We start from the raw sequence: 71,101 nt of genomic DNA on the forward strand, positions 1-71,101 counted from the left end.
GGCCATGAGACTTAGACCTGAGTGCAAAAATGGAGGCTCTAGCCCCTTCCAGAGCTGAGATATCGAAACTCAAAAATTCGGCCCGAAAAAAAAACCGACAGTGTTACCCCTTACGTTTTTTTTTTTTCGGGCGAAAAATTAAGTTTCTCCAATCTTCCCAAAACTCTGGATTCTGATAGAGGGCCATGAGACTTAGACCTGAGTGCAAAAATTGAGGCTCTAGCCCCTTCCAGAGCTGAGATATCGAAACTCAAAAATTCGGCCCGAAAAAAAAAAACGACAGTGGTACCCCTTACGGGTTTTTTTTTTCAGGCGAAAAATTAAGTTTCTCCGATCTTCCCAAAACTCTGGATTCTGATAGAGGGCCATGAGACTTAGACCTGAGTGCAAAAATGGAGGCTCTAGCCCCTTCCAGAGCTGAGATATCGAAACTCAAAAATTCGGCCCGAAAAAAAAACCGACAGTGTTACCCCTTACGTTTTTTTTTTTCGGGCGAAAAATTACGTTTCTCAAATCTTCCCAATACTCTGGATTATGATAGAGGGCCATGAGACTTAGACCCGAGTGCAAAAATGGAGTCTCTAGACCCTTCAAGAGCTGAGATATTGAGATCCCACGTAGCATTTATGCCATTATAAAAATTTCAAGATCTCAGCTCTGGAAGGCTCGAACGCCATAGAAGAAGTCATCTTAAAGGCATATCAACATGTCATGAACACTACTGAACACTAGGTGGCCATTACAGAGTTTTGGTTGTTTCTTTGAACTGGGGTTCTTGGTAAACCATGTCCTTGTTCAGCATTTGTCATTTTGTAATCATTACCTGCTTCCTGTTTGATAGATCGACACTACCCAACTCTGATTCAATGCTGGAAAACGATAGCTATGATGCCCCTGATGGCCAGCTCATCATGTCCCGTCTCCAATGGGACGGCTCCTCTGATATCTCACCATCAGACTCTGCATCTTCAAAAGCTAGTGAGTTTTTCAAAAACAACATATTTTACCCTTTTTCTTTTTCACTTATTCGCCGTCTCATTCTCAGGCACCAATAACTCTGAATCTAAGAGACCTAAGAAAAAGAAGAAGCCCAGCACGCTGTCTCTGACCTCTGCTGGAGGTGGAAGAGAGAGGGACAAAGGGCAGGAGCGAGAGAGAGGAGACAGAGAGAGAGTAGCGGGCGGCGGGAGCGGTGGCGGTAGCAGCAGCTCCCAGAATGCACTGGGCTTGTCCAGTCGTAAAAAGCGACCAAAACTGCCAGTTCCTCCGGCCCCCAGCATCTACGATGATCTGAACTAACGAAACTTGCACATACTTACACATATTTTCTGATCAGTCCTTATATGATCTCTGGTTTTCACCATTTCAAGGCACATGAGCGAAACAAGTCAAACTCACTGTTGAAAGTGTGTGTAAGAGAGGAAAGGTATGGGCAGCATTTCAGACATTTGTTATGGCACAGTGTTGCACAGTGAAAAGTGAGTGTTTTGTGACTAAATGTGATTTTTGTATGTGGATGTGAGTTGGAGTGAGAATTTATTTAATTTTTATTTTTTTGCTATGCAGTTCACTATCATTGTGTTATTGCATAGTCTTGTCTGTATGTATACATGAGATTTAGGTTTACAGTGACACATGAATATGTGCCATGGTGTGCATGAGTGAATGGGTTGTTGCAAATATTTTGTCCCTGGTGGTTCATGTAATACAGTCGGTTAATCTGTGCAATGTCCTGTACTGGTTTTAAAGGGTGTCTTTTCATCATATTGTCTTGCTAATGTTACTGCACCTGTTGATCTCAGCTGCTTTCTGCTATTACTCATACTCTCTTGACAATGTCTTGCTAAATAATGCATTTCTATAGTGCTATAATAGCTTTCTGCCAAATCTGTGGACACAATCTTTAGCCTTTTGTGTTAAGAAGTTATCTTGTTTGAATAAGAATCTACAAGAATCTTGTTTGTCGTCATGGCTAATTTTTCTTGTTTGATACTCTATTTATTTAGTCTGCCTTGTGAATATAATATTTGTCTTTTTTTATATAATCATGACTTTTTGATCGAACATATGCATTTTTTTTTTTGGATTACAAGGTGTAAATGGCCGAAGAGTTTGTGATCTTAGAGCACTTACTATGATGTGTTAGGTGTCAGCTTGTTTTGTTTGAAATATGTTTGGGTAAAAAAAAAAAAAATGTCAGAAATGCAAATAGTAATTGAAAATGCACTTAAAATGGATCAAATCCAGCCCATATAGATGCCTTGTCTTTTTTGGTATAGTTTTATTTTTGTCACTGAGCTGTTTGTGAATTGTGTTGCTTTAAGTTTAAATAACCTGAGACCTTTCTATGAGTGGGAATGGAAATGTCTGCATGATGGAGGGAAAAACAAAGCATGGTACAACTTACACAGGGTATGCCATTGCTGTGGGTGGATATTTCTTGTGCTATGCTGAGTTATTGCTCTCTTTCTCTCGATGGACTGTAGTATCTCTGTAATAGTCTAAATAAATGTCTCAGGTTTCACAATTTCCTTTCCTTAGTATATTTTTTTCCTACTATGGAAGTCAATGATACTAGAAACGGTCTGGTTATTGATATTCTTCAAAATATCAGAAAATCAGCTGAATGGATTCAAAAACGGTAAAACCCAACTGTTTAACTCTGGGGGAGTTGTAAAATGAGCCTATTTCCAAAAAAAGTCAAGTATCCCTTTAAAAGCCTCATCATGGAATTATGGTTGGTGTTAATTGTGTGTGTGTGGATAAGCACAACAACTTTTTTTTTTCAAAGATAAGCTATTTTATTCTGAATTACTGCATCAAAGCAAAAACAAAATGCATTTTAATTAAAGAGGTGCTGGTTGTCTGTTAAAGCAAGGGTGAGAATACATAGACCAGTTATCCCCCAAAACCATTTTGGGGTTTCCCCAATTTCTGACAATACTGAGAAAAACTGTGACCATATTGTCAGAGAGTTTTAAGGTTCCTCCAAAACTCTCTTGATTTATCTACAGTAAATACATTGCTTATATACAGATTTCATATAGGACAAGAAATTATTTGCTTTGTTATCAGTCACATATGAATTGCCTATTAATGCAGTGAGTTTTTTTAGACTACAACCAGATGCTTCTGTTGCTTGCATGAAAAATCTTCAAGTATGAAACTCCTAATTGAGGAACTCCTAATTACTATGAGTTGTAACTAGCAGCAGACATGCTGAACCAGACTGTCATGTAAAAACAAGTTTGAAATAAATACAGTATACCTGGCAAAAGAGAAGAAAAACATCCTTCAATAACAAACATCAAAAATCAGTTGAGTAAATCAAAAAGGAAATTGATCTCTCACAACATCTGCTAACTGACACATCACATCTGTTGTTATTTGTGCAATAAGACTGATCATATGACTTTTTTTTTTCTACAACAGATGATAGTGCTAATACCGATGAAGATGAGACACATTAAGTGATAAAAACCATCAGCTGAATTCAATTTCTCTAAAATTAAAGACCAGTCAGACATGGGATCCTAACTTCTCTTTACACAGAGAAGCTACACTTTAGGCTGAGATTAAATAATTATAAAGCTATTTTTTTTTTCTCCAAGAAGCTAAATTATACAGCAGTGTTGCTGCTTACACAGCTGAAAGCACTAGCACACACTCACCTCACACACGACTTCAGTCGTCTAAATGGCACCAGAACCCTCGAGGGCTCCCTGAGAACTTTCTCGGCTACCACTGACTGCTTATTTTCACGTCCTGTCATTTCGTCTTCCTAATATTGGCATAATTTGTCCTCTCATCGGCTGTGCATGCCGAAGATGAGGAAGCTAAAGAAGACCGTGACCCCAACCAAAGAGATGGTGGCCGGGGCAGTGAACAGCTGGCGGTAGTTGATTCGGAAGTACCAGACCACGGCAAGCAGCACCACGAACACGGGGATCACCAGGCTTCCTGTGCTGAGGGCCAGGCCGGCCGACCGCAGCCCCCCGCTGAGCATGGAGCCTCTCCCGGCTCGGGGGTTCTCCTCTGCGGACGCCTCACGCAGCGCCTGGGCTTGAGAGATGTGACAGTGCAGCACACTGTTATGGGTGATGTTGAGGGACAGGAGAGAGCGTTGGGGGTCCTGCAACAGCTGGCCCTGGTAGATGAGCTTAATCTGATGTTCACGGCCTGAGAAGTACTTACTGAGAGAAAGAGAGGGAGAGAAATCAGAACCAAACAAGAGTAACGACAAGATGCTTACATGCTTTGTTTGTGCAATTGACCAACACGTTTATTCATTTTGCTATCTCAAAGCAGACATTATGATGTCTCTGGTTTAAGCTTCAGAGGCAAAAAAAATTGAATACAGCTGACTAAGATGGTAAAGTGAACACTGGACAGCTACAACACAATGGCCCTCATTTATCATTGTTGCGTAGAAACGGGCGTATATTTTGGTGTAAGATTATGCTTACACTCCTCTCACCGCCTGATTTATGAAGCTGTGCGTACCTTTGAAATCCAGGTGTACGCAATGCCTGCCCTTGATAAATCCCGCGGCCGAAAACGATCGTCATTAGAATAACACGCCCCTACATATTTAAGTCTCCGCTCCCCCCACGCCCTAATTTTACGCCATGGACACACGAAAGACGGCAAAGAAGAGAAACTTTTCCGACGCGGAGCCGAAATGACCTATCACAATGCATTATTTTACAGCACGTCTTTTGAAATGAGCATTCAATTTTAAATCACGTCACATGTATAATAGTGATGATGATATGATGATGTTGTGATGTAAAGTACCATTCATTCACATTAATAATTGCATGACAATTTGTAATATTCTTCTTATTAAGATTTGTATTAATGATGCTTATTGTTATTTAGAAGAAGGATGTCGTTATTATTATTTGTATTATTATTATCATTTAAATTTTATTATTTTGTCAGTCTGAATTATTTTTTGGTCACTGAAAGTCTTTCATTACCGAACCGAGTCCGTGCGCACCTGTCGGGGATAGCTAATCCTGAAACGGCAGGGTCCACATTCTCGCAACTGAAGGAATACGCTTACAAATCAGATGCTTTGGTAAAGTCACACAAATTAAACATTGAAGTCAAAAATAAATACTGAAGTTTATAATTTTGTTGTTTTTTGTAATGAAGTTATTTTTTTATTTTTTTGTTTATTTTATTTTTTACAGTGGGTCATAATATATCATCTTTTAGTTTGTCAGTGCGTTTTGTGGTGTTAGGATTTTCTCAGCGCATTTCCTCACTAACTCAAAACGTGCGTACACCACCTCCTGAGCTGGTGTAGGATTTGAGCGTGCCGTACGCCAACGTCCATATTGATAAATCTCAAAGTCACCGTGGTTTTGAGTGTACGCTGGAAATTTGGTGTACGCACTTTTAATAAATGAGGGCCATTGTGTAATACTCGTGTGCGAAACAATGTTATACAGCCGACATAAAAATGTTGATTTTGGGTCTTCCTTTCCGACAGATGACAGACTGAGCATTGCGATTTCTACCATTCATACGCAAGATCATAACTAGGATATTTTTTCAATACTTCCTGTGTGTGTTTGACTCACCTCTTCAGCAATCCAACAGTGTCCTGCGGTCTGAGCACTGCCAGCTCCTCAGTGTCATTTAGAAACTTCAGTCTCACCGTGATGCTGGTGGCCTCGTCCTCAGACTCCTCTTCTATCCCCTCTTCATTTTCATCACCTTGAACATAGCTCACTTTCTTCCTCCCACCCTGAATATCCAGCAGCTCTTCTCCAGGCACATCATCTCCCCCATCTGGCCGGCCCTCGCCCTCTTCTTGTTTCTCCTCCTCTGTGGGCTCCTCGTCTGGCTGCTCGCTGGGCTCTGAGCTGGGAGGGGAGCTTGCATAACTGTCGTGTCCCCCAAGGCCAATGAGGGAGGCATGGGCGCCTACGGTAAGAATGGTCCCCAGAATGTGATCTCCACGGTCAGCCACGTGGGTGGACAGCCAGGCAAGGACCAAGGCCAGGAACAGGACAACCACCCCACCCAAAGCCGTAGCTTCCTCCCCAAGCCCGTCAAGCACAGTTAGAGCACACACCGCCATCCCAGCCCCTCTCTATCTGAGCACACAGGTAAGAGAAAGATTAAGTCAGAATAAAACGTAATAACATGCCATTTTACTTCTCTTTTGTGACATATTTCTAAGTTAAATAGGATATTGAACAATACAAAATACTGTTACAATACATTATCCAATCAGATAACAGGACACAGTGATGTCATCCAAAGAGGAAGGATGTATCAGAGGCAAACCTTTTTTTTTTTTTTTACCTCTGAATGTCTTTTATAGAAAAAAGCCAGGAAAGTGAATTAAGAAAGCAAACGGTCAAACTGAATTCCATTTTGAATTTAAAGAAGACTTCTTAGTCTTGGTGAACTACTTGAAACTGATAGAAAAATCTATAGTAGTGTGTTGCGTGGATCGTAAAGATCCTTAACTCTGTTATCTAACATAAAGCGACACACTTCTTAACTGCATTAGACGATAAGCCCGGTGACACAAAGTACTGAGTGTCATAATATAAATTACCTTTCTTTGAAAGTAAACACAAATGTGGTACTGCATTAAAACTATAATATGTCTCTGTAATGTTATATATTAGCCTATTAGTTTGAAACACACTGTTATCAGACAGTTTGAACCTTCGTTTACGTTAGATGTTCGCTAGCGGTTTCGCTAAAGCCATGAACCCTTAACAAACATTCACCGTTACACATAATGTCGCCCACGGGGAATAAAACAGCGTTACAATCTATGTTAAACACAAATGAGACGAAAAACGAGCAGAAAATATATTTAATACAAAAAATATCCTTGTTTTGTCTTTCTAGAAGGGAAGGCAGCTAATCAGGTAGCGGTGATGTAGGACGACCTTGATTCGCGAGTTTTAACAGAACACTTGTCCTCTAAACATGTATTGCAGCACATTTACCTTCTCTTACTTCAGATCATTCTGGATCGACGATGTTTTAATCCCTACGCCAGTTGAAAGACGCACGCAACACTTCGCATAGAAATAAATAAACACACGTACAATCTCACGCGCACGCGCACAGCTGACGCTCAGCTAGAGTAGGGAGGTCACGTGGTTGACAAAACATTCAACGATTGTGTGAAACCAAAGTCTGTTATTTGGTGAAAACAACGTAGCATAATGCTCAATATCTCACTTCTAATTTAAATAAGTAAACAGAAAATGTAAAAATCTATTGTGTAATGGGGGAAAATCACAAGGTTGCAGGATTGCATGCAAATTCTGGGACAGATATACATTTTTATGTTTTTAATTCTTGAAAAAAAGGTAGCTTTAGTGTGTTGCTGCTTTAGTGTGTGTGGTTTACAATAAATAAAGAGCAATAACTCTATAGATTTTGATACATCACCAAAGCTGCAATAACACATTCAGTTAGTGCTGATCTTATTCTCATTTTTTTGTTTATTTCACATTGCGAGGACAGCCATTGGCACATTTTCAAGCACTATCCATCGAAGTCCCTTATTTCTGTATTTCAAGTCACAGTTTGAGACCATGCTCTGATAGCCAGAGACCCCACCGGTCCATAATCCATACTTGACTTAGCTTCTCTTGTCAAGAGGTGCCTAGGGATCTAAAACCATCTGACAGACATAAATTTACAACATTATGTATTTATCACAGATGATAAATATAGTTTGTAAAAAAAGAAAGAAAGAAAGAAAGAAAAGTTCAGCCCACTGTTTCCAGTCACTCAGCTATTTCTTTGTTTCTCTAAGAGTGGATCTCAATGGAGCTGTCCGTCATTATGCAGCAGTAGATAATCTTTTAAAGTGCTGGGGATGTTGAGCTGGACTATTGCGAAGTGGCACAGTGGCCCCAGGTGGAGACGCAGTGCACAGCGGCAGAGGTGCTGAAGAGAGCGAGGCTGACCACTCATCCGTCTCACCGCATCGAAGAAAGACTGATGCTCCTGTCAGTACAATACATGGATATTATTTTCTGAATGTCAGAATTAAAAAGAAAGAAAGAAAGAAAGAAAGAAAGAAAGAAAGATAGAAAGAAAGAAAGAAAGAAAGAAAGAAAGAAAGAAAGAAAGAAAGAAAGAAAGAAAGAAAGAAAGAAAGAAAGAAAGAAAAGACTATTCTACAAGGACACATTCAAATGACCAAAAAAAAACATTAAACATTTCCTAAAACAAATACAAATGCTGTTCTTTTGAACGTTCTATTAATCATATTATCATATGATTCATAGAATCATATTAGTATTCATAACAATATTCAATAATATAAAGAAATGTTTGAGAATTAAATCATCATATTAGAACGATTTCTGAAGGATCATGTGACACTGAAGACTGGAGTAATGATGCCGATAATTCAGCTTTGATCACCAAAATAAATTACATTTTAAAATATATTCAAGTTACAGTATATATATATATATATATATAGCAAAATATTTTAAATAATCTGAGCTATACTAATTCAATGTATATGTCTACATTCTTATTGTATGTTAAATTGTGGCAAACACATTTGCTTCTGCTTTTAATTGATGTTAGATGTTGATCTGTTTACAAATCCAATCTGAGAACCTATTAATTCTCCTGATCTATGCAGCATAACATTTTTGGAATATGATTTATATATTTTAGAGACCTTCAGTCGTTCCTCTGATGTGTCCTTTAACCACTCCTCACATTCTGGGACGACCGCATAGCAATTCAGCATTACCTCCAAAGTGGCAGGAGAGGGGAGGCAGAGTTTCAGCATCTGAGATTTACACACACAGATAAATAAAATAAGGATTCGTACCAAAGGGACACACAACAATCAGCACTTACTCTAGGGGAGGACGGCTTTGCTCCATAGTTAAGAAGAGATTGGGCCACAACATCTGGCTGCTGGTCTGGGTAATCCTCTACTACCTGGTAAAACAGAGAGAGAAGAAGTCAACCATCAGCTTCACACTTACTGTAATGCTTCCAGATCAGACCTTGCCTTTCATTCCCAAATTTCAGTTTTAGGGTAAACCGTTTCAATAAAAAGTGCTCTTTATATTTTGATACGGTCTCTGTGAAAATCAACATCTGAAAACATCTCTACCCCATCATCATCCCACCTTCAGCAAGCAGGCATCTCTACCCTATCATCATCCCACCTGCAGCAGGCAGTCCATGGGTGTGTATCCGGCACAGTTAGCTATGTCCGCGCGAGCCCCATGTTCCAGCAGCAGTTTAACAATGCGGGGACAACAGTTTCCACAGGCATTATGCAGGGCCGTGTGCTTTTTCCTCCCAGCAGTCTGTGCGTCGGCCCCGGCTGCAAGCAGCTTCTGGACAATGCGCAGATACCGTCCTGCATCTGCGGGCCTCTCCGCCCCAGCACAGGCTGCATTCAAGGGTGTCTCACCCTCTTGGGTCTGAGCTGTCACGTCCCCTCCAGAGGACAAGAAGAGCTCCACATGCTCCTCTAGACCTCTCCTGCAGGCCACGTGAAGGGGGGTGAGACATGAGTCACGCTGGGCCGTGTTCACCAATGCACCACTGGTCACCAAGTGCTCAGCACACCTGCAGGGCAGATACGAGTGTGACTGATGTCTTTATTACTACAGAGAGAGAGAATGACATGAGGTTGAGTAAATAGAGATATTTTCATTTTCGGTTGAATTATACAGCACCGTTAAAAAATTTGGGGTTTGTGAGATTTTTTTATGTTTTTGAAAGTCTCTTCTCCTCACCAAGACTGCATTTATTTGACCAAAATACAGTAGAAAAGTGAAATATTATTACATTTTATATAATAACAGTTTTCAATTTCAATATATATATTTATATATATATTCAAATTGAACTTCTTTGGATCACAGGAATATATATATGTATATATGCTGATATGGTGCTCAAGAAACATTTCTTATTTATATCAATGTTGAAAAAAGTTCTGCAAAATAACATTTATTTAAAAATAACAACATTTATTTAAGTTTAGTGCTGTCAAAACGATTAATCAGATCTAACATCTAAAACTTGACAAACAAGTTAACGCTGTTGTTCGATCAGGTTTCTTTCAATTAAGAACCTTGACAAAAGTCAAGCCATTTTTGTCATTTGAGGATTTAGAGAGAGTGATGCATGCATTTGTGACCTCACATTCAGACTACTGTAATGCCCTGTATGCAGGGATTAATCAGTTGACATAAACATGCTAATGCACGCAAACATGCAAATTGTTCAAAATGCAAAATTGTCACCATAATGTTTATTAATTCATTTAGTTTGTATGTTTTTATTGATTACTTTTTTCACATCTTGTTGTATCTTCATCTGACCATATTCAGGGCTACTCACTGATATGTTTCCACTGCATTGCAGAGAAGCAGCGGGGCATTGCCATCGACATCGAGCAGGTCAGGGTCAGCCCCGTGGTCTAAGAGCAGGCGCACACAGATGTGATGGCCCCCTGAACAGGCATCATGTAAAGCTGTGCGACCGCCTGTGTTTGCATCCACCTCTGCGCCCCTAAACAGCAGCTCCTCGACACAGCCAGAGTGGCCCCTGCTGGCAGCCAGACGCAGTGCAGACGTCTGCTTTACTTTTGAGATGAGAGTCCACATTCCTGCAACAGAATGAGATGAGTGAATTTACCCAAATACCCCTGAACGTATGTGCTTGTGTGTGTTAAAGGGTCCTACCCATCTCCGGGGCCCAAGCCATCTCCTCATGTACGGTCTCCATCAGTGCATTCACCATGCCTGGATCTTTGAGGACAGCATACACTCTCTTCATATCTCCACACATGAAGGTATTGTGGATGGCTGGGTCTCGGCACTGTATTTGGGGTGGAGGAGCACGGATCGTCTGGATCCTCTCATTTCCATGTCGGAGTCTGGGGGCGGCAGGCAAAGGACGCCTCGTCATTGCCCTCCTGTGTGCCAGTGCCCGCCTGGCATCCTCCCAGTCCTGAAGCTCCTGATCCAGCCTTAAGGAGCGCAGAGAAGCAGAACTGAAGGGAAAGGTGTCCCGGGACATCCCAACAAGAGTGTCCCAGAAGTGTCCCAGAGTAGTATACCTGGAACAAAAGAGTATTGGCACAGCAGCCTTGTGCTGTTAGTGTTTAGGCCTAGTAACTGCACATAGGAGTGTTTATAAAGCAGAATGGCTCAATAGTTCAGTACCCAGTGCGTTGCAAAAGTGATTTTGTTTATATGGAACAGACTTAGATAGTGGGGCACTATCGATGAAAATGAGCTCTTTTAGCTAACTCGGGTAATGTTACATTGTTCTAATGTTGATTAATGTACACTGTCCCCTTACAAATAAATAAATAAATTTAAAAAATTGTAATTAATAACTAGCTCAGACAGTCTACAACAGCTGAGAAGAACAGTGTGAATGGTAAGGTCTTCCTACCTTGAACGCACTTCAAGTTCCTCCTGTATAGTCTGCACTTAAAGAACCTATGATAAACTTGCGTAAAACATCTGTTTGATTAGACTATGCTTGTTATATTTGAAATTCCTCTTAAAGAAACGACCGCATGTCCTTGCAAGAACGAAGCTGCCTGTCACAAGATATTGTTGACCTGAAACACTGTGAAACTCTGGCTATTAATAGACTAGAATGTGAGCAAATGTTTTCCTGCACTAACAAGGTATCGCCTGTAGATGGCGTATCAAATGATATCACTTCATCAGTTTGAGGTGTAATTATGGTTCTTAAAAAAATCCAATACTTAATCACTGCAAAATAAGTTATGCATTTATCATAATAATAGCCTACTAATGTAACTGTATATAATTTAATTGCTCTTAAAATAAACTAATTGTCTTTAAAGAGCAGTATAAGATATACATGCGACAACAATGTGATGCGATCTGGGAAAACCCACCACATGGTGAAATTTGACATATTCCAGGTTTTGAGACCATATTAAAGTTTGGTTCAAGACCTTTCCAAATCTGTTTTTATTTATTTTATCGGTTGTCTGCAACAAAAGTTATGGTTATCTGAAGTTGGCTGATCGCTATGATTTTCAGAAACAGAATTTTGAGAAAAACAGGTTTAAATGAACCGTCACACTCTCCTAGCACGACGACTGGCGCTCCCTTTTTATTGCCCTTTTTCATATCACATATTTTAGTAATCATCATAGATTAGGTATCATTCGAAAGCTTAGGAACTCAAAAATCAACCTGTGAAAACCATTTTGAAATTGGACGATTGAGAGGCGAGCAAGGTCTATTAAACGAGCAGCTCCAAACTCTGTTTTTCTCTTGTGCTCCGCATCACACCACACGATACCGCTGGATAAAAATAAATAAAAACTTGCGTGCCGTTGTAGTTCATCCAGAGGACTGGATTTTATTCTGTTATGTGGTTTATTTTGATAGATGAACTGTCTTTGTAGTGTTAAGAGAAAGAGAGCTATAAGGGAGATCTGTGTTTCCCCCGCCGCTCCGCCTGCGTGCGTGTTGTTAAAGAGAAACGCATTCTGTTTCAGCTGGTCATTATAAATCGCTATTTTTCTGCAGCAGTAAACTAGTAAATTTTCCCAAGTTATATTCAGAGATGATAAAAAAATGTTATAGAATGATAATTTAATAAAAAAAAAAAAAATTTTGACAAAAAACTGACATTCAATCTATTTTTAGACTTTACTGAAAACGTGCAGCGCGACATCCGACGGGTTTTCCCAGATCGCATTATAAATATATTAAATAAATAAATTATTATATATATACACACACAGAAAATAAGGTTCACAAATTTTACTCGTGACATCACGGTTTCCATGCGGCTCAAGTCATAAATACAATTCCTGGTCTTCTGCCGTACTTTCACTTTTATTTTTCATGTAGGCTAAGTTAAACGACGCCACGCACGACATTAGAAAAAGGGCAAACTCTTCATGCAAAAGATGAATAAAGCTACGAAATGTTGATATCGAGACACATAGGTGATAAAACAACATTATCTTTACTCATTTGTAAAAACGACAGTGTAATCGCGACATTTGTCACCAACTCTGTTGTTAGTAACACTTCCTGTGTGCTCGAGCTCCGACGTACAAAAACGCTGGACTGGACAACGACTTTTCCCTCCGTTTGCTTATTATAATGAGGAAGATATAGTGACTGACTTAGCTGGAAAATATTTTTTTTTTTCGGTAGGGATATGCATCTGCTCTATAGCTTGTCTGGTGACGCATAATAATCATACCGCCCTTACAACCACTTGTGTTTACTTAAAATCACTGTTTATAGGTGGCAACCCTGAAGGATGGCAGAGGAAGAAGACCGTGCGGTGTGCGTTTACGGCTTGCCAACAGACGTGGATCATGAACGTCTACGGGACAAACTATTGATTCACTTTCTACGCGAGAGGAATGGAGGAGGAGAGGTCACGTCAGTCACTATCATCGGTCGGACACCTCTGCGTGCCCTCGTCACATTTGAGCAGAGTAGAGGTCAGATAGATTGTTTACATGGTTATTAGGACTGCTGTTACATCACTGTACATTGTGTAAATAGATGAATGAATGGACATTGATAAATAAAAAATAGCTTGGGAAGAGTGGGGTGCCACTTTAGATAAAGCAAGGACTAATTATGCTTCAGGTGGGGGGAAAGCATCTGTACTATGGCCATAGAATTATGAAAAAAAAAACCATCTCACGATTTCCACTTTTACATTTTTTACTATTTATGTCAAAATTTCACAATATTTCAATGTAGTAAAACTCTTTTTAACATTCTTCTTTTTTACAGTAAAACCCCCAGTGTTAAGTTATCATTGCCAGTGTTTATATAATCCACGTAGATTACATAAACACTGCACACTGGAATTTTGCTTGCAATTATTGGACAAATCAATTTATTTAAGCAATATGTGAATCATCAACATGCAGGGTTACTACATAATGAAAACATTAAGGGTTGTATCTGGTCCAATTTACCCTCTGCAACTACCATTTTGGCAAAATGCTTATAATAATAAATCATGGCTATTCTTAAGCAAAATAATTAACATGTTTTTGTATGTAGCCTACACTCTGGGAATTTACAGCATTGTGTGATTTACGTTTTAGTGTCTGGATATGTTTGCATTGTTTTAGCATAAAATTCTGACACATCTTACCCCACTCTTTCTATTTCTGGTACATACATTGAATTTCAGTGCATTCAAATGTAATTGCCAGAGTAGCTGGTCATGGAAAAAAATCCAAAGTGCACTGATTGGCAGCCAAACGACTGGCATATTCCTAATGAAGTCTCTGGCTCGTGCTAGCTGATTGGTCTGCCAAGACAACATTTTAGCTGTGTAGTCAGATTGCTAATAAAGTGTATGGGGGGTGAGGAGGTATTCTTTATATACCGTCAAGCCTGATTAAAGGCAGTGAGTTTTCAATGTGCTTGTTCGTCTTGCAGCAGAGTCTGATCATTGAGTATCAGTGTCTTTGGTGAGAAAAAGAGAAGATGAGAATTGATGCTTTTATAAATCAAACATTATTAAAAATGAACTTCCATCTGGGTTTTGTGTGTAAACTTCTGAGCCAGTTTTTATCTGTCAAATGATATTGATCCTTTCTTTCTGGTTCAATTTAGTGGTCCAGAGTGTACTTCATCATCATCCTCACATTTTACAGCTGGACGGCATAAAATATGAACTCTCCCTGGGTCTCCCATGCCAAGAGCACCTGAATCTGAATAAGGTTTGCTGACAGAATACGCAAGATTAGACAGTGCTTGAAAAAAATAATCCCATTTCCCAAACTTATGTAAGCACATTTTGTTTATGTTTTTGTACTCCTTTAGGTGATCCTCGATATGACTGTGACTATAGATTGCAGTCAGCTTCCTCGGGGTGCAGACACTCTGAATGTACTGTGTAGTGAGTTTCCAGGTCTACGCATGCAACGTGGCTTATTACAGCATGTGTGCACCTTGCAAGGCAAATATTCAGATTTTCAAGGCGCTTTTCCTCATATGCAGATGCTATTTTATCATCACCTTTCAAGAGCCAAATACCCTTATTTTAGTGGAGACAGCGGTCAAAGTCCAGAGACCAAGGAAGACCTTACAAGTGTAAAGAAATGGGACAGCTCTGCATCCCAGTCACCAGGCCTTCATGCAGGAGACTTCAGCTACGGATCCACGGAGGGTTTCGGACAAGAGCACTACGGACTACAAGAAAGGAATGAAGCTCTCACTGAACGCAGTACTCAGACTAAGAAAAGCAAAATGGAGGAGAAAGCAGAGTGCAGGATAGATGAAGCTGATTTGGAAGATCTTTCGATTATCATGGAAGCTGATGTGTTTGCATACCTGCAGAGCATTGAAGAATACAAGTATATCCTGCGTCATCATCAAGTGCAAGTGGTCCACGTGACATCTGAGGGAATCACCACCCTGTACCTGCAATCAGAGGTCCCAAGCAGATCAGATGTTAAACAAAACATACGGCAAGCCCATAAGGAGCTGAGGAAGCTTTATCAACAGCAAGAGGGTTGTCTGCGGAAAGACCAGGTTAAAAAGAGTGCCCTTTACATGCCAGACGGACTGACCATAGCATTAAAAAAGGTGCAGTTAGTACTGCCTAATGTTCTGTTTAGCTATGACCAGGACACCATTTATATAGTTGGAGAAAAAACAGAGGTATCTCAGGCCAAACAAATGCTACTGCTTGGGGTGGAGAAAAGCGTGATGGGGAGCTTAACAGAATTGCCACCATCCTCTTCCAGTTCTGATTCAGTATCTCCTGAATCCTTGGCAAGAGAGCAACAAGTTAGGAGAAAAAGTGAGGTACATACTCCAGTGCCCCCTAAACTGATAGGGGGCTCTAGCACTGAACGAAAAGGGGATGTTGGGAATACAAAAGAGTACAAACTGGCGGCTCGGTTTAAGAGCTCTGGGCTACTTGGTAGAGAGGAGATGGGTGGAGACATAAGGAGTCTTACTGCTAAAATGGACATGCAAATGTTAGACCTAAACTCTAAATCAGCACCACCGACTAAGTCTTCACTTGGCACCGCAGGCTTACTCGGTAATGAACTGACAGAGGGAGGAACTGTAGCATTCAGGATGACAAGTCCGAGCTCTACCGGAGAGGATGTCCTGTTTAAAAACCAAGACCCGCTATCTGTGAATACATTTGGTAGGGCCTCCTATAGCACATACAAGGCCAAACCAACAACTCCTACTGGACTCACTTCAACATTTACCACAGGAGTCAAATCTTCAAGTGTGAATGCCCTATCAGCCAGTAATACCGCAGTGAAGACTGCTGCTCCCTTCTCCACATCAGTGCCCTCTTCCAAATCCTCTTTAAGGAGGGCCAATAGTTTCTCTGGTCGACCGAACCTCAGAGATCAATTGCAAAATAACCCTATTACAGTTGAGCCAATGATTAACACACATGCTCATCAAAGAGCAAGATCCAATAGCATCAGTAGCGGAAGACCTAGTGAAGATTGTCCGATGACTAAAGTGGAAGCAGAACTTACTGTGTCTTCTCTAATGTGGATCTACATGAAGGAGGTATATTGCAACCAACTGGATAGCATGAAATCTGACTTGCAAATGTCTGAGAAACAAGCAGGCAAAGGTGAGATGACCGTGACACTGGAGGGTACAGATTCATCGAAGGTCGGAGAAAGTCATCGGCAGCTTCAGAATCTAGTGGCTATGGTGGCCAGTGACTTTAACTCTCAGGAGGTACGTCTGGCAGAGCTTGGTGTGGTTGAAAAAGATAAACTGTTTGAAACCTGCTGCTTGAATGTACGGTCACGTTTACGCAAGGTCATCTTGCACAACACAAAGAGCAGCATTTTCTTTCTTGGCCCAAAATCGCTTTGCTCTGAAGCCAGTGATATATTTAAGGCTGTATATTCTGGGCAAAAGTATCATTCCTTATTACAGATGAAGACCTTCCAAGAGGGTGTAGATCAAGGAGCAACCAATGCGTCTTTGAGCATACAATCAACAAAAGAATCTGATCAAAGTGTAAAGCTGTGTTCTTTACAGGATACAAGTCAAGCGGTGCAGTCTAACAGCAGTAGCAAGAGTAGAGTTAAATCAACCAAACAGAAATCGGCCACGTTGGAAAGGTTGGAGAACCCTAGTTCTATGATGGATGAAGTAAGCCAGATAAACTCACTCAGCCTATTAGCTAATGCCAGAGAAAACACAACAGAACCAAAAATTGATGGGCCAACTTCTTTACCACTTGAAGCACACAAAAAACAAGATACTGCAATGACTTTGAAACAGACCAACCTGCTATCCCATAGCCCTTCAGAAAAATGTGTGTGTGGTGCAATCATTACAAATCTGAAACGGACCACCTGTGGTGTCATCCTTTGCTGTGACTGCCTACTATTTCATTCATACTGCAGAGTGTGTTATAAAGAGGGGATGTACTCTCAGAAGAAGGTTCTGGGGGAACCAGGGCAAAGTTATGGCTCGAAGGATATACGGCAGGAATATCAGGCTCAAGAGCCACGTTCAGAACACAAGGACAGCAAAGAACAAAGGGGCATCCAAGGAACTATGACATGTGCAGAGATGAATCTTATCCTTCCAGGCTATACAAAATATACAACGGCCAAGATCACATACTGCATACCTGATGGCATACAAGGGGTATTAGCTTTTAAACAGTTTATTATGTAAAGTATCCTAGAAATGTAGCTTACAATTGTGAAAAATGCTAAATATTATTGAAATAAAATATATCACCTTGTAATTTCCATGTTTACACATCTCTTCTAGGATAAGGATCCCTATCCTGGGTCACCATTCAAAGGTGGTAAATTTGAGGCTTATCTGCCACTCGACCCAAAGGGACAAAGTTTATTACCCTACCTGAAAAAGGCATTTCATCAAGGGCTTACTTTTACTATTAGTTCAAGCAAGAAGGCCTATGGTGGAGATGCAAAAGTGAACTGGGGCAAGATCCCACACAAGACCAGGATGGATGGAGGGAAGAGTGGGTGAGTCCAGATGATAAGCTAAACAAACGCAAAGCTTCTAAGTATAATTACGCCATGGCTGGTGACCTGGACATGTTAACGTGTGATTTCTGTGATTTTTAGAGAGCAGTTCAGATGCAAAAGCCTCTAAATGCCATTTGAAATTTTCTTCTTTAATGGCGATTTTTATCAAACTTGTATATTTAAGTTCAGTAATTTCAATTAAATGGCAATGATAATTACCTATTAATTGTTATTTAAGTAAAATTACTGAACTTAAATATACAAGTTTGATAAAAAGCATCATTAAAGAAGAAAATTTCAAATGGCATTTAGAGGCTTTTGCATCTGAACTCTTCACTTATTCTCTAATTACTTTTATTTTCTAATACCTTTTTGGCAAGAATTTGCCAATAGTCATCTTTGACACATGTATGTGTCCAACAACTATAGGCCTCTCAGTGCCAACAAACTAGTATCTTCTTTGTAGTAGAGAGCAGCTATTTTTGATTAATAGATAATAATCTGTCAGGAATGAACACAAATTAAGTACATGGCTGTGCAGGATATCTGTGGTGGCATGGTTAAAACATATGGTATATGCTATGTGCTACTCATTGCCAGTTGAGTTGACCAGGGTCAGTAAGGGTTGTGCATCATTCAGAATTAAATATAGAATGCTTTTTAAAATTTTTGAATTTTTAAATTCCTGAATTTAATTCAAGGTAGCAAAAAGGAATCAGAATTCATATTTGAATATTAATATAAAGTTGATTTTTTTTTAGTCGAGTGTTTTTAAAAGCCTTTATAGCCGTGAAGCGTAACTAGACATCTAGTTTCTATATTTATCACTAAATCTAATAGATTAACTTTTGTGAAGAATTTCCACTTTCCAAATTTCCAATTCAACTTTTGTTTGTTTGTGTGCAGAAATGGATATCCTGACTCTACATTCCTTACTCTCTTGTCTGAGGCACTGGTGACTCATGGGATTGAAGGAGCAGCTGCAATCAGTCAAGATCAAGCCAAATCCTGACCTTGACAATAACACAAATCAGAAGACCACAAATACGTATTAAATTCGTATTAAAAATGTGTATTACTTATTTTCACATAGATCTTACCTAGAAATGTAAATTTTAAAAAATGTGATCGTGAGATACTGCTTAATTATTGCAAGTATTTTTGCTAACAATAATTTGTTTTTGTACTTTTTGTAATCATTTTAGAGTGTCATTGTCATGTTAAAATCATTGTACCTTATCAGTAATGCTCAATATAATGCTCTGTATATTCTGAATCTGTTGAGCATGCTTTTTAATAAAACTATGATCTTGTTTTAGAGATTCATTGTAACTCATCCTTCATCCACCTTGTTCATGATCTTAACTATTTTGTTTTTATCTGGTATTAATGCTAAATCTTTGCAATATTGAAACTGTGTATAATTTTGTTTTAAAACCATATAAGGAAGGCACATAATAATAAGTAATTGATTTTGAGTAAGCTGTAAGCTAACTAGATTTTTTTTTTTTTTTGCTGCCACAATGCTACTGCATTATGGGTAATGCTAAGAATTTTGGGTTATAGGGTGTTCTGAATAATTGCCAAATGGTTAAATGGCCTTGTATAAAAATAATACAATACTTATTAATATTGTATTTTCAATGCACATAGGTCTTTAGGCTGAATACAATTTATTCCAGTAACATGAATTTTTACTGTACATTAAAATGTACATACATATGAAAAAAACTTCTCAATATTTCCCTCGTTCCTTCTTTCCACTGCACACCGCAACATTCCTGCACGTCCAGGAATCTGAGCAACAGGGTCATATTCCCTTTCTCTCTCCTTTTTTTGAATCCGTCCTTAGTGTCATAACAGAGGCTGGAGATTGATTCAGTAGCATCTCAGCTCTGCAGACGTCTGGACCTTCTCCGGCGAATGTACAACTATTATGCTGAATGTATAGTCTTCAAATCCCACCAGGCATTTTGAAGCCAGTGTTAAGCTCTCATCATTAATTCTGGAATTTGGCTAAAATTGTTATTTGCATTCATCACCTTTCCAACATATAGGGCAGATATTTGTGTGCGAGTCTGTTTCTGACACTAATGTAAAATTAAAATAGGTAATCATGAGATAAAATTGTGAAATTTTAAAGATGAAAAACACAAAACAAACTTCAATTGGCTTTATGCACAGCTGCACTACTTCATGAACTTAAGCCAGCTCCTTGTTTCCTGTCTGCCATTATTGGCCAAGCTTGATTAATTCAGGTGTGTCTGATTATTGTTGCCGTGACTACTGAGGTCAGGCACACCTGAACTAATCAAATGGTGGAAGAGGCTATTTTACCAGGAGATGTCGAGCATGCCATGGATAATTATACATGCAGCTCATTTTACCCAGTTTCATTTATCATAAAGGCATTTAGAATATTTGATTTAAGAGATTAAACATTCATAATTTAACATGGACTTGATTAAACTGGTTTTCTAAATTTGACAAGCAACAGACGTTTTAGGAAAACAAATCAAAATGTAATTTCAAGTTACATTTTTCCAAATACATTATATACACCATTTGTTTCAAATTTACTGTCAATATCGAGCCATAACATATTGAACGTTCTCAGTTTGTGCCCTTTGGGATGTTATTTTCCCTGAATCTGTATAGACACCCACAGTCCTCTGCTTTCAGAGCAGGAACACTGCTTTTGGCAGTATATTCTTAGTCTTTCCATTGCATTGTCTTTAAAATGGCTGAGCACAGAGATCTGCTGCTCCAAGAGCAACTCAGCGGTCCTGCACCGATTCCCTGTGGACTGAGTTTCTACTTGGACTGCATCAGCAGCTACTGGGATTACAAAGCAAGAAACTTTCTCCACGGCCTGTAGTTGCAAATGCTTAATGTAGTGGGATAAAGAAACTGGAGGTTATTTTTACCTATAACCTAATTATTGAAATTACCTAATTAGCAAATTATTGAATTCATGTATAGTGTTGTTAAAAACTGAATTTTGTTTGTAACTTATAGAGGTGTTTGTAGATCTGACCTTTGAAAAAATATAAATAAGTTTATTTCTAAATGATCAAAGAAAGAGATCAGACCTCAAGTTTGGATCTTTTAAAAATGAACTAAATAAATAGCAACATTTTGTACACAAAACCCAATATCCACTACCGTTCAAATTAAGTTTGGCATCAGTAAGATTTAAAAAAGAAACGGAAATTAATACTTTTAGTTTTAATTGAGCAACAATATATTTAACTGATCAATGGTTGCAGTAAATATGTTTAATTTTACCAATGATTTCTATTTCAAATAAATGCTGTTCTTTTCAACTTTTCTTCATAAAAATAAACATATTTAGCAGCACAACTGTTTTCAACATTGATAATAATAATACATGTTTTTTGAGCATAAAAAATGATTTCTGAAGGATCACGTGACACTAATGATAATGTAATGATGCTGAAAATTCGTCTTAATAGAAAAAAAATACATTCAAATAATTTCAAATAGAAAACTTATTTTAAAATGTAAAATTTCTAAATATTACTGTTTTACTGTATTTTTGATCAAATAATTCCAGAGCATCAGAGACTTTTTCATTAACATTAGGCTACATACGCGTTTCTCGCAAATGCTTATGCTTAACATTTTTTATTTAAAGCTACAATATGTAGCTTTTTTTGGCCACAAGAGGGTGCAGTTTACAACAATAACAAAGGCGTATGTTTATGACGCAATGACGAGCTGAATGATGGGGCTTGCTGTCAAGCTGATGATGGATCTGACAATGTTTATGGATCAGTGAAAACACTCATGTTTTTAACATTACAGTGGTATAAAGCAGGTTGCGATTGCTAATAAGAGACATATCACACGCGAGTCCCGCGGATATAAAGGAATAAGGAAATTTCATCCTATTGAACTAGTCTACATGCAAGTGCTGGATTACTCGAGTCACACAGGTCAGTTTATTAGATGAATTAAATTTGTGAGGGAAACACAGCGCTGTTCCACTTGGTATAACACATTAAACAGTATTTAAATGTGTGCTGAAAGATATAATGTTATTCTACGTGTTAGTTCGTTTGCTATACGAAACTAGCAGCTAGATCAACATAAGAATAACATACTGACCATATTCTAACATTTCATCATGTCAATCTAACGTTATGATATTGATTTGTTTTATGTACATTTGCTCACCTGTCTAATAAAGCTGTAAAATCGTGACTCGTGAAGTTCTGTCAAGTCCAAATTAGTCACGGACGCCAGCTCTCTGTCGAGTGGAAGTCAGTCTCGGATGCTAGCTCTCGGCATCTCAAAAATATCACGCTGATATTGATCCTCATTTTAGTTCTCCTTGTTTGTCCCAAAGTCTGCTTGCCATGGTCTATATTTGAACGAAACAAGAACTGGGTGCCGCTAATCGTTACTCGCTAGGCAGTTGTCCACGTCTGTCGCCATGGTTACGTCATGGCAGTACGAGCGGAAACTGAGGATAGTGTGGATATTGCGTCATTTACAGGCGACATTTTTTTCCGGGACGGCCACATATGTTAAATTGGAATTTCTCTGAAATAAAATAACTTAGGTAACTTTTGGGATATTGTAAGTACACAACTGCAAGAAATGTATCACTCTGTGCAAGTGATTTTTGGATATTTAATTACAAAATTCTTACATAGCCGATTGGACCTTTAAATCTTTATTTATATAAAAAAATACAATCTCATTATGTTCTTCAAGAAGTTGGTTGAGCTGCAATGTGCAGAGCTTTAATCTAGACTTATAGTGACAACTTAGTAGAAAGGCTATATGATTAAAAAATCAAAGCTGTCTTTTATTTGAGCTTCTTCAAATACATTTGCATTTTACAGTTTTAATGTCTGTATTAATCGTAGAAAAAAAAAATAGTAGGCGTGTCTAAATTTTGGCTAGTAGTGCATTTTCTCAAGAAAAAAACAAATGAAAAAATACTTTGTTGAGATGCTCATACCTGTCCAACAGGTTTATGCACTCAAACACACCTGTTTCTTTTTCTCTCTTTTTTGCCCTCACACACTCAGTGTGGAACATGATATGTAGAGAGAGAGAGAGCAGAAACTGACTGTAACACAGACAATTATTCGTTCAGATAAGTGTGTGAAATGGCAGAGGAGTGTTTCAAAGACCTTGATCCATTCAACTGTCCCATCTGTCTGGATGCACTCCAGGATCCAGTGACGATTCCCTGCGGACACAATTACTGCATGGGCTGTGTTAAAGACTATTGGGATAAAAAGGGTGGCAAAGATGGTGGTTACAGTTGCCCTCAGTGCAGGAAGACCTTCTCACCTCGGCCAGTTCTCAACAAAAACACCATGTTTGCTGAAGTGGTGGAGCGGTTTAAAAACACAGGACTTCAGGATTCTCCTCCCACACATTACAATGGACCTGGACACACGGTGAGAGAAATCTGCACTGCCAAAAAACTCAAACCTTTGAAGATGTGTCCAGAAAGCGAGGATTCATCCTGTAAGATTCACCTAAGATATCATAACAATGACTATCCCAGAGAAAAGCGCACAGTGATTGTTGTAAGTGGGGAATCTAAAGGAAATATTTGCTCAAGGCACAACAAACCATTGGGAGACCAACAGTTCATCTGCCCCCTGTGTCTTGATGAAGTCCATCAAGGACATAAAGTGTTTTCAGGGGCACCTGAGAAGACAAAAACGCTCAGGAGTAAAGAGAAAACAACTGGACATGGTAGGAGACCATCTCATAAGAGGGTTCATGGTACTGAGCATAGACATGGGCATCGGAGTGGACATACCCGAGGCTCACGTGTTAAAAGAGGCCATGAAACACACAGTAGTGGACACAGAGGTAATCGTAATTCACATGGGCACAGTCATGGTGCTGGACACAGAAAGAAAAGATTGGGAATTATGTTCATGACAGAAACTGGCACTAAAAAGACCACTGTGGAAAACACTAGAGTGCTTTGAGGAGCCTTGAGTTTGACTACAGAGTTGTAGATGCCATGTTTTCTAGAGGAATGTTGCTTTACTAGATTCAGGCGTCGACTGAAAATCTCAAGCATCCCATTTCTTTTTGAATAACAGCTATCCATTTCTGGAAACATTTAATTAGTATTAATGAACATGATTTTTTGCTGATATTTTTTAACAATTCAATGTTGAGTGTTTTTAACAAGTTTAACAGCAAGAAAACTTGAAACACTTAAAACAACTTAGATTACATCTCATTAATCTTCAAGACTTCATACTAGATAAGTTTCCTGAATGTCGTATCAGATTCTTTATCAAGGATTAATATATATATATATATATATATATATATATACAAACATTGCACTCACATTAACAATCAATTTCTAGCCAATGTTTCGACATATTATATGTAGTAAGGAAATTCCCACTGCATTTCCTAGCCTGATTTTTTTATTATTATTATTTCCAGGTTATCCACGTCTGTAAACAAATGTTTTATGAAATGAAATGTACTGTTTGTGCTACACTTCAAATAATAATATTAATAAATGTGTTTATCAGTATCTTTGTCATTTTACCGTGTGGTTACATTTTCACACTACTTCCTTTTAATATATTCACATTAGAAGGAAATTAACAATTATGATATTCATTCACTTGTTTTAAGAAAAATTAACCAAAATGGTTGGTTTAAAACAAAGTAAATTTACAACAGGGGTGAGAGAAATACACTTGTTTTTTTACATTTAAATGAAGATTAGTTTCTCTTACCTCATCAAAAAACAGGCAAATAGTTTTCTTATTAACCTTAACAAACCTCAGTAGTTTTTGTAAAGTAAATGTGTCAAGTGTGCAAGAATATTTATAAATTTGGTGAAAAACAAGTGTTTCCCCCCTAAACAAGCCACATCACACTGGTAAACTGAACTGTAAATATTTAACTAAACCCATTGAGAACATTGTGTATTGTGTGTACATAGTTTTGTGAATGATAGGACACTGGGTTGTAAAAAGCATTTGGATAGCACATCAGGTCAAGTACAGCTAGAACCTTTCTACCTCATCTCAGATCAGATTGAATAAAATCCTTTTATAAACCTAAATAATGTGTATTGCTCTAGTCTAAATGTATATCTGCAGCTTGTTCAATAACGACTCTGTAAACACATCTTTTAGTTATGCTCTTTAATTAGTCCTGGAAAACATGTAAGGCAAAATGGTCACATCACACACAGAAGCGTTATGAACTCTACGGTCCTCATGACCACACGCGGTCCAACTAAACCAGAGTCGAGCACAGAAACAGCAGCACTTCAGATTCTCAAAATTAAATGGAAAAAGTTCTGATGGTTTAAAAAACAAACAACAACACAAACAACCCATGGTGCTTCTCTGACGTGTGTGGAGGGGAGGAGCCTTAATGCTGATGGTTAGGGGCGGGGTTTGAATTAAAAACTAATCAGTGTACAGAAATGTAAGCTGGTGGCTCTGATTCGCTCTATAGTCAGAAGGCAAAGCAGGAAAGTTGGAACTGTAATTTACAGATTGCAAACGGAGCCTTTCATTACTCGAGATCTCCATGACACTTTGTGCGCACAAATATGCATCCAAACATACATAAAAAGTGCATCAAGACATAGTGATGTGTGCAGCGTTCATTTTTTTAGACAAAGATAGATCTGTTACGCTGAGCATGTGTGGGAAACGGTCCACAATGACTCACTGTTACTTGTATGTGCCAGACAAAGAGAAGGCAGATACATCTGCTATATTAATTTAGACCTAAAAGCGTTTCAAAGCTTCATTTCATTATTGATTTTATAAATGCATAAATTAATCAATACATTTGACTGTAGGCACACCAAAACTGCACTGCGTTTGCGTATCTAATATTGTAAATAATGTTTAGACATGATACGATTCAGCGCTGGTTAAGGCTGCATTTGTAGCAGGAATTCTGCACTCTGTAAACCTGAGGGGTGTTTCCTGTTCTGGGAAAACTATTGGAGTGAGAGGACCGAGGAAGGAAGCAGCTTGGCTCGATCCGAGCCTCTCTCTGGCTCCCAGTCGCACAATTCCAGATCCACGAGAGACACTCGCACCTGCAGCTGAGCTCATTGTGGAGCTGTGCACGCTCCAAAAGGAGGAAGAGGAATAATTCTCCAAACCATCATCCTATAAAAATCATCCAGACCTTGAGAGATTTAAAGCGAGCATTCCCAGCCCAGATGTCATTGTTGTTGGGTGTGTGTGCTGTGAACGTCTCTGAACGGACCCAGTTAGCCAACGCAGACAGATCCAGGGACGAAACTGAATCAACAGCCGCTCTGATGTCATAAGCAGCCGAGATCAATTCCAGAACCGGAATGTCGCTGCTAGATCATCTGGGAATGAAAACAGCGGGAATTTGCTTGTGAACGGGACTATTATGTTAAAAGAATAATTCAACCAAAAATTTTAATTCTGTCATTTTTTTTACTCACCCTCATGTCGTACTTTGAAGAACATTACATTTCGGTTATCATTGATTTCCATTCCAACATTTTTCTCAAAATATCATCTTTTATGCTCCAAAGAATGATATGAGGGTGAGTAATTAATGACATCATTTTAATTTTGGGTGAACTATCTCTTTAATATCACATTGAGAAACAAAAAAGCGAAAACAACAGCCAGCAACAGCTTGGGAAACTACACTGACATTAATCATTAGATCGTTCTGACTGCTGCTGGATCTTTTTGTTGGGTTACCTCAGGTCATAGGTTATCAAATGTTACCCATGAACACCCACATGATACACAAAAAGTGCATCTATAAACAACAGTACACTTAATCTGGAAGGAGTCTCAGGTCAGTGGGAATATTCCAGCCCTTCAGGACAGCAGAGCAGAGACGGTGTTGGGGACGAAATAGAGTCTACGTGCATTCACGTGTAAACATGCGTGGAGGCAATCTGGTGTTGGTCTACGACTGAGGCACAGTGAGAACGAGAGGTTTTGCATGGATTCAAACGTTAGCGGAAAACAAATAAGTCAGAAATCAGTCAGCACCAATAATATTCAGGGCGTAGTCGACCACACACGACAGGAGCAAATTCAGAATCTCAAGATCTTTTACTGCGAGGTCATTTCGACAATAACCACAGACGTTTAGTTTAGTTTTTTTTTTTTTTTTTAAATCATCTTTCATTCTTTTTTTTCTTCTTCTTCAGTACAGTAAGCACAGTTATAGCGAAGGTCACACCTTCACAAAAAAGTTTGGCACACTCGGTCAGGACCAACAAAATCACATGATTCATCACATTTTAGAGGAACTGCAGCAAAGCCTTTTGAACTTAAACTAAAATGCAGACCACAAAAAAAAAAAAACATACAAAATAAATCAAACAAAATACAGAGGACGGATATTTTTCACTGAAGTGTTAGTTAGGGTCACTTGGTGCTCTGAGTCACCATCCACAGGAACACAGGAAGAGAACCAGCGGAACACAACAAGAAACTCAGTCAACCCATCAGACCCGGAACTAAAAACCGGATCGGGATTTAGTAAGTCAGAACATGGTAACTCATCAGACAAGTATGGCAGTTCCAAGCCCATCCCAGTGCATTCTGGGCCTGAACGGTTATCTGCACTCATATAGTGATTATGTAAACACGAGCATGCATCCAACAATGCAGCCTTCTGAGCATCTCCATGCATGTTCAAACACTTGTTTCTCAGTTTAAGAGGTGTATAAAGAGCGAGTGTGTTGGTGGGAGAATGAGGGAAGAAAAAACAGACGGTCTAAGTGAAGACATGGACGGGACCAGCAGATACGGTGGATCAGGAGTGGAACTGCCATTCTCTACAAGTGCAAGCCGAGTGCAAACGATAGCAAACCAATGCAGGCCGTTCATGGGGGCCGAAATATTCAAGAGTGATGGTGAGAGTTAGAAACCGACGGGAGGAGAGAAAGAGACGGTTAAAATGACGGTAGCATGAGGGAGGTAGAGAGACAAAGAAAGAAAGAACATCTGAATCTAAATCCGACAACAAACCTAAGGACAGACATTCAAATACAGAAATGCACATACCATACTCTCTCTCTCTCTCACACACACACATATATATATATATAAAATAGGGTTTTGTTTCACATACATCAACACACATCACAACACTCGATGAAATGAACCAGACTCGTAGTGTGAAAAGAAAGTGTTCAGCAGGTGTCTTGAGTACTTGAATGATAGCACTGCAGTGCATATAAATCCCAAGCGGAGGCAGTAGATTACTGCTATCTGAGTAACAGGGGAGAGGGTGGAGCCATAGCCCAAAATGCATTCAAATAAAACCACTGAAGTTTATCATATAAAAAAAGAGCTGCTGTGGAGATGTGAGTGGTTGTATGTTTGGGATGTGGGGGTGAAACCTAACTGTCATCTATAACTAGCCTAACTGCTGTTGCTATGCCAACCACCATGACGAAAAGGGTAAGAGAACAGGGAGAGAAAGCATAGTTGGAAGAGCCAGAGTGGATATCATATGTAAATGTGAGGTGCAGGTCAGCTAGATCACGTGGTAAGCTGTCACGGGAACGAGGGGCGGAAAGCGTCAGGATCCTGAGGAATCCTGGAGGAGGTTCTGGAATGAAAGGCCACTCCTGTCTTTATGCGTCCACATCTGATACAAGGGAAACGATGGGGAAAAGGGCTGGGAGAATGTTCTCTATAATTGGTCCTGTTTGCCAAGCTAGACTCATTAAAAGCCTGGCACTTGCCCGTTTTAATGACATGGCACATTGAACAGCTGAAGCCTAGGACAACCTTGTTAGTTTTTGGGATAATGTTGGCAATGTGTTTGAGAATTTAGTACACATGCGTGTGCATGAAAGAGGCTTGTTGTCAAATCACGGCCAATCAGAAACCACCCTGACTCCTCCAGGGGGCGGAGCTTGAGTGTATGTCAGTGAGTCTGGTCCAAAACGACATAAACAATGGGAGTGTAGGTGGGTGCTCTTGTTTTGTGTGCCAAGGTGGGCAGGAAAAAAGTTCTTTCACAATTGATGATGAACGACAAATCAAACAAACACATCCACTTCAGAACAGAAAGGAAAAGAGAACGGAAAACCCAGTTTCACAGCGGATACACAAACACACAGAGGGGTGTAGAGAGCGAAAAAGGTTGTTTTTGGTTTGCGTCTAAAAAGATAACTAATATTTCGGTGGAATACAAGAATTTTATAGTGCATTAGTTTGCCAGGAATATTGTTAGAGGATATGGTAGTACAATTTTAAAGGGTGCAGAATAAGGTTATTTGTTATATAATTAAAGACATTGGTTGAGTAAACACTGTGGTGAGATTTATAAAAAGGATAATACTGCCCTAACACACCTCGGTGGCGTGCAGTCATAAGAAAGAGTTAGAAAGGATGCAGCAAAACTGTGAATAAATACTACCGTGTTACAACAGAAAAATAAAGTGGTGTGTTCCCTTGGTGTACAGTGTGTGTGTGTGTGTGTGTGTAAGTGGTCTGTGAATTCTGCTGATTGAATGATTGCAGAAATGCAGATCTGATCTAATGTTAAAAATCACCTGGGCTTAAGCTAATTATACTATACACCCCTCCATTCACACAGACACACACACACATTCACACTCAGACCACTCCCAAACCGCTGACACAGACACAAAGCACATCCACAATGTTTCTCTCCCCTCAGTTCTCCTCTTTCTTGGCTTCTTCCTTCTTTTCTTCTGGTTTCTTGTCATCTTTCTTGGTCTCTTCCTTCTTGGTCTCGTCCTTCTTCTTCTCCTCTTTTTTCTCCTCCTTCTTGGCCTCGTCCTTCTTCTTGTCGTCTTTCTTCTTGTCGTCCTTTTTCTTGTCGTCTTTCTTCTTCTCCTCATCTTTCTTGGCCTCCTCTTTCTTCTCCTCTTCCTTCATGGGCTCGGTGGTGAGGATGATTTTACCGATGTTGTGCCTCTCTTGCATCCTACGCATGGCATCACCGACCTGAGAGAGAGAGAGAGAGAGAGAGAGAGAGAGAGAGAGAGAGAGAGAGAGACTGGTGAGGGTGTGGATGAGGAACGGCAGAGAGAGCAGCTTGAATGGCCATCTGCTGTGGTAAGAATATCTAACAAGCTGTTGACAGTTGATCTAATACTGAACTTCACGCGCACACAAACACCATTTATGAGATTTTATGTGTTCAATGTAGGGGTGGGAATCTCTAGGCATCTCACGATTCGACTCGATTACGATTCAGAAAGCTGCGATTTGATGCTAAAGCGATTATTGATTATCTGAATCTTTTGTGTGTGTGTGTGACTGTAAATACATTGTACTTTTAAAGCAATGTATTTACAGTCACAATGACCCAAGTAATGAACCATAAAAAATTAACATACATTATATTTTATTAACATTACAAAGAACCAGTGGTGGAGGAAGTACTGAATCTCAGTACTTAAGTAAAAGTACAAATAACCAGATAAATATTTACTTTAGTAAAAGTAGAAGTAACACAATGACAACCATACTTAAGTAAAAAGTAAAAAGTACCTGATTTTAAATGTACTTTAAGTATTAAAAGTAAAAGTACTTGCATAACAATTTATTCTCTTAATGTCTATTTTCTAATGATTAATAAAACATTTAATTCTAACTCATTCACCCTAATACTCCTATAATGATGTTCAATAATTATGGAAAAAAATTGTTGTCATCATTTCTCAAACAAGCTTGCAATTCGGCAACACATCATGCTTATCCTTACTATATGTTAATAACTATTTTTTGGCATTAAACGCGATTAATTTATGGTGTAATTCTGAACCTCTTGGCTTGCCATAATCCTAACCAAACGTATATTACACACGGTGCGTTTCCTATGCACGTAAAAACAAATTTTCGGGTATAAATTGTACGATAAACACACTGCGTGCGAGGCGCATTTTATTTAGTGTGACCGGTGATGTATCTATGGCAACCAAACGTCACTGGTGAGACAAACGTGCAACGAACGGATGGTCAGATTACGTTTTGGCAGGGGAAAAACTGATCAGAAAATGTAACGAAAATGTAACAGAAGTTGTAGAAATGTAGTGGAGTAGAAAGTAAAATAATTGCTGCAAAATGTAACGAAGTAAAAGTAAAAAGTATGCACTATTTATTCTACTTAAGTAAAGTAAAGATACGTGAAAAATGTACTTAAGTAAAGTAACAAAGTATTTGTACTTCGTTACATTCCACCACTGCAAAGAACCAACAGGAAAATTAATGTGTGCCTGAACTAGCAGCATACTAGTAGTAAATTAGTAATATAACAACGACGGTACAGCCGAGTGTTTTTCCTCCTCTGGGTGGAAAAGTGTCACATGGCTTCTCATATTTGTCGTGTTTCCGCAATATTTTAGTTTTATTCTACGAAGATTACACCTAGTGTGACTCTTGACCAGTTCCTGTCCCCCTCCACGTCAGCTTTTAACGAGAGGGTGTTTGGATTTCGCACTCAGCTCTGTTATGTGCACGCCACAGATGGTCCGGGCACTGCACTTCTGCACTTAAGAGTTCCGCCTTTCGCATTCCGTCAATATTATGTTATTATAAATATTATATATATATATATATATATAATTATTTTTTTTATTTTTTTTGAAAAACGATTTTTGACATTTGTGAAACGATTCCGAATAGTCCACATCCGCATTGCGATGCATCTAAGAATCGATCCCCCCCCCCCCCCACCCCCACCCCACCCCTAGTTCAATGTATTGGTTGCTTACTCTATTACTCTAGCAAGTAAGTTGGCTGATGACCTAAAGGCACAAGCCTTTAGATTTACACCATTATCAACTGCTTTTCTGGCACTTTCGTCCTAAAAGAGAACATTTCACTACATTTCACTGCAATCACAAAAAAAAACAAAAAAACAATTTGAAAATAGTTTCTGTAGCAGTATCAGAAAATAGCCAAATATCAGCGGACAGCATCGTTTTTTAATGGCCAGTACTGAAACTTAGATTTAATTTAATAAAATTCATGCATTTTACCATTTATTATTACAATTAATAATAATGATTTTTTTTTTACCATTTTAAATTATATTAATAGTTTTATAATTATAAAGTATTACATGCATTTTATTAGGATACATGAGTATTTATATATATATATATATATATATATATATACACACATATATTTATGAAGAGTTCAGATGCAAAAGCCTCTAAATGCCATTTGAAATTTTCTTCTTTAATGATGATTTTTATCAAACTTGTATATTTAAGTTCAGTAATTTCACTTAAATAACAATTAATAGGTAATTATCATTGCATTTTAAGTGAAATCACTGAACTTAAGTATACAAGCTTGATAAAAAAAATGATCATTCTAGAAGAAAATTTCAAATGGCACTTAGAGGCTTTTGCATCTGAACTCTTCATATATACACACATATATATATATATATACACATATTATACACATATATATATATATATATATATATATAATAACAGACAATATATCGGTCTATCACTAGTTGAATCAAAACGTTGATAAAGTTCAACCGAAAATTAATTACTTTTCTCCTAAGAGTATTGATCAACGTACATCAGCTATTCTCTGGTCAGTTTACGAGCCTCCTTCTCTGTTTTTCCTCCAGGTCACCTCTCCTTTACCACTCTACCTAACAACCAGCGACACAGCAACAGCGAGCCATCTCCTAGCAACTAGGAAATGCAACCTGGCCCTGACGATTGACTCGGACAGATTGGAGGAAAGAGAATGAGACAGGAAATGAGAGTGAAGGACAGGGAGAATGAGTTACCAACAAACATGGAGCACTTAAAACAGCGCTTCTCTCACCCATGAACTGAAATCTTGTTGAAATATGTCTTTCACTTGAATGTGAAAGCACTTTATTTTTTTATTGTTATTTTCTATAACACCAAAGTCTGATGAGGCTGATAAAAGCCCAGCTCGTCAAAAAAGCATCAGCTCGCATTCGCAGTTACTTACTGTAACCAGGAAGAGATGTCTCCATAGCAACAGGGGAGATAAGAAAGAAGAAGAAATAATAGGGAAAGATCTGCTCAAGGTGGAATCTCAATGGACTCCAACATCCTGCCATAAATACACTCCCAAACGAGTCATTTTTTTCCCCAACAAACTCAGAACACACAGTTCAAATGACCCCCATCAGACTCATTCATTCATTCACCTGCTCCAGGTGGTAGGTGGAGTCAATTCGGGGCTTGATCTTGCCCTGTTTGTACAGGTCCATAATGACTGCCATGGCCTGAGCAATGAGCTCACTCTCAGAGTCCAGGTAGCCCAGGTGAAACCCACAGACCGAGCGGTTCCCTTGGATCAGACTCAGGGTGTGAACGGAGAACTGCTGGTACCAGGTCTTAGCCACTGCAAACAGGTTCTTCTTCTGGCCCGCCAACATGTTAGCGGCACCTGCCAGGTCCAAACACAAACATCAGATTGACATAGAAAACATAGATATGCATCAATCCATTCTGATCATGGTTTTGAGTCCATTTTCATTTTTCAGGTACTTGATTTTGGCAAAATATTACTATGATTTAGGGGATGGGTTTTGACAACACTCTGTATCAAAATATTTTTAAAAAAAAATGGGTTTTTAAATGCAGCCTTCGTGAGCAGAAGAGACTTTCAAAAAAACACAATCTTACAGGCCCCAAACTTTATAATGGTAGTGTACTTTTTTTTAGCTGGACAATAAATGGATAATGATTTTATATATAAAAATAGCATCGTCAACACCTGTAATGCATACATTGGTAAAATAAATACGAAAATATATATTATCTCTACTTTTGAACTGAGACAAATGATAATATTATTCATTACAAATGTTTCTCGCAAAAGTATAAAACAAAAAATAATGTAAAACAGTTATAAACTGTTTCACAAAATCTCTCCCAGTAAATATATTACTACCATCATACCACCCCCTATCTCCTAACATGTAGAAATGTCTTTGCACGTGCAAGGCGTTTGAACTGCAAGCATGTTCCCCGTGCATGAATAAGTATTTGTGTGAGTTTTCTGCATGTAAAATGTGTGTGTGGTTGACCGATGGGTGAATTACTGCTTAATGGCTCCCACAGTGAGCGTTCTTCATTTACAGAGGAATGACATGCCTCTCTAGCCCTCCTTCTCACTCTCTTTTCCAACACTGCACTCTTTGACCCGTCTTCATTCGCTCACTGTTCGCACATCCTCTCGCATCGCTTCCCATGTCTGTCACTCCCTCACTTGTTTTCTCCTTCTTCAGTGTCTCTCCACACAATTTTCCTCTTCATTTTGTATATGTCGTCAACAGTCTAACCATCACTCTTTCTGTTCACTTCAAAGGTGGCTTATTAGCATGAAATAAGATAAGAAAGCCACATATTGGGAAGACACAGGATAGAGTAAATTACACTCTATAGTACTATTAGAGAAGGGGAAATGTACACAAAACAATGACAACTCTCTCCGTTTGTCTCTCTTTCTCACACACATTGACAAAAGCGAGCTCTGAGTTGGCCTGTGATTTGGACCTGACCCAGTCTGTTACATTCGGACACATTCTGGGTTCTGTGTCAGATAGAGGACCCATTGTTCTGATCAGGCAGGATAGGAGGAAGAGAGTGAGTGAGAAAAAGAGACGGAGGGACAAAAACAGTTGGGTGGGACTACAGGGCGCCATGTTGTTTAAGGGGTCTTGTTCCAGGTATTGTGTTTCTGAAGTTGATTTACTGTAATATGTCACTGTCAAGCAGGCCTGGTTCTTGGCAGCTATGAGAGTATTTATCTTCTTTTAAATAAATAATTTTAGAATAAAATGCTACCATTTTCACTTTTCTACTGTCCAGTCAAGTTACCTTTATTTATATAGCACTTTTAACAATATAGATAGTTTCAAAGCAGTTTACAGTGATAATAGGAAGTTTTGACAGTGTGCACATGCGTATTATGCGTTTAGTCTATCCACAAGTTTCCGAGGGGCGCTCCTGTAAAAAATAAAGTGGGTGAAACTTCCGGTAAGGCGGCGGAAGTAGCATTCCAATGGTATTTTGTGTGTTAGTTAGCGAAGAGGCTAGCTGTTTTTTGGAGAATTATTTTACCATTTAAAGACGCAAATCTTTATGAGAGATGTCGTTACGGAGCTCAGGGACAACATGTGCTGTTCGCGGTTGTATGTATAACTGGACTAAACTAATTCAGTGGCTTAAAAATGATTGTTTTGAACATAAGCCGAAAACGAAATAAGAGTGATCCTGCCAACGACTGCAGTTTCCATCACCTCCAAAAAAAGACAACGAATCTTCCTGTGTACATTTGTTTAAATTCTTAATATTCTATAAACTCTATCAGCATGTGTTTGGCTGTTCACTACTGATGTTACACCTAAACTCAGGATCAAAGCCTGAGTTGACAGAATACCAAATTTGCCAGTTAATGTATTCAAGTAGCACATTCATTTATAATTTTGAATAAACTCCAAAGCACAATGACCAAGTGTGTATTTTTTATTTTAATTGTTTGTCAGCTCGCACAACTGTCTGTCACCATGCCTTGATGAGTATTGATTATTAATAATGGGTAAAGGTACTGTTATTTCACCCTTTTTAATTTCGTTGAGGTTGTGTTCCCACACCGTTAGCTAGTTTGGATCGCTATAACTTGAATGACTGTCAACTGTTGAATGAACGAGTGTGAAGTATGTCAAGTCGAGCTTTGTTTACTTCGAACCGGAAGACACGCCCACTTTTGACGCAAGGCCTCATGGGGCGTAAGAAACTTGTGGATATTTTAGTCTATATTATAAGCTGTATATTGCAAGTACTGCCCTGGGGTCCAGAGACACCTGTGGAAGCTCCTGAGTGTGGCCTGGAAGAACAGTTTAGGAGCAGAAATCAAAGCAAGATTTTCTTCTCCATACTGGCCAAGAGGTTGACCACCTACCTCATAAGCAATGGGTACATTGACACTAGCTGCCAGAAGGCAGGCGTGCCAGGCTTCCCAGGGTGCGTGGAACACTCTGCAGCCATATGGGAGCAGATCCAGAGAGCAAAAAGAGAGAGGTGACCTGCATGTGGTATGGCTGGATCTTGCCAATGCATATGGGTCCGTCCCCCACCAACTCAAAGTTTTTCTACATCCCAGTCTGCATTCATGCCCTGGTGGCCAAGTACTTTGAGGACATCAAGATGTGTTGCACCCATCAGGACTTCATGACAGGCTAGTAACAGCTGGAAGTGGGCATTGCCATGGGATGCTCGATCTCTCCCATCCTGTTTGTAGCAGCCTTCGAGGTCATCCTGATGGGGGCAATGGTGATGGTTGGAGGTAAGAAGCTACCTTTAGTCCAAAGGCTGCCACCAGTGAGAGGCTATATGGATGACATTACCACCATTCTCCAGACAGCAGCATGTACAAGACTGCTGAAGAGGATTGAAGAACTTGTGGACAGCAGACTTACACAGCAGACCTCTCTGATAGGCAGATGGGGGGAACAGTGAGGAAGCAAGGATCAATGAGAGCCAACTCTCTGGCAAGTGTAAAGTATGGAGCTACCAGTTCATACTGTACCCAAGGGTGATGTGGCCTTTGAAGAAGAGCGAAGTTCCCTCCTCGTGGCAAACAAGATGTATAGGCTACCAAACTCATTCATCAGGAAGTGGCTGGATCTACCAAGATGCCTATCAGAGGTAGGCCTCTTCAGCAGGAACACAATGCCATTGCGATCCATTGGCCTGGGATACAAGCAGAACAAGACTCAGGTGGTGCTGGAGCTGAGGGAATCCAATGACCCTGAGATACAAACAGGGAGGAAGTGCACAGCCCCGGAAGAGGTCGACATGGCAAGAGCAGAGTCCAGGAGGGTCGAGCGGGCCTTGGGAGAAGCAAGACTCTTCACCTCTGGTCAAAGGCCTTCAATGAAGAGCGGAGAGCCATGGTGGTGGCAGAAGTGACAAGGGCAGAGCAGGAGCACCTTAACATCAAGGCGGTGTCTCGGAGCCAGCAGGGAGGCTAAATGTCATGGGAAGGTGTCACAGACAGGCATTGGTCATGGTCTGATCTGTGGAAGATCACCCAAGCCAGGCTCAGCTTCCTGATTAGATCCACCTATGACACCCTACCTTGTCCCAGAAATCTCCAGCAGTGGTTCGGCACAGAAGAACGTTGCCCCTTTTGCAGTACCAGCAATGCAAGCACATTCAGCACATCCTGTCAGGTTGCAAGACAGCATTGTCCCAAGGCCGCTATAGGTGGCGACACAACCTGGTCTCGAGGAAGCTAGCAGAAGGGGCATGTACATATGAGGCTAATAGTAGCCATCCATACCAACGAGAAGTCCCATTCTGTTTGCAAGGGCCAGAGAAAAAAAATTATCCCTGCCATCATTCCACCACCAGGAGATGTATTGGGGTTAAAGGAGCAAAACACCCATGACTGGTGGTCCCCAGCCGATGACCTGTTTATGCACAAAGAGGTGGAGCACACCTGCACAAAAGGCACCGGTGGAGGAGTGTCAGGCAGCAATGCCAATCAGGTCGACCATCAGCCTGTATTTCGATAAGCTAGGTATGTGCGTTTGCATTCATACACTTACATTATGTTCCTGCTCCATTCATGCAATAAATGTATGCCTAATGAGCAGGTTTTTTCTAGTGTATTTCAACTGATCAATGTTTGACCCATTTAAGTGGCTGTCACTTAATTTTAACCTTTAAACTTTTTTGTCACTTAAATTACACTTTTAAAATCAGTCAGAACTATAAAAATCTATATTTATATTTACAAGAAAATATGAAGATACATAGATATTTTTGCCTGTGTAATTTTCAGCCTCTGCTTTTCCGCTACAGACTGAAGCATCTCGTGAGTGTATAACACGCCACACTGTTACTTTCAGCCAATAAAAGAAAAATGCTACATTTTTCTGGTGTTATTTTTTGATTGGATGAGTATTGATTAAACTTGCTTTTAATCAAGGCCCAAATAGTAAAAAAGATTAACACTATCTGTTCCATTCTGTTATCTGTTAAGCCATTCAGACGTGTCTACTGTGGTTTGTTCAACTTAACCAGTAAAACCTCAGATTAGACATTATTTTAACTGTAGTATTTGGTCGAAATAATAAACTTGGAATGTATGCAAGCTGATATTCAGAGTGTCCCTCGTGGCTCACCGTAGCTGATGAGCTTCCCCATTGGCTTCAGTAGGTTGTAGCCCTTATGGGTGTCAGAGCCTCCCAGAGGATCCAGAACAATATCCAGCCCTGAAACACAGGCAGAAAGACAGATGCTGAATTTAGCTCCATTTAGCATATTTATAAATACTGTATCTATCTACTGTATATGTCAAATTCAGAGTGCATGTGTTCAGTTTACACATTTTTGTGTGAATTGTGACAGAAAATTGTGTAAATTAAATGTTAATTAGCAGTCATTAACAAGATATACATCATGTAGCAAAAATATACACTTCTGTTAAAAAAAAGTTTGGGGTCAATACAATTTTTGAAAAGAAATTAATACTTTTGTAAAGCAAGGATGCATTAAATTTGTCATAAGTCACAGTAAAGACTTTTCCATTGTTACTAAAAATTTCTGTTTTAAATAAAAGCTGTTCTTTTGAACCCTCTCAAAGAATCCTGATAAAACTGGTTTGTGTTTCTACAAACATTTCAAGCAGCACAACTGCTTTCAATATCAATACTCACTGTTTTTAGTATTTCTATTAATAATCCTATAAATATTTCGTTATTTAGATATTTTTAGCAACGCATGTTGACAATGTTTTACCATGCCAATGGTATAACAGCTAAAGAACGACACTCTCAAAAAAGTACTTTCTACATTGTATCTTGTCCAAGTCTTTGTTTTTTAAAGTGTATTTCAAATATTGAAGTGTATTGAAGTGCTGTGTATATGCTGTGTATAGTGCCTTATCTTAGCAGTTCAATTTGAGCATATCAGTCTGGACATGAAAACAGTTATTTTATGGGTTAACATTGCTCTAATCTTGACCGGAGTGGAATGTCATCAATGTGATGTTTCTAAATTTCTAAGATTGCTATGGTCAAAGGAGTACATCAAATAAAATGTTCATCTGGGAAAGAATTAAACAAAAAGAAAGGAATTTGTTTTGTCCATTTCTTTGATAAGATAAAAGAGTAAACAACATTTTATCAGACTGCGTGTTAGGAGTTACACCTGACTAAATATACACAAAACCTCAATATACACATCAGATACACAACCAAAAACACAAATGTGGAAGGCAGAATAGACAGATGGACTCCAAGGTTAATATACAAAAAAGGTCCGTTACAGCAATTCAAAGCAGAAAAATATATTATTGACTTCTTAAAGGAGACTTCATAGGCTGTCCATTCTGTCTTCAATTGAAGTATATTTACTAGGCTATTTGCACAAAGTTCTAAAGATCAGCATTTATTTAAAATAGAAATCTTTTGTAACTTTATAAATGTCTTTACTTTCAATCAATTTAATGTGTCCCCAAACTTTTGCATGGTAGTGGAAAGCTGGTTTGCGGTGTCTGTGCTTACCTTTGGGGCTTATTTTACGGATCTCCTCTACGTAATCACGTGTCCGGTAGTCGATGGGGTGTGTGACTCCACCCTGGCTGATGACCTCGTGTTTGCTGGCTGAGGCGGTGCCAAATACTGTGACATCGTTCACCGTTTTACACAATTGAGTGGCAGCGATGCCTACTCCACCTTGAGAGGGAACAAAACAAGAACTCTCTCAACAAAGTATTTTCAGCATTTTCCATCTCAAAACAAAAGCAGAACCATGTAAGCAAGGGTACAAGAGGACAAAACTCAATGCAGCCATTTGACCTTAAAGATGAACAGCCACCCACACATGTACAAACATTCAGGCCATTGTAGCAATCCCATTACGCCCGTTTAACTTGTGGTTTCAAGGACAGATAACTGAGTTTCTGTCTGATTAATTCTTGTTTCTCCGGAAGAAGAAAAATGCATTATAAATGAGTAAAAACGCATTATAAAATTATAAAAATTAAGAAAAATGGGTCAAAGTCATTAACAACTAAAGTGGAATGTTTAAATGTGGTGGTTTATAGTGAAAGATTTAAGTTTTTTAACTTCACGAAAGTTTGTACGAAAACTGTTTACTTGGGTACAGAAACACAAGCAGAACAAATTGTCTAAATCGTTCGGAAGGCCATTCTGACAGTAATTTTCAGATTCACGAAAATATCTCTATTTTCAAAATGTTAGTTGGTACGACAGACATTTACACCTGCACCTTTTACCAACTGTGTTCTAATTTAGGCAAACTGATGACCTTGCATTTTGATGCACTTTTGATGCATGTACCATATAATAATATTTTATGGGCTGATTTGCCCAGTTTTTTTTTTTTGTTGTTGTTGTTGTTTTTTTACTCATCAACTTTGGCACTCATCACGGTCACTTTTTACCCAGCCATCCAATCACAGTGGAGGTGTGCAACCTTGAACAACAACTGAACAACAATCGAGAAGTAATATAGCTGATAACTGTATTTTTATATTCAGAAATTTTCTTCAAAATGAGATACTAGAAACGCATTACTACCATGGATATTCTGTATCATCATAATAACCAAAGTATTTAATGGTTGATAAGGGGGTTCCTCAAGGTTCTCTTTTAATTAACGATTTATCGCACATTTACTCCATCGGTAAGGTTCATCTTTATGCTGATGATACCGTAATTTAAACAGCTGACTCTGGTATTCACTGTATCCAGAACCGGTTACAAGCTGACTTTATTATGACTCAAAAATTGCTTCATAATAACAACTTAGCTGAAACTAAAACTTAACTAAAATTAATCCACACAGATTATAAAATCAAATCAGTAATTTTAAAACTTTCTCCGAGACGAAATTTCACAAACAGCGTGAGTGTTCAGCTGGTGCTCATACATGCGATCATACATGTGATCAACACATGTGACAGTGTGGCAGACAGTATAACAGTAATGGATCTGTGCATTAAAGTGACAGCAGCCATACGCGTCTCATTAATTTTGTCATCAAAACAACAAAAGATAGTTTTAATTGTACGGAATCAGGATAAATATCCTATGTAGGCCTATTTAATTTAGTCAGGACTAAAAGACTATCCAGAGTTATTTTACATTATACTGGATTTTTTTCATCTTGCATCAAAATCCTGTCTATTTATACAGTATGCATTTGAAATATAGGAGTTGGGTTTTGTTTTAATGTACCTAGGTGTACCTAAAATACAAATAGTTTGTGGGTCTTCATTTCTTTTCAATAACCACTTGTAAACTTATGTTCACTGTTCTTTTTTATAAATATAAGATTTGTATTAAATCTAAATTCGTTGAGTCGAATCGAGAATAGAAATCGAAAAGAGCTTCCGAAATCGAATTGGAACATCGGAATCGATACCCAGCCCTAGGTCTACTCTAATGTCTCAAAGATTCCACTTACATCAGACATGGCTGTGAGCATTTCATCTCAATTTTAACTGTGTCTTGCTGCGTGTTTCTAAGGGAGAGGCAGAGCAGTGTCTAAAAAGGTCACTAGTGCATGAGCCTTTAAAGGGTAAAGCTTATCTAATGACAAAATTAATAGAGAGCACATAGTGATACACATAAAATGTGATCATCAAATGATCTAGGCTTCAGACTATGAGGAACTGAACTAGCAAATCACACACACACACACACACACCATTTTTCTTTAGCTAGCACTTTTCATGAACCGGATAAAACACTGCAGTGCCTGACATTCTAAAAAATGTAAGTAACTTTTTTCAGAAGTTAAAATTTTAATTTTAAGTAAATAACAGCATGCGAAAAAAAATAGCCTAGAGAAGACAAAATCTAAATTAAAAAAAAGAAAGAAAAAAGAAAAACACTAAAACAAATATAATATAAAAATAGAGCCTAACAATCTTTTAATAAAAGTTAGTTTTAAAAGAAAAATATATTTATATTTAAGTACGTTGAAATATAATAAAATAAAAACTTAAGCCAGAATAAGTAACAGTAAAAATATAGCCTAAAGAGACCAAATATATAAAAAAAGAGTACTGTAGCAGGCTTGCAAAATACATCTAAATAAATCTTAAACTCAGTACAGTCTATCTTGTTTGCGACCAAATCATTTATATTTCTCGATTAACTTATTGTCCTCTTATTTTTTGTTACAATAACACTGATAGCAGAGTTGAATGGTTGAGCTTGATGCAGTAAACGCTTCAATTCGTGTAAAAATTCAAATTGAAGTGTGAAATGAGAATATTTACTTCTCTTAATGATGTTACTTTGAATCCAGTGAAAGTTGATTTACTGTGCGTGTGGATTTGTTTAGCTGTATGTTACGGAAATAGTTCAGTGAGGACTGACAATGATTCAAGGTCATGTAATGTTCATACGGTATCTTCTGTTCCATCGCTTCATTAAACGGTTCTCTTCCTCTCATTCACTCTGTAGTGAATGAAGTTTGTGTTGCCATGGCGACTCGCGAAGAGTTGGTTTCTCTGAAAGCAGCAGGGCCGCCATTTTCTGTGTCAGAGACCTCACAATGCATGAGAACACACGTCTCTTTCACATCGTGCTTTTTAACCTGCTGTCTCTCTCGTTTTTTTCCCTAGACCTCGGGGTTTGCGGTGCCAGGCCGCCCCATGACCACTGAGCTCCGATCACAAGACCTGCGGCAGAGATGCCAAAGAGATCCCCTTAACCTCACAGAAATGTACACAAAATGAACCTCTTTCATGTGTGCTCATATCTACTAATCTCCGAAAATATGTGCACTTCATTCTCCTCACTCAGTCGCATGTGTTCGCTAAGTCTTTTGTGTGAATCTTTGCATAGGTAGGAGTGGCTTGGAAACCACCTCAGACCCAAGGAGCTCTAATACCTAGAGCAAGATGCTTATATTTTTATTTAGATTTTGTTTTAAAAGAAATGTATACTTTTATTCAGCAATGATGCATTAAACCTACCAAAAGTGACAGTAAAGACAGTTTTGTATATGCTACAAAAGATTTATATTTCAAATAAGTGCTGTTCTTTTTAATTTTCTATTCAAAGAATCATGAAACAAATGTATAATGGTTTCCACAAAAATATTAGGCACACGTTTTTTAACATTTATAATAAGATAATTCAAATATATTAAAATAGAAAACTTGTAATTTAACACAGTATTATTTATTTACATTACTTCACAATAATAATGTTTTACTGTATTTTTGATCAAATAATTGCAGCTTAAAAATGAAAAATACAACAGAAATTCTATTTCTAAAATATTCCTTTCCAACAGTAACTATTTACCGTAGAAATTGTGGTAAACAAAATAAAGTGGTAAGGGAGCCTCTTTATTTGAAATACTTTAGTCCACACTGGTCTTTTATTGTGGTTTATTCAAGATAACCCGCCTCTAACAGCAGGGAAAACCAAAAGTGTAGTTGGTCACTTCAGAAGGTCTTTTTCTGTCCAAGTGAGCAGTTCTTGGCCAGAATAAGCAGTGTGGACCAGACCATATGTCATTTATAGCCAAAGGTCTGGCTGCTTTGGCAATACCGTGATTCAAAAGTAATCCATACAAAGTGTTTCTGAATAAAATACTGTATATATACAGTATATGCACTGATCAAAATGACTCATAATTTGTAAGAGTGAGGGATTTAGAAAAAGCAAAAAAAAAAAAACCACAACAATCTGTAGCTACACAAATAAAATTCCACACAATCTTGAGTGCAACCAATGGAATTAAACAGGAGAATCTGTTTAAGAAAATTAAGCAGAATGTTCATCTAATCAGGCTGTTTTACACAAGGGCGTACGAGGGGGAAACACACACAGTGAACTCTTTATATTTCCCTCTATCCACACATTCATACACACACACAATCTTGGCAGCCAACAATCTCGGCCACAACAATATTACCCTCCCAGCATCACCCTCCTCTAGCGAGAGGGAATTTTCCCCCAAAACGCAGAGGAATTCTGCAGATTCCCAACATACGAGAACTCAGCCCACACCCTTAGTGCAAATAGAGGACAGAGAGAGAGAGCGGGATTTGTTTCACTGCGAGTTTTTTGACAGGATTCAAAGCGGAGGTTACAAATTTGAGCTAATTTTTAAACAGCTTCTTGTTCTTGAATTCTTTCAAACGGATCACAAATCAGAGAAAAGTTCGAGAAAACTAAATGAAACGGCTAGTGACTGGTCAATCGAATTCAAGTGAGTCACACCAATCAGACCGATAATGCTCGTATTTGGCATGAGGGGTAATCACAATGAAGAGGCTGTGCTCTGCTCGGATTTGTTCTGGCGGTTTATTCAATAAGTGTAGGCTACTACATCACATTTAAAGGGAATGTCTAATGCCATTTCATACATTCTGACTTATTTACAATGTTAAAGAGTTAGATTCTCATGCTGGATGGATGTATGACGGAGTAGTTCTGTGCCAAATACTTTCCTTCAGGATTCGTATAAGTTTTTTTCAGAGTATGGCCCTTTATGAAGTCATAAAGGGTGGAATTCCTTGTATGGGAACTTCTGGTAGAGCATGCATACAACAACCAGAGCGAGAGCAAGACCACGCCCATCAACGTGCTTCGCTCGGGTTTTGAAAGCCCTCAGCAGCGCTGTCGTTTTGTTTTTAAACCACGAAATCAGTGTGTTTTCGGTTGTGACGGAAAGATAACCTTGTTCAGCTTCCCAAAGAACCCAGCGTTAGGGGAACAGTGGATGCAGTATTTCAAGGGCAGCAACGGAGTTGTACAAGTGTGTTAGTTTGTTTCCGGGATTTCTGTGATGAATTTTGTCATCACAAGGCCCAGTTCGACGCTGGATTTGCAGATAATTTGAGACTAAAAGATGGAGCGGTCCCAGCGGTAAAAGATCCCGGTCATGAGATGGAATTGCGGGCGGAATTCCATCTCATGACATTTTTTTGACTGTGATGTCAAAAAAATGTCAAATGTCTGTGATTTGTTGGCCATTGTGCATATAATGTAAACAACACAAACCATTTAGTTAACCAGAGATAATGCGATGACGTATTGCATGACTTTTAAGCTCCGCCCACAGCAAGCCTCCAGGAGCCTCTGGCTGTTTTCGGAAAGAATCGGAATTTATAAAAGACAGATACAACCTATCTGTCTTTTATAAATCTTATCAAACTAAAGACTTCAAAGATATGAAGGATGCAATGCTACTCTATATAGATACTTAAGGTTCACATTGGCAGAAACTAAGGGTGCTTCTCATTTCTTATTTGTGCATCCTCGTTTCCTTTCCTTGCTTCCTTTCCTTGCGTCTCAGCTCCACCCCCTGTAGGACGTGAGGGAAGGAAGCGAGGAAAGGAAAGGAGGACAGAGGAATCGAATAAAAGCTTTTTTATATACATTGGAATACTTGATCACTCGAGCGTCACTCCACAGTGCCATCAGCAGCGCTAAAAGGATCTGCCCTTATGTAATATCTGAGATGCGTGGTTTATATAAACTGCAAAGGTAAAGTATAAATTAAAATGATTGTGACCGATGTGAAGGGGGAGGAGAATTGACACGTGCGTCACGTTTAGTCAATATAACAGTTCGGCGTAGGATGCACCTGTGTATCCTTGCTCCTCGATCCTCGACTCCTCACGGTGCAATTAGAGAATTGAGATGTCCTTCAAGATGGCTGAGCTCGATCGGTTTCCGGGTCATAGGAGGGAGGACGGAGGAGCGAGGAGACGAGGAGGGATATTGAGAAGCACCCTAAGTGTTATGTGCCTTTTAAAGGTGCAGTAGGACACCTGAGAAAATGCTAACTTTAGTCTGATAGCACTAAACGTGTACCTCCCATCCATAGATTGTAAAAAATATGGACGTCTGTGACGTCACCCATTGACATTCTGAAGAACAGTTTTGAGGCTGTTTATGGGCGGTATGGGCGGTGCCATCTTGAAAAATCTTGGGAAATATAAAATACAAATGTTCAGAAAGGATACAGAGGTGGTATGATGTGTTGTGTCAGATCATGGCCGAGACGTCAAGTTCACTCGACGCAGCCTGTTATCAGCTGTCAATCAAAGTTAACCGCCTTTATTTGTCATACATTTTATAGCTAAATAAAAGCATGAATTTATGCTGTGAAAACGGACATTTTAACATGGGGTCTATGGAAATTTGCTCCCTTTTGGGACCTCTCTCTAGCGTATTTTATATGTATTGAAGTTTTTCGCACTTCTGGGTAGGCTTCATTTTTCAGATTAGAATGTTGCCGGTTGGTCCCATCCTGCAAATCACCGTCCAAAGCCACGCCTCCTAAACGCATGAACGCACACAGCCCAAACCCGGAGACAACGTAACTGCAATACATCATTGCAGTTCAAGTACTAAAATGACTAACACTGAAACTAATATAAAAAAATTAAGAAAAAAAATTATTTAAAAAAAAAAAAAATGACAAACGCACATAACAAAATTACTAAAACAACATCCAATTAAAATTGTTAATAAATACTAAAACACTGCAAATTTTGTCTTTTCCTCACAAAAAGCAATAGAAAATTCTTTAAAACCTCTTTTTTCCAAAAAAGAAACAGAATTTATAGTTTCACATGAAATGAGGGTGAATAAATTCTTTTTTGTATGAACTAATCTTTTAAAGATCTTCTTTTAATCTTTTAAACAGGAGATATGGACTCTTAACATCTTAATCGGTGTTATATATCATAGCTGAGGGTGACTGCTCTTGCAGGATGTTGTAATCATGGAATGCTGTTTTTGGTGCGAGTGTAATGTTTGTTTTATTTTACAAACGTGGCACCCATTGAGATTCACGTCTTTCCTTTAAGGTTCTCCAGATACAACAAACTATAATAACAAATGGGCGGTTCTTCACAGTTGTGCGGGAAGCATCAGGGCGGATTAGCATTTACACTACAAATGTGTTGTCACATGAGCCTTCAACTACCTTTGACTGATCTGATCGCAAAATGTTTTGGACCCCATAGGCCTGCATTTAGTCTGTTTGTGATGGGATATTTTTATGTTGCCTCTAGTCTGCACACTTTTTGAAGCCTGACAGCTTCAGAGTGACAGGCATCAAATGTTATATGGGTTAAGACCAACATAAGGGTGAGCCACTAATATCTATTTTCATTTTTCCTTTCAAGAAAACACATCAATATTTGCTTGAAATGCACATCATGCTCCATAGGAAGGTGCAGTGCCATTCTCATACTGAAACTCAAGAGGAAACACATTTCCAGTTTTACAGCAAATTTAAAAAACATCCTGTTCACTGAGATAGCAAGGGTTTCCTGAGAGCACACACACACTCAAGCATTCATACACACACACAAACAATCTCAAGAACAAAAAAAAACACAAGCTGAAAGAAAGAAAGATGGTAATAATTAAGAGAAACATGATGTGCTACATGACTACAGACTATTCATCTGTGACTGACGCCACCTCCAGAGATGACAGACCAGATATTTATTTTTTATGGGTGTTTTGGTTTGATTTCTCTGCAAATATTTATGACCACTACCAAGTTTTGTCTTAAAACATTCCCTCTTTCGCTGTTAGGGTGTGGTGGTGGTTTAAGGAGACGCTTTCGAGATTGTTTGAGATTCCTGGTTTTTGCAACACTCCAGTTGGACGAGAGCGTTTCCTTCCACCCCGAGCCAAAGCTTCATCCACACCCACACTGATGCATACGTCCACCAGCATTCAGAGCAACAGGGGATATCAGAAACATACTGTATCAGACCCCAGAGAAGGAATATGAGAATATTTCAGTCCGTTCATTGGGCCTCATTCATGAAAAACAAGGAGAATAGATTCCTGTGTAATCATTCGTAAATCCATTCTTGCGTAAATTATCCCATTGAAGCGAATGCTAAAACTTATGTATGATTTGCTCAAATTCAATTTCTCAAACGTTGCATTAACAAGTGTAAAACATTTCCTCACAAGCGCACAGAAACAAATGCAAAAAGGAAACAAGGGCTATATAATCACTTTAAAATTTTAACCTTTTTTTTTAAAGAAGAAAAAAGGCTTTCTGAATACTGACGTCAGGGCTCCAGGGTTCAGGAGGCAGAATACTTTTTATAAAATGAATTTTCACAATTTCACAAACACATTAATCTAGTAAGAAATACAGTGACAAAAACTGAATGATGTATATTGCAAAAAAGTTGTCAATTGGCAAAGACAATTAGAAAGAGAAAATTATGTTGCTTACCGCTGCTACAGGAAAAAAAAAAAAATAGATTTGTAAAATTTTTGTTGAAGGAGTAATGAAACTGAACAATAGGTGATGTTGTGTATGAATTGCTCAGATGCGCTCAGAACATGGTGTCAATGATGATTACCAAATTTTGTTTCTATATCACAAAACATTAAAAGTTTACAATGAAATTCTAAATAACGGAGAGGCAATATGGCCAATCTCAGAAAAAAAAAAAAAAAAACTCCATGATCCAATGAATCTGCAACTAACGTTAATGTTGGCATGAAACGGACATTGCGCTAGTCTTTTCTTCCCTTTTGTGGTTTGATTTTCTTTCGTTTGCTGCAATTTAATTTATACAGAAGCCTTGAAAACAACGTGTAAAAAAAAGAACCCATTAAAAAATAAAAAATAAAACAAATATCGAGCATTGAGAGTCGAAACATTTCGAGAATACGGTCTTCTGTAAAAGTTGCGTAAATGATCAAAAGTAAAACAGTGATTCGTTTTATATTTATACCACAAAAATATCTTCATTAGCCTAAAATAGATTTTTTTTATCACTTATGTTCACAAAACACTGAATCTATCAAAAAAATACATAAAATATAAAATACTCGTATATTAAAATGCGCACTTAAAAACTAACACCGCAACATCGCACATCGGGATCCGACAGTGAATTGTGACAGAATTATCCATATGTGCACATTCTCACAAGCGCACACAGATATACGCTGTTCTGTTCTAACTAGAATTAAGGTAATCACTTGAAATGTTACATAATGAACTACTGTGTAACCACAGTTCAACCAAATAACTATCATCCCAAAATCGGTAAGTGTTTTCCAATACAACCACAGAATAGTCTTTAGTGGTGGCAGAACATTGTCTAAACATTTATAAACTAAACGGCTGCTAAGGAACTCGCTCGAATGAATTTAGCGTTAAGAGATTTGTTTGACACCTAGAGGAATATTCTCTGAGAACAAATAAACTATTCAAACCTGCACTTAGTGTCTCCCAAAGGTCATTATTTAGAGAGCACAGATTCCCAACACACACCCCCGCACATACGTACACCTGCACATAAAGTGAAAATCCCTTAGGAAGGAAATAGTTAATTAACACAAGGGACTCTCCGATCCACTCACATGAATGATGAGAGTGCGTAAGTAAATGTAAACCACTGCTGTACTCCCTTGCCAGCGTCAAAAGCCCCAGGGCTCCATTTTGGCCAGCTGCAGGAGCCATATACACAAACACTTACGCACATCTGCACATTATGGATAAATCTATTGTTGTTGTGGCTCACGAACATATCACTGTATTAGGTTGCATGTAATCCCTGTTATAAAGCAGTAATACATTTGCATAATCTCCGCACACACACTTTCACTTACCTGCGGCCATATGGACGAGTATGCTCTGGTTGGGACGCAGGTGCCCAAAGTCGAACAGCATCATGTAGGCGGTGATGTAATTGACAGGAAGTGCCGCCGCCTCCTCAAAGCTCATGCCCTCGGGCATCAGGAAGGTGTGTGTGGTCGCCACCACAACAACTTCCTGCCACAGGCCACTACGATTCAGAACCAGAACCTTATCACCCACCTACAGATGTGGAAAGAGAAAGAAATGTTGAAGGCCCGTTTGGAAAACAGCCCTGTACAAAATGGCTTTCATTGTTTTATGCTACTGTCAGTCATCGTAGCAGCGCTGCAACAATGTTGTGTACATCAATATACATAAAAACTATTCAAGCACAGGTGATGAAGCTCAATGGATCTGTACGGTGATTTGCTCTTTTCGATTTTGCATAGCGTTGGATGTTTTTTTATTAATTTTTTGGCAAGACATTCGCACAGCTGCACAGAACTTTTGTCTATGTTTTGTTGTCATTATCCTTTAAAACAGTTAGCATACTTTAACAAAATATTTGAACCTGTAGTGTTGGCCATCTGGACTGTTTCGCTAAACTTTATCTCAGAGCAGACTCTAAATGCTTCATTTACAATTGCTTGATAATATCTATTGTAACTGAAAATCCTTTAATTACCTTGGAGACCCATACACACAGATACAGGAAAACTGGAAAACTCAGCAGACTTCCACTACTTCCTTTGGAATGAGGAGATACAAGGTGTGCCAACGTTTACACACACATTTGTCACACAGACCTCTGAGCCTCAATTCAGTAGGTTTACATGTGCAGTTAAAAATCAGCTTGTTGCATAGTCGAACTGCATCTGTCTATTTAATTCAAGTATACATGACAATGCATTGAATCGAATATTTGAAGGATAAATACACATTGCGTGTCTTTCACAGCATGCGCACAACAGTGAAGAAAACTGTAGTCTGACTGAAGTTGGCATGGAAATTCTACTTTCTAAATGCATCTTATGAATTATCCATACATTTCTTTTTTTTACTGAGCTTGTAATTTTTAAATCAATGTCATGACTAAAACGACAGATTTCTCTCTGGTGACGTACAGGTTGATTTAGCCGACTTAAACCCATTAGTCATTTAACCAACTTAAACCCAATAGACCACATTAAAGGGTTAGTTCACTCAAAAAGCTGCCTGCCAATCTGACAGTCCACTTCCTGATAGAAAATAATGCAAGCCAATTGGGGACGCCTCACGACACACCTTCCCTGGTGAGAAGAAAACATTACCAACCTTACAGGTTTCACGACCCGTCTCCCACACCTAGCCTAATTCTAGGTGTAGACACCAAATCAGGAATGTCCTGCTCCTCTGATTCCTGAGTGACAGGGTGTGTCTCAGAGAATGTATCTGGGGACTGATCTTGTGTGCCATTTTATCATCCTTAGCTGATGCTTGCATAGGTACCAGATGGTGGCGGTTACGTCTCACAGTCCCATGCTGCGTAATCACAAGGTAACACCGTGGAGCAAAGTGACTGGCAACAATCGTTCCTGTGCTGAGTTTTCCAGCTCTGTGATGTTTATTGAAGCGCTCTGCATCCGCACTCTTTCTTTCCTTCTCTTTTATGAAAATTGCATCAGTATCAGGGAGTGCTGGATCTCGCAATGATGAGAGTGTGGACACAGTTGTTCGAAGCCTTCTTCCCATAAGAAGCTGAGCTTGGCTGTACCCATTCTGCAAAGGAGTAGCTTAATATTCTAGGAGAGCAAGGTATGGGTCTTTAGCTTTCTTGAAAAGAGCCTTTATTGTCTTGAACGCACATTCAGCCTCTCCATTGCTCAGGTGAAACTTTGGGCTGCTACTGTAGTAATGTGGACAAATCCATACAAAGCAGCAAAGGATGAAAATGAGTGCCCAGAGAATTGTGGCCCATTGTCTGTCGTTAGCGTTTCTGGAACTCCATGACGTTCGGATATGGACTTCATGTGGACAATGGTATCAGTAGACCTGCCGGGTGATAACTGAGCAATCTCCACATATCTGGAATAGTAATCCAACTCAAGCAGGTGCATTTTAGTTCCCAGCATGAATAAATCAGCCCCAAACCTTTGCCAGGGTCTGTCTGGAAATTGAGTGGGCATGAGAAGTTCTTTGGGTCTCCTTAAGACATGCAGTTGAGCACCATCCCCTTCAGCTGATTACTTAACCCTGACCACCATACTGATTGTCTTGCCCGCTCTCTGCATTTCACAAGCCCCTCATGCAACTTGCTAAGGACACCGTTTCTCATTGCAGTTGGAATGACCAGCCTCGTGTCGCTCATCAACAGGTCGTCCTGCACAGTTAAGAGAGCCTGTTCTGCCCAGTAACGCTTCAGTATTGGATCTCTCTTGTAATGCTGTGTCCACCCTTCAACACACAGTTTCATCACACTGGAACATACATTGTCACTTTATCTTCTCTCAGCTGTCCCAGGTAGGTTGTGCTTGCTGGCAAATTCCCCATGATAGAGTCAATATAAATGTTAGTGTCCTCCCAAAACTCATGTAGCTTACATTGTTTTACCGGAGCACGTGACAGTGTCAGCTACCCACAAATCCTTTCCTGGCACATGAACAATGGAGTAGGACTCGGAGTAACGCATCAGTCGCATTCTGAAACTCTGGACATGAGGAGGGAGAACATCCAGAACTTGTGATCCTAAGAGACTCAGTAATGGATTGTGGTCTGTTTCCAATTCAAAATGTTTGCCAATGAGAAAGTCCTTGAATCATTTGCATGCCCATGTGAGCCCCAAGGCTTCTTTTTCCACTTGAGCGCATCTCTGCTCGTTCTGAGTAAGAGATCTTGATGCATAAGTTATTGGCTTCCAACCTTTTGGCCACCTCTGCAGTAGGACAGCTCCCAGTCCGTAGGACTAGCATTCACTGACACTTTACAGTCTCTATTCGCATCATAGACGGCCAGAACAGGGGGGAAGACAGTGTGTCTTTCAGAGCCTGGAACGCATTGAATTGTTCAATGCCCCAAAACAGTTCTTTTTCGAAATGAAATGCCAAAATGCCTGAAGTCCAGTGTCAAGTACCCAGAGTCAGTGGAGGTCTGGGGTGCCATGTCAGCTGCTGATGTTGGTCCACTGTGTTTTATCAAGGGCAGGGCCACTGCAGCTAGCTATCAGTAGATTTAAGGCCGCTATCGAAGCATCCTGGGCCTCCAAAGCACCTCAGCAGTGCCACAAGCTGATTGCCTCCATGCCATGCCGCATTGAAGCAGTCATTTCTGCAAAAGGATTCCCAAGTATTGAGTGCATAACTGAACATAATTATTTGAAGGTTGACTTTTTTTGTATTAAAAACACTTCTTTTATTGGACGGGTGAAATATGCTAATTTTTTGAGATAGGAATTTTGGGTTTTCATGAGCTGTATGCCAAAATCATCAGTATTAAAGCAATAAAAGACCTGAAATATTTCAGTTGGTGTGCAATGAATCTAAAATATATGAAAGTTTAATTTTTATCATTACATTATGGAAAATAAAGAACTTTATCACAATATGCTAATTTTTTGAGAAGGACCTGTATAGGGTCCCCCTCACACACAGTTTTTGATGATGTGCACATCCACTTGTAGTGTCCTTTCTTCCCACAAGAAAAAAAATCTCATCTCATCTCATCTGTTTTTGTCATTGAACATTTTCAAAAAAATAGTAAGAATTATTCAATATAAATTATTTTGAAGTCAAACATTTAACACACAAATTGCACCAGTATTAAATGTTACGAAAGGCAGAACTTCCAAATAAAGTTCATAGGTAAAGTTTGAGCTGTTTTTTTTTTTAATGTAGGTAAATAGAGTCATTATGACAACTATTTTTTTCTCAGTTTCACACTCTGGTGAGTTAAGGTCATTTGCCTTTGTAGGGAAGAATATCAAGTACAACTAATAAACCTCTAAAAAAATTGCATACTGTAATTCCTGCATCAATAGCAGTCCAGAATCATTTTCAAGTCATTGGTTGACCCAGTGTTGTCATATCAGAACGGTCAAGCTGCTCAAAGAAACACATTTGCCATTTGCCACTCTGTTTGGTGTCGCTAGCTAGCACCAACAAATGGCACTTCACTTTCAAGCGGTGTTCAAAATTCATAAAGGCAGTGACACTGACTGATCCGACCTTTGAAACATGCACAAGAAAACTCTCAACACTTATGTCCCGTCCTCCACTTGTGTATCTTCTCAATCAGTAGCATCATAAACAGTCCACTTCCTCCACCACTCTTTCTCCGTCTATCACTTCTTTTCATCTCCCATCTCCCCCTCTATCATGCTCCGTCTTTCTTTATTTCTAAGATCAGTTCCTCTCATCAGGGGGCAGACAGATCCTTCAGCCTCAATGAGCTTGAGAGAAGACAACACACACACACAATGTCGGAAAAGCACCTCTCTCTATTTCTTTCTGAGGACACACAAACTTGGCATAAATGTTCAACGGAGCTTCAGAAACCACACACAGAAGCTTTTTTCAAAGTAAAATACAAACACTAATTTACCCAGCGCTTCTCTCACCGACAGGAAGACACACACACAGTCTAATAGGCCCAAGGGACACATGGGCATCTATGTCTATACTGTCCAATTAGAGAGCAGGGCTACTCCCAAGCCGATATGTCTGTGCCCCATTTCATCTCTCCTCCCTGTCTCTCTCATCTCGTCTTCCACATCTCAGTCTTGCTTTCTGCCATTCCTCTTCCTCCTTTAATTGGACTTTCTGCACATCACAGATCAATGGGCATTCATGTCTCAGCCAGGAATTATGATCATGACTCACCATACGGGGAAACCAAATCTCTTCCTCCCTCCTTTTCTCTCTCTCTCTCTCGTCAGACTTGCACAACAGTCACACTTGTGTCACAAACTTATCATACTTTGTATTCTGTGCTTGCACAAAAACAAACACTTTTCAGCTGAGGTTGCAAAGATCAAGGCCAGCTCAAGGTCTTGTGAGACGTCCGTCACTGGCTGCACGAGTCTCTCCCTTGTCTTCCTTTCCTGTAAGCATGCACATATACACTCAAACACACTTGTACACACACACTGACTGTGAAGGGTAAAGTGGCTAATGCATTAGGCTCATGAAATACATCTGTCGGCGAACTTGTAATCCTGTTGCTGTGGAAATAGGATTCTGCTCCATAAAGCTTTGCTGTCTCCCAGCCCTGATTTCGTCTATTTTATCTGTGTTTGTTTTGTATGTGACAGCAGTATCCCTGCGGTTAAGGCTCCGGCCTGAAAGCACAAAGGATGGCCACTCAGAATCCCACGTGGGGCAGTGAGATATTAAGATCACAATCCTGTTTTATCACCACTGTGCCTTTGAGCAAGACGCTTAACCCCAGCACGCTCTAGGTGGGGTGCAATCAATACAAAAATACACTGTTGCATCTATGAAATAGCAATTAATCCAGGAACTAATTTATAATGGATTTCTGCTATATTTCGATATCCATTTAAACTCAATGCTGACATGAAATACTTTAGGGAAGTTGACATGTCCTGTGGTGTGTACTAAAATAAATAGCTTTATTTTTAATAGCTTAATTATTTTTTTAATAATTAATATGCAAGCAGTTTAATGACCTCATTACTTTAGAGATTACACAAATTAATATTTTTTTCTTCACTTTTTGGTACTGCGGGATTTAAAGTGAACTAAAAAAAGTCAAAAATGGTGGAATTTTATACATTATTTCAATATTATTTAATTTTCATATAAAATTTTATTTCATTTTATTTTTTATTTAATTTTAATATATTTTTTCATATAAAAATAAAATGGATTTTTTTAACTACTGACTTGCCACTCGGCAGAACATTTTTCATAGATAAGATTGCACACAGATATGTTTAGTACTGTGGAAGCTGGTCTTTTGGGGAATTTTGTCTTATTATCAGATTCCATGCAGAACTAAAAAGAAAAAAAATATTAAATGCAAAGTTAAAATACTTAAATTGCACTACAAGCTACTGCCATCAGAGTTTGACTTTAAGTATATCCATTTATTTTTCCTTGTTTTATGTGGCACCTGGTGAAACTATACTAATCTAAATTGTTTAATCCTTACAGTTGTCAAATTATGTCATACTTCCATCATAGTGGCAGTTCTTGACTACCCTTTGTCAAAATATTGCTACCATTTCTCTTGTTCTACTGTCATTTACAGCGCAGTAAAAATGTTTTTTATTATTCCAAAATGACACAACTCTAGTATGTTGATATAGTAACTGAACAAATCTTGGCCAACAACTTCTCCGTAACTCTACTCTAATTGTGCAGTTAAACTGCTCTTAAATCCAACTACTTTAAAAGACATCAGGATACCATGTAAACAATCTTATTTTAAAAATGGTTCTCGATGAAAATCGTTACATGGCACCATCAGATTCAGCTAAAACGGCGTGTGTCCCTGCTATTCACTTACTGGTATTCACTGCATCGCTGTTTATCATCGACCTGTCAAATCACACACACACACAAACAGAGGGAGGGAGAGAGAGCGAGAGAGAGGAAATTCCAGGCTGACAATGTGGTCCAGAGGAAGATAATTGTGAACAGATGCATCTGATCCTCACAGCAGAACTCTGATAAATATTGTGTGTGTGTGTGCATAAGCAACAAGTTATATAAATTATTCATGAAAAAATGCTAATATATACTAAGAGTGGGCACAAGAGAGCAGTTTAGGAATAACATCTGTCAAGTCATGTGAGAGGATGCCATGGCCTTCTTTAGCATTCACCTCTACCGTTCTCAAGAGCGTCTTTACAGAGATCTGTCTCTTCCTCTAAGAAAGAGTAATTTTCTGGATATCACAATCAGCAGATTCCTCACCTCACATGCTCACCAAACAATGTCAGCTTTGCCAAACACAGGTCTCCAAATGTGAGATGAAGCAATTGTTTGCTTGCTGACATGGTAATACAGAGAGAGCGAGAGAGATAGGGTGGACCATGACCTTTTAAATTCAATATTGTTGACAGACAAGGCTGAGGAAGGGCTAAACCATTATCTTCCTCCTCCGCATCACCCACCAGCCAACGCCTAGTGCTTGCTTTTGCTCTCTCCCTCTTTCTCTCTCACTCTCTAAGTCATTAACATACAAAGGCTCGGGTTTTAATCTGCATTTCACACAATTATTAAACATCTTACCTCGACTGGTTCTCATTAAATATGTTTATTGTTCTCAGTAACACAAATATCAAATCCTTTCAACACACACAGAGAGAAAGAGAGCCAGCGCCGGTGCATGGCGTTGCCATGATACGTTTCCATGGAGACCAGCAGCGACCACCAGGCATGACTCATCGATTTGTTCATATAGAGCGCATAGAAAGTCAATCAGTCCACGTCACACTAGACTCCGCTGTGTTCTGTGGATCTTTAGGGCTGAGAAAGTAACCCGACCGAGAATTAGGTTTATTTACAGTATTTTAGAATCGGTGGCCAACTATATCAAATATGGTAATACTAAGAAATTGTATTGCTGGCGCGATGCCTACAGAAATAGGCGTTTACGTTTATATAGGCCTAAAGGGAAGAACTTTAATTCGTAAAGAGGGTAAAATAGAAGAAAAAAAATCTGGCACTTCTGGTGAATGATGTCAGAGAGTATGTCGATGTCACAATGCGCGAGGCAGATGACAAAAGGCGCGTGCGATTAGCATTTCCCCCCCTTGCGAGCCTCGCCCTTTTTCCTGCGCGTGGGGAGAGAGTCCTCCACTCGCGCACAAACACCTGAAAGTGAATTAACAACGTCGAAAGCTTTATCTCAATACTTCATACGACTATAATTGACGCGTCTCAGGTGAGACTTCGCAAAAACCGTCAATCTCACAAAGAGGGTGGTGGTTCCTTCAATTCACACTCTGAAGCCATAAAACCAAACGCTTCTATTATAATAAACCAATCTACCTACATTGATCGTGACGTGATATGTCATCGTTTATAATATGAGCGTTATTATTTAGCTGTGTGCATAAAGTACCACAAGCTGGTTTTTATTAGGCTACTTTCCATTCCCCCCGCGCTCAAGCAAAACTCGCGCTCCCGTGAACGTTTAGCGTTCTGGGCCATTGCTCGGGTCAGCGCGACAAGAGCTCCGGTGCTTCTGAAACAAGGCTACCGGCGCCCCTCCCGCTCCTCTTTTGTCTCCGGTGGCGAGTGAAAATGAGAGGACTTTGAAGGGTCTCTTCGAATGACTGACTTTTTTTTTTTGGAACAGCTTTAAAGATAATCAAATATACAGGCTACATAACTGAGAAAACATTTTAAAACACGTTGTGTGTTGAACAAACTCGTTAGCTATGTCATAAAATTAAGAAAATTAACACCGCCGAACGCATATTAATATCAATAAATCAAATGTCTTCACAGAATAAAGTGAGTTTGCTCTACCTTTCTGTCAGTCACATCTTCACCGACAGCCTCGATGATCCCGGAGCACTCCATGCCCGGGGACACCGGCGGGGACGGGAGTCGGTCGTACAGTCCCTGTCTCGCCATCAGATCGGCGAAGTTCAGCCCGCACATTTTCACGCGCACCATCACCTCGCCGCTCTTGAGCACCGGTTTCCCCTTCTTCACCTGGAGCTTTACCTTATCGTACCCGCCGTAACCGGTGAGCACCAGAGCCCTGTAGCTGAAAGTGTCCTCCTCTGGGGCTTTCTCGGAGGCAGGCGCTGGGGTGTCGGCGGCGGCAGCGGCAGCAGCGGCCTCGGTGGACGCGCTGGTGGGCGGTGGGTCTGGTTTGCTCTCGGTTTTTGGGGACTCGGCGGGCGTCTTGGTCTCCTCCTGCTGCGGCTGCTTCTGCTCCTCGGCGTTTTGCTGCTGGGCAGGTGCGTCTTCGCCGGACATGGTCGGAGTTTGGGTAGAGAACTTTTGAGGAGAAAAGACTCGCGTTTGTTTTCCTGCCTCACTCAGGCAAATAATAAAGAGCTCAAACAACCTCAAATTTGCGAACGGCTTCGCGGTCCACGGTTTTCTCAGCCTTTGCAAAAAGGATGCTGGAGCCTGAGAAGGTGGAGGACAGGGAGACAGACAGAGAGAAAGAAAGGGAGTGGAGGATGCCTCACGACGACTAGTGAGTGACCCGAGGCTCTGACAACTATTGAGAAAAAACGAGGCGAGGCGTGGCGAGCTGCAAAGCCCGGAGAAATGGAATTGAGGGGGGAGAATAATGGATTGAAGAGCCCAATGAGGGAGTTTGTGAGCTGACAGGCAGCTGTGCTGACTTCAATTTAGTAAATGCAGTCAAGCTTTTTTACCACTCAGCTGAAATTAAGACGAAAGAATGAGAGGAATTCTGGCTGAGTGTTAAATACACTTTCACAGATTAATCTTTTTTTTTCTTTAGAAATGTGTGGGCTATTCGAATTGTAACCTTAAATATGCCTAAGCATTGCATAAAATCTATTTATTTGTATTTTAAACTGATTTAGTTCAACTTCTGTTACACATTTTGTTGTAAAGATCTGTCAATAAATAAATCAGCAAAAAAGTAAATTTCATTAGAAAATAATTTTGAAAATCTGCAATCCTCTAATAGACATGTTGCTTCAGACAACAAGATCTGGTTTTCTTATTTTAAGAAACAATCACATTGAATGCTGTTGTGATTCAGCCATAGGCACAAGGCCACAGGCTCATGTTGAGTCAATATAAATGGTTCAGACAGAAGCCAAAGCATTTGATTATCATGTTGCCAAGCTACAGAGTACGATCGCTGTACTAACTATCATATTTTATTGTATTTTAAGACACAATCCACTGGCTTCACAGACAATTTTAAAGGGATAGATCACACAAAAAAATTACACTTTGATCATCGTCGGAACACAAAGAAGATATTTTAAATGAAATATGAGAGATTTCTGCCCCTCCATAGACAGCTTTAACCATAAACAATCACCAGCGCACACATCAGTTGTGGTAAACGGACGCTCAGTTCAAGCATGTTTACTTGATGTGCGAGAACCAATAAGGTTCTTTCTCATGATAATTTGCTCAAAATAAAACTGAACCAGGAAATCAAAATGCTACATAATGCCTGTGTGAGCAAGGGGTGTGCATGTTAAAACCACAGTTAATAACAACTCCACTGTCTGGATTTGTAAGTGTTGTTTTTGTATGTAGTGGAACGGATGTGTGTTGATGTGTGTGTCCTTTGACTGTGGAGGCATGCTTATGGGTTTGTGTGCAACCAGAAGGACTAGAGGAAATGTCTATTTATTCCTTCTATTCTCCAAGACCGATCTGAAAATCAGTAAATTCACACAACCATTGTTAAAACTTGAAGGTGGTGCATTGCGTCCATGTGTTTGTGAGTGCTCTGACATAAAATAACTATGCTGGCAACAACTCCGGCCAAAGTAGGCATGCTTTTACACACTAAATCACTCACCACACCCCGACATATTTATACCAACATACACACAGCCACCCACTGCAATAGTAAAGGTCACTGAAACTGCACTCTCTGACTCATCAGCAAGTGCAAAGGAAGTGCTTTGAGAGAAACAGGAAGTGAACTGTAGGTCATGGGGCTGAACTAGTTTAGAAGCTGCAGATCACACCAGGAAAAAAAAAAGATGAAATATGAAGAATTTGATTTCCTTTTATCAGGTCACCGGCATTTTAGAAACAATGATAAATTATAAAATGAAAAAAAAAAAAAACATTGCACACCTGCAATTGGTTGGTGCGTAAGAAAAAACGACCAAAAAAATCAGTCGAAAATGTGCCAAAGAGAAGATCCCGTACACTATCAAAACTTGCATATCACAAGTTATGAATAAAAAGTTTGTGATCACTGATATGCAAGTTTTGATCATCTCTCTCTTTAGAAACAATGATAAAAAAAGAAATTGCTTTGGAAATCTAAAAATTGTTGTGGTCTTGGAAACCACCCAATGTCTTGTTAACTGCAGCTTAGTTGCTTGAGCTCTTTGCAAATAATGTCTGTTGTTTGTGTGCCAGTCTTACTGTACCCACCAATGGTAACATAAATCCTCTAATGGCCAAAGAGTTGGGCAAAGTCCTGCTGGCAGGAAAAACCTGTGTGCCAAATGATATGAAACTCAATTGCCCAGCAGCACATTGCATACTGCATTTCATTATCTGTCTGTCTGTCTATCTATCTATCTATCTATCTATCTATCTATCTATCTATCTATCTATCTATCTATCTATCTATCTATCTATCTATCTATCTATCTATCTATCTATCTATCTGTGAACATATATATATATATACTGTATATACATGCAAAATAAGTATTATCACTCATATATCACCTATACTTATTTTGTGTTAATAATGATCTCATTTGTGTCTCTATATGAAATGTTATGTAAAACATCTGAGACAAAGTGTTTACATAAATAAAACAAGACAGAGAACTCTCTGTTTAAATCCCCGGAGCTATGAGAGTGCAATAACATTTTCCTCTTGGTGTAACCTTCTGGTAATTAGAACATCGGGCTTCATCTCTTTCCTGCATGACATATAAGGGGTAATAAAAGTTTACAAGGCCATTTTGATATGGAGACTGAAATGGAAGAGAGATAGAGCGAGATCCTGACCATATTTAACCCTGGTCCATACTGTGTGAATAAGCTTCCTATTCAGTCTGGTTTAGTTGTAAGTGGGTTACACTGTGAGTACAGCAATGCATCTGATGCATTCTGGGACTGATATAGGTTGTGCACACATAGCAAGACAGAGAGAATGAGGCTGGAGCGCTGGATGAAAATTAGCTTTCTTTGGCCCCTTGAGATCTGGAGGCGTGGGGTACATTCACACGCATTCACTTCAGTTGTAAATTAAATGGGCTACTTGTTTAAACTTGCTCAGACTTATGCCAGATGTAGATAAATAACTACTGTTTATATGGGGCTAAGACACTAAATACCCACTGACTGCAGACCAACAAACAAGCAAACAAACCGGCTTTTGGGCTAATATTTAGATAGACAGTTCTTTATGTAACCATGTCCACAGCACACTCAGTCAGTACTTGACCAAATAAACATATTAAGGTCTGGTTTCACAGACAGGGTTTAGAATAAGACAGGATTAGGCCTTACTTCAATTAGGACATTTAAGTAGCTTTTATAAACATGCCCTAGAAAAAAAAAGGAAAAAAAAAACAATACTGGTGTGCATCTTGAGACAAAACAATGGCACTGCCATATTTTAAGATTTGCCAGTGTAAATCGCTTTCAGTTAAATCAGTTCAAAGTTGTATTTTAGTCAGGAAATAGGCTTAAGCCTCTTCTGTGTATGACCAGACCAGACCAAAAAAAAAAAGCAACAAAAAAAAAACAAAAAAAAAAACAACAACAAAAAAACATTGACATGACATTTCAAGTAGTGACAGTTTCCAGCAGTGTGGCATGCTAAACATTTTATAATAGAGTAAACTATATGTTAAAACTAATATCACCAGATTTCAGATGGTGAAACCATAAACAATCAAAATGGTGAAAAACTTATATACATCTCTAGACAATTATATTTAGTCTCCATTATTCAAATAAATTGTAACCTTTAATGTTGATACAAGCAACCATTTATCACACAATACAAAGTCGTTATTTTTATGGGACTATGTGCCAAAAAGTATTACAGTAATCTAGATGGGAATGAGAGCTTGTTTAAGTGGATTAACATTTTTAAAAGATTCCTAAATTCTCAAATCTTTCTGAAAAAAAAAAAAAGCATAGGCCTACATCAAAAATATTGGATGTAAACTTAAAAATGTATGCAACCTGCATGTAGGAGGAATATAGCCTAATATAAAATAAAAACTCTCACAATGAATGACAGTTGAGTGCAGCTGGCCTTACAAACAAACAAACAAAACAAACAAACAAACAAACAAACCAAAAACAGACTGTACAAGAAATAACGCTGAAGGAATATGAAATGTGAAAAACATTCATGAACAACAGGAATGTGGTTGTATTGGCTAACCTACTGTGGTTAGTGATGAAATGTTAAATGAAACAACATAAAACGCTTAGCTAATTTGTGTTCTCGTAATAGGCTACTAGTTCGTGGTGTTGTGGTATTTGTCTCCCCCTGTTGGTAAAAGCAGGGAAGCGCTAAATGGGTGTGGATGGGATTGTCAATAATAGCTATTTTTAGGGCGTAAATTCCTGAGGCCAAATTAATATAATAAAGTATGACTTCATCACCAGAACTAAACGAAATGTTTCTATAATGCATAGGATTTAAACTAGTTACGACCACAACGCATAGCTGTCAACATTGAACATTGAAAGGGAGTTTTCCCGGAATCCATCCCCAAAATAAGGGATTTTTTTTTTTTGCACGATTCTCACCCACAAACTTTAAAAAATAAAGCACAATCCTTAAAAGTCTAAGGTGTTCATAACTAGCCTATGTGTGAGAGAGAAAGAGACAGTGTCATTTGAAGGGAAAAAAATCTACATTTGGATTAGCATGTGTTGCTCTAGCATTTGGACAACAATTTCAACATTTAGCCTATCACACATCTTCCAAAATCCGCAAAATAGGGAAGTGGGCTGTCTGTTTATTTTAATTACATTTACACATTTTGTGTAGCTTTAAAGAGCCTATTTAGCCTGATGGTGGACCATCACTCAGAAGACACACTATCTTTATATCCTCCTATAGGCCCAGAACGTTTTTTTTTTTTTCAAGTTTTTTTTTCTTCTTCATGTAATCACATTGTTAAGAGCTTAAGAAACAAATGGAAAAAAGAAAATATATTTTATTCATATATTTGAAAATCTATTTATAATAATTATTATTTGTTTAAATTACATTGATATCTGAATTTATGTAAAAACCTAGACTTTCAAACATCAAAATGTAATGTATTAATATGTATTCGAGTACAAAATTACATTCAGCTAAACGTCGTTAACATCGTTTCCTATTTTTTATTTATTTTTTTGCCTGGAAACGCAAAGAAATTCCAGGCAAAGAAACACGCCTGCCTGTCGCGTGAAAAATAGGCGTCAGTTCTATTTCTAGCATGCACGCGTTTTCTGGAGACGCGCGTGTCACGCAGGCAGCGTGCAATAAAAACGGACACGCCACGCAGCCAGTGTGTCTCCGGCCAGCGCGCGCGGCACCGCATCCGAGGATAAACGACTTCAAGCCGAATCTGTCCGAGCCCGTACGTCTCACACAATCAGAGAGTAAAAATACGGTATATTTTACGGGAAAATACTCAAACGGGAAGACAGCGGGGAAAGAGCTAAAATACGTGAGAAACCCGGAAAAAACGGGAGAGTTGACAGCTATGCCACAACGCTAGTTTTAAAGTTAAACACGATGAGACGCACGATGACATTTAAAAAGACAATGATTGCAGTAGGCCTAATCTTGCAGTGAACTAAAGAGAGCAAACACAGATGTCTCCCTTGCAATCAGATTTTACTTATGGTGCACGGTGCACCGCAAGTCTCAAAAGTAAGCACATGTGTCTCCAACACTCAACATCTGCAATCCCTTCAGTAAACAGAAGATGGCGGCATTACTTTTACAATGAATGCGAAAGGACCTCTTGCAGGCAACATGCTTCTCTTTTTTTGGGCACAAACATGCTAACCTTGACCAGAGAATGTTGACCATATGACAGAAACATAACTTTACAATAAGGCTATTGAACTAAAAACGTTAACTTTTAATATTTTAATATGTAATGCAATATTTACTAATTAAAAGAACTGTGATATTCATTACGCCAATGGATTGCCCATTTATTTTAAAAGTTAAACTTAACTATTTTACTGAGAATACATGTGCTTTATGCTGAAATTATTAAGTTCAAAACAAAATAAATATACAAGTCAAACAGTTGGCTGACTAAAAATGTAACAGTTCCATATCCTATAAAATAGACTACAACCGCTCCACATCTCTTAATTTGATCTATCTTTTTTTTTGTATGGTTCTAGATAAAGTTATTACCCAAAAAAGCTGGAAAAAGCTATTAAATTAATCAAAGATAGACAAAAAAGACTCAGATGACTCGTGCTGTTCTTCAAGTTTCAAGTTTCACTAATGTTCCGAGTGCATGTTAGGTATTTTCATTATATTTTTCATGACCTTGGGTACCCTGGATGGGGGGAGGTTGGATTCAGTGATGCGTTAATTACTATTTCTATACACGAGCCAGAGGGATCGTAATTTACACCATGCCCAAACCTCAGTCATTAGGAAGGTTAATCGGCAACGTGTCATTAGAAATCAAGGGTCTGAGAGCTGAGCCGAGAGAGAGAGAGAGAGAGAGAGAGAGAGAGAGAGAGAGAGAGAGAGAGAGAGAGAGAGAGAGAGAGAGAGAGAGAGAGAGAGAGAGAGAGAGAGAGAGAGAGAGAGAGAGAGAGAGAGAGAGAGAGAGAGAGAGAGAGAGAGAGAGAGAGAGAGAGAGAGAGAGAGAGAGAATTGAATTTGAAAAAGAACTTTATTTTACAATCACCTTAATGACAACAAATTAACAAACTAAACCACAAAAAAACAAATTAAGGAAAGAAAATTAATTTATCTTCAAAAATGACACAACACACTCCCTTACAACACCAAATCTTCTCAAAAGTAACCAAATTATCCATAGTTTTATAATACACATAATCAATCATTACTCTTGATTTCACCAATGTTAAAAAAGTCTCAATGATGTTTTGATCAGGTTTCTGTTCAACTTTATCCCTTCTACTAATATATACTGCCATTTTTGCTTGGCCAATCATAAAATTCAATAACTGACAAATATATTTCTTTTTTTGACTATACTTAAAACCCAAAATAAATACAACTTCATTAAATGCTTCATCAAAACCACAAAAACATTTTTCTAAAAAATCAAACAACGATTTCAATCTTGTACATTGTACAAATGCATGGAAAATTGTTTCTCTTTGCAAACAAAAAGGACAGACATCGTTAACTTCCACATTTAACACAGAAACAAATGAATTAACAGCTAAAATACCATGAAGAATTCTCCATTGCAAATCCCCAACCTTTTTTGCTAATGGCGGTTTATATAGAACTCTCCATTCTGGTTTTACATTTTCCTTTAAGGCAAAAAAATTCCTCCACGGTGTATCAGGTTTATTTGCCAAATTATTCTTATTAAAACCCATCACACAAGCTCCATACAATATTTTCCCTTTAGTAGATATTACATCCAACCACTGGGAGTCCCAAGTTTTAAATGGAAAACCTCTAAAACCATCCAGTTTTGGTGAAAGCATCAAACAAGGGAAAAAATCATTTTCATTAGGAACAGTTACTTTAGCAAAATATTCTTTTACCATTATATTCTCCTCTGTTGTGAGGGTAGACTTTAACTTGGCTAAAAAGAGAGCAACCAATCGAATGGATCTAGTGCCTAAAAATTCAGCTACTTTTACAGAATTATCCAAGTTTTCCCCAGCAATGTCCAACAATTGTCTAAAAATAAACACTTTTGATTCTTGCAACTTAAGACCACAATTAAAAAAACTGTTACTTTCATTTACATCCAAACGAGACCCAAGAATTAAAGGCTCTTCAAGAAGCCAGTAAAGTGAATAAGGATTTTCAGATTTCTGGATGTGAAACAAACTCCAAACTTTAAACAGACTCTTATAAAAGGGTGGTAAAACAGACAAGTCCATTTTTGAAGGGTTTAGTAAGAACAGATGTTTGTCCAGTCCGAATCCTCCAAAGTTTTGCAAAACAACATGGGCCATTGCCCTCCAACTGACGTCCGATGCACCGTCTAAAAGTCTCTGCAGGAACTGTAAGCGAAAAGCAGCAGTTCTGCTCTGTAAATGGACCAAGCCTTGTCCTCCTTCTTCTTTCGGCAAATAAAGAACACTCTGTCTAATCCAGTGCAATTTGTCCCAAAAAAAGTCAACAAGAATCGCTTGTATTTTCGTAAGTAGTTGAGGAGGAGGATCAATGCACGCAAGCTTATGCCACAGTGAAGACGCGACCAGGTTGTTGATGACAAGAATGCGTCCTCTATATGACATTTTAGGAAGCAGCCACTTCCATTTTTCTAATCGTCCTTTAATTTTTTCAATAACTCCTTCCCAATTCTTTTGTTGATTTGCATCATCACCTAAAAAAACTCCCAAATATTTTAACCCACCTTTCCCCCAGACCAAACCTTCAGGAATTTTTGGATTACCGTCTTTCCATTTTCCAACCAAGAGTGTTTCACATTTCTTCCAATTCACTTTTGCAGAAGATATGAAAGTAAAATCATTAATTACATCAAATAAACTTTGCACATCTTTTTGTCCACTTACAAACACCATTACATCGTCTGCATAAGCAGATAAACATATCTTTTTTGTACAATTAGGCAAATGTAACCCATCAATTTTTTCCCTTATTTTTTGTAATAAAGGCTCAATGGCTAGGGCATACAACATTCCAGAAAGAGAGCACCCTTGCCTTACACCTCTTTCAACCTTAAATGGAGCACATAAACCGCCATTAACCTTCAATACACTTTCAATATCACTATAGAGTACTTGGACCATCATAATAAAATCTTTTTTAAAACCAAACGCTGCTAGAGTTTTCCACAAATAGGGGTGCTCAACCCTATCAAATGCCTTCTCCTGGTCCAGTGAGATCAATCCAAAATCCAAATCAAGCAACTTTGACACTTCTAAAGCATCCCGAACTAAAGAGATGTTATCAAAAATGGATCTGCGAGGAATACAGTAGGACTGATCTGGGTGTATTACTTGCCTTATTACTTCAGCCAATCTGTTTGCCAGCACTTTAGAGAGCAGTTTGTAATCACAACAAAGAAGTGATACAGGGCGCCAGTTCCTTATGTCAGTCAAATCTCCTTTCTTTGGTATAAGCGTTATCACTGCCCTTCTGCAGCTCAACGGCAACATACCTTCTGACAGACTGACACTCATCACTTGTAACAAGTCCGCACCCAACTCAGCCCAGAAAGACTTGTAAAAGTCAACTGGGAGGCCGTCAATCCCAGGAGCTTTTCCCGATTCCATGTCATGCAGGGCCTTACATAGCTCCCCCAGGCTTAGCGCACCTGAAAGAGCCACATTACCCTCTTCTGACATCTTTGGTAGGGAGCTCAAAAAAGGGCCGTCAGTCTCACCCTCCATTTCATACTCACTTCTAAACAGATTTTTGTAAAAACCAACTGCTCTCTTTCGAATATCGCTGGGGTTCAGCAAAAACTGACCATCTTCTGCTTGCAAGGCTTTAATCAATCTCTTCTGCCCATTTTTTTTCTCTAAACAGAAAAAAAATTTTGATGGTGCATCCATATGATTTATATTTTGAAATCTTGATCTGACCAATGCGCCCTGTGTTCTGTAATCTAGCAGATCCGCTAACTGAGCTTTCTTTTTGAAAAATAGTTCAAAATTATTACTTGTCCCAGTTGATTCAGCTATTTTTTGACACTCACTTAATTCATTCTCCAAAATTTCCATAGATTTTTTAAACTCCATAGTGACATTGCGAGTATATTGTTGACAAAATTGTCTTATTTTTACTTTACCAATGTCCCACCACTGCTGTATTGATCTAAAATTAGACTTTGATTTTCTAAAATTCTGCCAAAAATACTTAAAAGAGTCTCTAAAAAAACTATCGCTCAGTAAAGAAATATTAAAATGCCAATAGGCACTGCTCGTTTTACTGGAACTTAAAATAAAACTGCATTGTACCATACTATGATCAGAGAAACCTATTGGAATTATAGAGCATTTTTTGAAAATATTAAACTGATGTGAAAACCCATACAATCTGTCCAATCTGGCAAAGGATGTCCTGTTTTCCCTCATATGAACCCATGTATATTGTTTTACATTTCCATTTAATTGTCTCCAAATATCACACATTTCAAATTTTTTAATGAAATGAATAAGACGTTTCTGAGACGGTAAATGGGGTTCAACATGGTTCCTATCAATCATACTTTCTGTGCAATTAAAATCACCCCCCAAAAACAAATATTCCTCCTCTGAGCAACTTTGTACAGTCGTACTTAATACATCTAGAAAAAGCAATCTCTCCATAGGGATCGTTGGAGCATAAATACAAATAAAAACCAAAACATAGTTTTCATAAACAGCCCTGATTTTTAATAATCTTCCTTTCACAACTTCATCAACTATGTAAGAAATTGGACTAAAATTCTTAGAAAATAACACTGCAACTCCTGCACTTATTGAAGTGTTATGGCTTAGAACTGTTAACCCCTCAAAATCTCTTTCCCAGTCTGCTGCATTCCCCCCATCACTATGCGTTTCTTGTAACATTAAAATATCAAGATTCTTCTGTTTCATTAATACATTTAACATTCCTCTTTTCTTAATATCTCTAGCACCATTTACATTCAGGGTTGCTAGATTAACTTCACTCATGGCCAGTAGGAAAAAAACCCACCCAAAAAAAACCACACTCAATGTGGAAAATGAGGTTAACTTATTATACATCATCCTTAAGTTTCTCTACGTTCCTCACCAATTTTTTTAAACGATAAACTTCTTTATTTGTGAAGCATCCTTCAGCCATAAAATTCCTTGTTTTCTCAACAAACTGTGTTATATTGGGGAAATAGTCTTGTACACATACCCCTCTCTTATTCTTCGTTGACTTAAGGAACAATTTTATCTCTTCACTATCATAGCTCCGAACAGAGAAGTCACTCAAAGACAACGCCACACTGGAATCTGATGAATCACTTTCACTTTCAATTTCATCATCATTGCTACCATCCAAGTCAGCTTTCTTTCCAGTTTTTTTATTTTGAAACTTATCATCATTTTTTTTCCTTTTTAGCGGTGCTTTGAACATTTCTATTTGTGCCTCCATTTCCATGTCCACACAATCAAACCCACTCTTCTTCTGTTCAACCTGTGTTACACTTTCTTTCTCAGGATGTTTTGATTGTTTTACAGCAGATACGATATCAGTTTGGTCTTTTTTTTCTGTATCTATACCTGTCCCAACAACAGATTTTGTTCCAGCTACCTCCCTACAAATATCCACTTCAGTCTCACTATGAATATTACTCTGCAACTCTGAACTCAGTGAAACTACAGGCCCACCAGTTTCCCCACTCGTACTTGGATTGGAAACCGTATCCTCTTTCTCCGTAGCTTTCTTTTCTGGGCAGTTACGAATCAGATGTCCTGCTTTTCCACAACCAAAGCACTTCGTCCTCGCAGTTGTAACAAAAATGATGTAATCAAAATCATCAACTCTAAAACTAAGCGAAAGATCCAATTCCTCATCATCCTTAATAATCATGTATGCAAATCTCCTGAAAGACACGATATGTTTCAACAGGGGAGAGCCCGTGCTGATCGGGATTTTCTTTATTGGGGATACCAATTTTCCATAACGCGATAAAGCTTCTGTTATTATCTGGTCACTGAGAAAGGGGGGGACGTTAGATAAGGTGACCCTCTTTGATGGTAATGTGAGGGGAAGAACCTGAACAAAATCGCCACCAATCACAATTCCACTCTCAACTGCTTGATTCACTTTTTCAACGTTACTAAGAAAAATCACAGTAGCGTTATTCATCCTCGATGCGGATAAGATAGATCCATGTCCCACAACTTCGCCGATCGCCAAACAAATATCTTCTATACTCGCCGCAAACGCCACTTTCACCGCATTACGCCGCGTGAGCGTGGACAACACCTGTGTAGCTGGGGTCGTCATGCTTTCCCCGGTAAAGCCCGGCAGCATGCGGCCCAAAACCACACAGAACTACCCCAAACTAAAGCAAAAACAGACACAAAAAGAAAACAAAAAAACGGAAAGAGAAAAACAGAAAAACAAAATTCACTCACCACACTCTCACACAACAGCCCGCGGGCCAGCGCTCTCGCACTCCACACTCGCTCAGCTCAGACGCTCACGCATGCGCACACACACAGAGAGAGAGAGAGAGAGAGAGAGACCGAGCGAGGGAGCACGAGGCGCGTGACGCGCAAGACTCAGCTCGTGGTGTCACCGTGGGAACCAGAGACTGACAGGAGGACGGGCGGGGAGGGGCGCGCGCCACGCCAGTGCGAGTGGACTCTCTCCCTGGCACACACCCGTCAGCTCAGACAGACTCACTCTGAATCATTCATTCTGCGTTATAAAGCTCCGTCACCAGGCAGTGGATGGTGCTGGTTAAGCGCTAAGGACGGTGCTGATAGTGATGATGATGATGGAAGGACAGTGCAGTCGCTGTAAGATCGTGGTGGTCGGTGACACTCAGTGTGGAAAGACTGCGCTGTTGCATGTGTTCGCAAAGGACAGCTACCCAGAGGTGAACCCATCATTTATCATTAATGTCATATTACCATAAA

At 39.0% G+C, this 71,101-nt stretch overlaps 7 protein-coding genes across 11 annotated transcripts in view; 4 read left to right on the plus strand and 3 right to left on the minus strand.

Annotated features, from left to right (window-relative positions):
- The first annotated feature begins 570 nt into the window (after positions 1-570).
- On the plus strand, positions 571-2,527 carry LOC120488986 (ataxin-7-like protein 3). The gene is made up of 2 exons (XM_039685606.2): positions 571-978; positions 1,046-2,527. Exons 1-2 carry the CDS (start codon positions 786-788, stop codon positions 1,297-1,299), a joined length of 447 nt encoding a protein of 148 aa, XP_039541540.1. The 5' UTR covers positions 571-785; the 3' UTR covers positions 1,300-2,527.
- A 249-nt stretch (positions 2,528-2,776) lies between these two features.
- On the minus strand, positions 2,777-7,132 carry tmub2 (transmembrane and ubiquitin-like domain containing 2). Of its 2 annotated transcripts, none has more exons than XM_039687342.2 (3): positions 6,984-7,132; positions 5,592-6,110; positions 2,777-4,193 (listed from the first exon to the last, which is right to left on the minus strand). In XM_039687342.2, the coding sequence occupies exons 2-3, from the start codon at positions 6,092-6,094 to the stop codon at positions 3,806-3,808; spliced, it is 891 nt and encodes a 296-aa protein (XP_039543276.1). In that variant the 5' UTR covers positions 6,095-6,110; positions 6,984-7,132; the 3' UTR covers positions 2,777-3,805. The 2 variants fall into 2 exon arrangements, with proteins under 2 accessions (XP_039543276.1, XP_039543277.1); XM_039687343.2 differs by having other exon boundaries at positions 6,994-7,122.
- Positions 7,133-7,296: 164 nt separating this feature from the next.
- Positions 7,297-12,782, minus strand: asb16 (ankyrin repeat and SOCS box containing 16). Of its 3 annotated transcripts, none has more exons than XM_039686638.2 (7): positions 11,443-12,782; positions 10,725-11,101; positions 10,381-10,648; positions 9,192-9,600; positions 8,875-8,958; positions 8,690-8,803; positions 7,303-7,998 (listed from the first exon to the last, which is right to left on the minus strand). In XM_039686638.2, the coding sequence occupies exons 2-7, from the start codon at positions 11,059-11,061 to the stop codon at positions 7,813-7,815; spliced, it is 1,398 nt and encodes a 465-aa protein (XP_039542572.1). In that variant the 5' UTR covers positions 11,062-11,101; positions 11,443-12,782; the 3' UTR covers positions 7,303-7,812. The 3 variants fall into 3 exon arrangements, with proteins under 3 accessions (XP_088984548.1, XP_039542572.1, XP_039542573.1); XM_039686639.2 differs by having other exon boundaries at positions 7,304-7,998; positions 12,225-12,782; XM_089128422.1 differs by having other exon boundaries at positions 7,297-7,998; positions 8,690-8,764; positions 10,725-12,782.
- Positions 12,783-12,886: 104 nt separating this feature from the next.
- Positions 12,887-19,347, plus strand: LOC120489658 (uncharacterized). Of its 2 annotated transcripts, none has more exons than XM_039686637.2 (6): positions 12,887-12,988; positions 13,296-13,498; positions 14,637-14,743; positions 14,847-17,672; positions 17,802-18,022; positions 18,932-19,347. In XM_039686637.2, exons 2-6 carry the CDS (start codon positions 13,312-13,314, stop codon positions 19,035-19,037), a joined length of 3,447 nt encoding a protein of 1,148 aa, XP_039542571.2. In that variant the 5' UTR covers positions 12,887-12,988; positions 13,296-13,311; the 3' UTR covers positions 19,038-19,347. The 2 variants fall into 2 exon arrangements, with proteins under 2 accessions (XP_039542571.2, XP_039542570.2); XM_039686636.2 differs by having other exon boundaries at positions 12,893-13,198.
- Positions 19,348-23,085: 3,738 nt separating this feature from the next.
- LOC120490223 (E3 ubiquitin/ISG15 ligase TRIM25) lies at positions 23,086-24,114 on the plus strand. Its single transcript, XM_039687654.2, has one exon. It carries the CDS (start codon positions 23,170-23,172, stop codon positions 24,010-24,012), a length of 843 nt encoding a protein of 280 aa, XP_039543588.2. The 5' UTR covers positions 23,086-23,169; the 3' UTR covers positions 24,013-24,114.
- Positions 24,115-29,049: 4,935 nt separating this feature from the next.
- On the minus strand, positions 29,050-58,878 carry vat1 (vesicle amine transport 1). The gene is made up of 6 exons (XM_039685838.2): positions 58,145-58,878; positions 49,700-49,907; positions 39,602-39,772; positions 38,219-38,308; positions 33,227-33,468; positions 29,050-30,012 (listed from the first exon to the last, which is right to left on the minus strand). Exons 1-6 carry the CDS (start codon positions 58,601-58,603, stop codon positions 29,719-29,721), a joined length of 1,464 nt encoding a protein of 487 aa, XP_039541772.2. The 5' UTR covers positions 58,604-58,878; the 3' UTR covers positions 29,050-29,718.
- An 11,940-nt stretch (positions 58,879-70,818) lies between these two features.
- The window catches only part of rnd2 (Rho family GTPase 2), a 12,714-nt gene continuing 12,431 nt past the window's right edge, over positions 70,819-71,101 (plus strand). The window contains exon 1 of the mRNA XM_039687825.2: positions 70,819-71,061. Within this exon, the coding sequence (XP_039543759.1) occupies positions 70,951-71,061 (111 nt within the window). The 5' untranslated portion in view covers positions 70,819-70,950. The remainder of the gene's footprint in view (positions 71,062-71,101) is intronic.

This window comes from Pimephales promelas, chromosome 3, assembly GCF_988280905.1.
Source record: "Pimephales promelas chromosome 3, fPimPro1.hap1.1, whole genome shotgun sequence".
Classification (NCBI taxonomy): Eukaryota; Metazoa; Chordata; class Actinopteri; order Cypriniformes; family Leuciscidae; genus Pimephales; species Pimephales promelas.

Bases quoted from the DNA above. Each gene is read 5' to 3' on its own strand.
- LOC120488986 (XM_039685606.2), top strand. From the start codon at position 786: ATGTCCTTGTTCAGCATTTGTCATTTTGTAATCATTACCTGCTTCCTG. The intron at 979-1,045 runs GTGAGTTTTTCA...TCTCATTCTCAG, and splicing joins CTCTGCATCTTCAAAAGCTA to GCACCAATAACTCTGAATCT.
- LOC120489658 (XM_039686637.2), top strand. From the start codon at position 13,312: ATGGCAGAGGAAGAAGACCGTGCGGTGTGCGTTTACGGCTTGCCAACA. The intron at 14,744-14,846 runs GTTTGCTGACAG...GTACTCCTTTAG, and splicing joins AGCACCTGAATCTGAATAAG to GTGATCCTCGATATGACTGT. The intron at 18,023-18,931 runs GTGAGTCCAGAT...GTTTGTGTGCAG, and splicing joins ATGGATGGAGGGAAGAGTGG to AAATGGATATCCTGACTCTA.
- asb16 (XM_039686638.2), bottom strand. From the start codon at position 11,061: ATGTCCCGGGACACCTTTCCCTTCAGTTCTGCTTCTCTGCGCTCCTTA. The intron at 9,601-10,380 runs GTGAGTAGCCCT...TCTGCCCTGCAG, and splicing joins AATGCAGTGGAAACATATCA to GTGTGCTGAGCACTTGGTGA. The intron at 8,804-8,874 runs GTAAGTGCTGAT...TGTAAATCTCAG, and splicing joins CAAAGCCGTCCTCCCCTAGA to ATGCTGAAACTCTGCCTCCC.
- LOC120490223 (XM_039687654.2), top strand. From the start codon at position 23,170: ATGGCAGAGGAGTGTTTCAAAGACCTTGATCCATTCAACTGTCCCATC.
- vat1 (XM_039685838.2), bottom strand. From the start codon at position 58,603: ATGTCCGGCGAAGACGCACCTGCCCAGCAGCAAAACGCCGAGGAGCAG. The intron at 49,908-58,144 runs GTAGAGCAAACT...CCACATCTGTAG, and splicing joins AAGATGTGACTGACAGAAAG to GTGGGTGATAAGGTTCTGGT. The intron at 38,309-39,601 runs GTAAGCACAGAC...CCTGTGTTTCAG, and splicing joins CCGTAAAATAAGCCCCAAAG to GGCTGGATATTGTTCTGGAT.
- tmub2 (XM_039687342.2), bottom strand. From the start codon at position 6,094: ATGGCGGTGTGTGCTCTAACTGTGCTTGACGGGCTTGGGGAGGAAGCT. The intron at 4,194-5,591 runs GTGAGTCAAACA...TCTTTCTCTCAG, and splicing joins ACTGTTGGATTGCTGAAGAG to TAAGTACTTCTCAGGCCGTG.